Source organism: Vigna unguiculata, chromosome 5 (assembly GCF_004118075.2).
Source record: "Vigna unguiculata cultivar IT97K-499-35 chromosome 5, ASM411807v1, whole genome shotgun sequence".
Lineage (NCBI taxonomy): Eukaryota > Viridiplantae > Streptophyta > Magnoliopsida > Fabales > Fabaceae > Vigna > Vigna unguiculata.
The window spans coordinates 5,761,258-5,817,622 of NC_040283.1; the positions used below are offsets into that span (position 1 = coordinate 5,761,258).

The 56,365-nt window shown below is 32.6% G+C and overlaps 4 protein-coding genes and 1 non-coding gene across 8 annotated transcripts; all 5 read left to right on the forward strand.

Annotated features, from left to right (window-relative positions):
• The first annotated feature begins 9,901 nt into the window (after positions 1 to 9,901).
• On the forward strand, positions 9,902 to 10,360 carry LOC114183037 (S-protein homolog 20-like). Its single transcript, XM_028069871.1, has one exon. It carries the CDS (start codon positions 9,902 to 9,904, stop codon positions 10,358 to 10,360), a length of 459 nt encoding a protein of 152 aa, XP_027925672.1.
• A 5,063-nt stretch (positions 10,361 to 15,423) lies between these two features.
• Positions 15,424 to 19,124, forward strand: LOC114183816. Its single transcript, XM_028070964.1, has 5 exons — positions 15,424 to 15,641; positions 15,731 to 15,860; positions 18,109 to 18,196; positions 18,467 to 18,546; positions 18,639 to 19,124. The coding sequence occupies exons 3-5, from the start codon at positions 18,125 to 18,127 to the stop codon at positions 18,898 to 18,900; spliced, it is 414 nt and encodes a 137-aa protein (XP_027926765.1). The 5' UTR covers positions 15,424 to 15,641; positions 15,731 to 15,860; positions 18,109 to 18,124; the 3' UTR covers positions 18,901 to 19,124.
• An 8,997-nt stretch (positions 19,125 to 28,121) lies between these two features.
• LOC114184987 (beta-amylase 7-like) lies at positions 28,122 to 34,288 on the forward strand. Of its 4 annotated transcripts, none has more exons than XM_028072438.1 (11): positions 28,122 to 28,468; positions 28,716 to 29,290; positions 29,707 to 29,991; positions 30,609 to 30,686; positions 30,871 to 31,074; positions 31,161 to 31,355; positions 31,539 to 31,703; positions 31,851 to 32,111; positions 32,953 to 33,171; positions 33,371 to 33,590; positions 33,946 to 34,288. In XM_028072438.1, exons 2-11 carry the CDS (start codon positions 28,838 to 28,840, stop codon positions 33,972 to 33,974), a joined length of 2,109 nt encoding a protein of 702 aa, XP_027928239.1. In that variant the 5' UTR covers positions 28,122 to 28,468; positions 28,716 to 28,837; the 3' UTR covers positions 33,975 to 34,288. The 4 variants fall into 4 exon arrangements, with proteins under 4 accessions (XP_027928239.1, XP_027928240.1, XP_027928241.1 ...); XM_028072439.1 differs by having other exon boundaries at positions 28,816 to 29,290; XM_028072441.1 differs by lacking the exon at positions 28,122 to 28,468 and adding an exon at positions 29,384 to 29,552 and having other exon boundaries at positions 29,137 to 29,290; positions 29,650 to 29,991.
• Positions 34,289 to 38,789: 4,501 nt separating this feature from the next.
• Positions 38,790 to 48,840, forward strand: LOC114186200 (acyl-CoA thioesterase 2). Its single transcript, XM_028074242.1, has 17 exons — positions 38,790 to 38,925; positions 39,099 to 39,191; positions 39,715 to 39,782; positions 39,939 to 40,014; positions 41,673 to 41,719; positions 41,793 to 41,918; positions 42,064 to 42,141; positions 42,233 to 42,320; positions 43,549 to 43,661; positions 45,447 to 45,509; positions 45,583 to 45,638; positions 45,770 to 45,874; positions 46,095 to 46,151; positions 46,596 to 46,697; positions 47,115 to 47,163; positions 47,415 to 47,483; positions 48,503 to 48,840. Exons 1-17 carry the CDS (start codon positions 38,910 to 38,912, stop codon positions 48,578 to 48,580), a joined length of 1,284 nt encoding a protein of 427 aa, XP_027930043.1. The 5' UTR covers positions 38,790 to 38,909; the 3' UTR covers positions 48,581 to 48,840.
• A 6,393-nt stretch (positions 48,841 to 55,233) lies between these two features.
• TRNAV-CAC lies at positions 55,234 to 55,307 on the forward strand. Its single transcript has one exon. It is a non-coding gene; the product is annotated as a tRNA-Val (tRNA).
• Positions 55,308 to 56,365: the final 1,058 nt, after the last annotated feature.

A 56,365-nucleotide genomic window follows, 5' to 3' on the forward strand; every position in this document is an offset into this window, starting at 1 on the left:
CTACATATGGTATTACTATTTGACTGATAAATAATAAAAAAATTTTGATTTAGTATCTTTAATAAAATAAAGTAAAATATATTCAATGAAAACTTTCCAATAACATAAATAAATAATGTTGATAGATTTAAAGAGAAAAAATTTCAAGTTAAGATTTTCTTTATTATAATTTAAGAATGAAAAACGTTAAAGAGTCTTTATCAAAATTAATATTATAATTATGCTAATTATATCCATAAAGCAAATCATTAATATTAATAATTTTGATTTTGATGAAAAGTCCTTAATTATTTTAAGAAATTTAATAAAAATGACTAAATTGCATCAATTTTTTACACATCGAAAATCAAATTGAAATTTAAAAAATTAGAGACAAAAACAGATATAAAAAGAGTAATTAAAAAAAAAAATGTAAGTGGAAGTATAAAATAAGTATGATGACATTGAAATGTAGGTTTATTATTTTTTGTTTATAAAAGCGTACATAATTGAAATGACTAACATCATGGGTTCCATTTATAACATTTGATAGTGCCTTTTTCATATCTACATGGTCCATCTTTCTTAATATACCAATCGCAGTCTGAACATTTATCGAAATCCCTAGTTTGAACGTATGCATCAAAATACAACAAAGGTCCTTTTCCCCATTGACACGAACAAAAGTAGAGTGTTTTATACCAAAACTGAGCCCCAAAACTCCAGTCGAAGCTTTGGTTAAAATGGAGAAGACGCTGTCCAAGATCATCATCTTTTGATTTGCAGTGAATGTTTAGGTTTTCTTTTCCCTCCAAAGTATTCGTAATCTTCACACTAGTTTTTGGTGGCCATGCCCATGCCAATGTAAGCATGCACAGCAAGACAACGATTTTCGCCAACAGAGACATTGCAAATTCTGATGCTCTTTTTCTGCTAATGGATAATCTATTATATAAAGGCCTTATGTTGAAGAACAAAAACGTCTTTTCATTTTGTATTTGACTCCACTCAAATGCGTTTAATTGAGTCCAATGCGTTTAATTAAAACTTTGTATTATATGATTACAGTTGCAATCAATTTATTAGGTACAACTTAATATATAATTTTATGAATCGAAAGGAATGGTCCAATAATTAGAAAAAAAATTGTAATAAAAGATATGTTATTATTAATTATTAGCGACAATTTTAGTGGTAAAAAATAATTAATCATTATAGTTATTAATTTAGATAGTATTTTATAAATTAAATTGAACAAAAATAACGAATATATGGACTAAATTGAATTAAAAAAATAACACAACACTAGTATTGACACGTGGCACAATTGTAAATTGACATGTGGACAATTTTTTTGAAATTAAAAAAAATAATTTTTTATAAAAAATTAAAAAAAATTAAAAAAATCAAGAGCCGTGGCATGTTCTGTTTAAAAACGTTAATTATTTAAACACCGTTAGTCAAAAGACCAAATTGACCTAAATTTGATAAAAATGAGAATTTAATTGAACACAAAATAAAAATGAGGACCAAATTGAATAAAAACAACAAAAATAGGAACCAAATGTATATTTAAGTCTTTATTATAAGAATGACAAAGTTTAAGAATCAATTAAAAAAAACTAAAATTCGTTCTAGAAAATAAAAACTAAAAACTAAAATCAATGAAATTTTGGACTCAATATTACAAAGGCATGAATAATATAATTTTGAAAATAACATGTTATTAAGATACCATATACCACATATATATTATTTCTCAAAGTAACCAAACACATCTGTTCCATTTATAGCAACTGATATGGTTAATTTCTTGTCTACATGCTCCATCTTCTTTAACATACCAAAGACACATTTTGCATATACCTTCGTCCCTGTCTTGTATGTACACATTTTGCATCACTAAAATTGGTCAATAATAATAATAATAATAACGTATGTTTTAGTATATTTTTTTCTTCTAATTATTCATCCATTCCTTTCAATGCATTAAATTAAATATTAAGTTCTGCCTAATGAATTGATTGCCACGGGAACTTGCAATGCTAATCAATAATATAACATAATTATAATAATTTAATTATTAAGGTGTAAATTGAAAATAAAGCATTTATAAAGGCGTAGATAATTGAAATGAAGTACTACATCAGTTCCATTTATAGCATTTGCGAACGCCTAATTGGTATCTACATGGTCCATCACTCTCAATATACCAATGGCAGTGTTTACACAAACTGTAATCCCTAATTTGATCATATGCATCAAAATGTAACAAAGGACCATTTCCCCATTGAAAGGAACAAAAGAAGAGTGTTATCTTGAACCAGTGAGGTCCAAAACTCCATTGGAATCTTGAACCAGTGAGGTCCAAGATCATCGTCTTTTGATTTGCAGTGAATGTTTAGCTTTTGCTTTCCCTCCAAAGTATTCGTAATCTCCACAGTAGTTTTTCCTGCTGATGCCAACGTAAGCATGCACAGCAAGAGATCCATTTTCGCAAACAGAGACATTGCAAATTCTTCTGACGCTCTTTTTTTTTTCGAATGAATCTGTTATATACAGAACCTGAAAAACAATGACCTGTGGTTGAAGGACAAAAAGGTCTTTTCATTTTGTAATTGGCCTCGGTCAAATACGTTGAGGTCTTTAATTAAAACGTATTACATTATATATGATATGGTATAATATGATTAAACTGAGATAGATAACGAAAGAAACTTAAACCAAAAGTTTGAATTTATTAGGTACACTTTGTTATTTAATTAAATGGATACGAAAGGAACGGATTGAATCATTATAAGAAAATTTCATGTTATGGATCAATTTTAAAGATAAAAAAATGTTAGTGAGTATAATAATCAATTTAAATTTATAAAACATAAAATTATTAATTATTAAAATAGTCATTATTATAAATACAAAATTATAACTGATCTTTAAATTAATCTTTAAAAATTAATTACAAAAGTTTTAGTTACTAAAAAAGTTAGTTTATAAAGTGATCACTGAACCTTGACTATTAAGGTTTTGGATATCAAATAAAATAAAGTAACGTCTAAATTAGTTTATAAATACTAAACATTACTCTTAGTTTTTTTTGTTTAAAACTTAGATGACACTTTTGGTGTACTTAAGTAATTATGGTTTCATATGTCGATTGAATAATAAGAATAATTGTGCTTTTTTACTATGTCCAAATTTCAATGTTCTTGTTTATTGAATCGTAGTGTCAAAAGATTTGTTGATAAATCGTATAATTGAATAAAAATATAAAATTATAAATATAATTTGATAGTTAATACTATGAAGTGAATTGTAATGCGACTTTAATAAAATTTAAGGATACAAAATTTATGTGTAAAAAATTAATGCATAGAAATATATATGGTGGATGGTGATGGAATTAGACAATATTTATGTTCCTATAAAATCATAAAATTTAAAAATTATTAAATTATAAATTATTAAATTATAGAATTATAATTTATAAAATTTTAAAATAATCAAATTATATATAGCGATAACTCATTAAAATGGCATGGTAAGATAATAACCACGACATTGTTTCACGACGACTGCCACACAGGCATAGTAGAAAGGAACTCATTGGCAAAAATGTAAATAACATGATCCAAATTGATGACGGTTTTACACATAACTGTCGTTATTTTGACTCACTACAACATCAACGGTGGCTTTACCGATGCCCGACGTTATTTATTTAATAATGACGACGGTCTCTCTTTTAACCGTCATGGAAATGTGTTTGAGGGTTAAAAAAATAGCTTCACTTTTCTCTTCACTATTTTCTCTGTGCAACTCAGTGCGCCATCTACACCGTTTGCGCGCCGCCACCGTCGAACTTGCTGTTGCCACCTTTTATTGTTGCTGCTAGGTAAGGGGCTTCCACCGTTGAATGTTGTCGCTGGGTTTGTCGCAACCACCGTCGAAGTTGCCGCTCGGTGAGGTGCTACCACTGTCGAAGGTTTCGTTGGGTGAGGCGCTACCATCGACGAAGCTGCCACCACCAAATTAAATATTGATATAATTTGATTAAAAATATCTATTATAATAAAAATATCATTATAATATTGATATAAAATTTAAATTTGGTTTCAATTTTGAATGATGAAATTACTCCAATTTACAAAGAGATTAGGATTAAATTGAGATAAAATAAAAAATACTGCGACCAAATAAAGATTTTTCACATAAATAATTGACATGTGGTAAAACCATATTTTGACATGTGGTAGTTTTTTTTTTTAAATTAAAAAATATTAAAAAATTAAAAAAATTACAAGCTGACACGTGGCAAAATCCTAATTTGACACATGTCAGTTGTTTTTTCAAGAAAAAAAAAGTAAAAAAAATATTAAAAAGAAAACCACGAGCTGACATGTTGCACACGTCGTCAATGATGCCCTAACGGAAAGGACCAAATTGGAACAAATCTTCAAAAAATAAGACTCAATTGAGACAACTTAGAAGTTGAAGATCGAATTGAGATTTTGTAACGAAAACGAGCACATTCCATATGATTAAACCTAAAAGTTATAATATATCACTTGATTAAAATCACACAAAGAACAAATATTAAACTAATATAGAAATTTAACATAAATCTTTCATTTTTTGAACTTTAATATATGTTGGACGGTGATAAAAAAATTCATGACAATTACATCAAATTATTATACTATAGTAAATAAATTTTATTTATACAATTATAATAATAAAATTACACATATGATAATGAATTAGATAATAAAAATAATTATATGAAAATATCAAAAATAGTATTATGCATAATAAAAATAAACAACAGATGAAAATATTTAAAAAAAGATCAAATGTGTTTTGGAAACAAATTGAGATACCATTGAATAAAACCGCACATAAAAAAAAACAAATGTATAATTAATGGTATTATAAAATAAAAAATACCTTAAAACACTATATAAGGATAAAGACCTAGATACCCATTGCCTTAAGGTTATGGGTTGAGAGTAGTGTCAATCTTGGACTCAAGTCTCACTGATGTTGTATCTCCCTAGTGAGTGAATTTGCCCCCTCTAAAGGCCTAACAAGTGGTATCTGACGGTTAAAATCGGCAATATGATACTTGTATCAAAAATATTCCTGGCAAGGTTTCTGTGTCAATGTATCCCGTTAAAAAAATAGATAGTACATATATATATATATATATATATATTTAAAGTTATTTAATAGATTATAAATATTTTAATAATTTAAATGGAGACAAGGATGTGATAGGGATGAGTATTTTGGCAGGTATAGGGATGGGATGAGACAAATATGTACATCTCATACCCAATTAAAAAAATTGAGTATTCCCCATTGCCATATCTATACCTAGTCGATGGGATTTTCGTTAAAACAAGGACGGATTCGGGCAATACCAACAAGACGAATTTATTCTTCATACTGCATTGTTTGGTTTGTCATGAAATTCATTCGCATTTCCAATATATTTTTTATCTTATCATAAATTTTATACAATTATGTTCTAGTGATATATGTCAATCAAATATTTGTTATGTCTTATGTTTAAATATTTCTATTATTTTTTAATATTTTATTTATTGTATATTTTTTCTTCCATATGAGAATGTTTTACATTTTCAATTTTAGTGTTCAATAACATAAATTTTTCATTTACTATGTAACATTAAATATTTTTTTCACTCTATTATTATTAATTTTTGTTTTATTTGAAGAACTCTTTTGTTTCGATGAAACAATTTTTGTTATTTCTCAATCATTGACCATGTTGATATTTTATATTTCTAGGGTATTTTTCATCTTATCGTACCCTTAATTATATATTTGTTTTCCTTTGTGCGATTTCATTCAATAGTCTCTCCAATTGTTTTTACGACACACATTTGATACTTTTTTAATATTTTTATTTTTTAATATTTTTATTTGTTGTTTATTTATATCATTTTTTATTTTCTAACTCATTATCATACAATAATTTTTTCACTATAATTGTATAAATAAATTTTATTTACCATAATATAAAAATTTAATGTGATTGACATGAATTTTTTTATCATCATCCAACATATATGAAATTTAAAAGATATAAGATCTATGTTAAAATTTTATTATTATTAGTTTAATCGTTGTTCTTTGTGTGATTTTAATAAAGTGATTATTATAACTTTTATCAGTGTATAAAAAAGATATTCATTAGAATTAAAAAAATTGAAGTAAAAAGACATTTAAAATATATTTTAATTTGAATATTTGTTTTCTTTTTATATTTGTTTAAAAATATTTTTAAATTTTATTAACTAGGTTTCATTAATGTCTGCAAATTTAATAAATGTTTGGTTGTCATAAAATTTTATTTGGTACTCTAATTTGAAATGTCTACAATTATAATTTATTTTTAAATATTTGATATCGAAGAAACAACATCCTTCTCTTAATCTTGAATATTTGATGTTATGTTTCCTTAAACGTAATTATTTTATTATTTTATAAAAATTAATTAATAATATTAAAATGGTAAACGGGTACGGGTATGAGTACGATTATATTACCCGTTATCCGATGTGATGAGATGAAACAAAAGTTTGATACGTACAGTTGAGTTCGGATATGGGGATGGTAATGATTTTTTTCTATGGGATTAGGTATCAAGATAGTGAAACTTGTCCCCGTCTCGTTGTCATCCTAGTTGAAATGGACACACCTTAATGATGATATTAGTAGTGGAGTTTTATTTTTTATTTTTGTCTTAAATACCTTTTTGGTCCTCATTTTCGTAGTGTTTGTTGCGAATGGTCCTCATTTTCACAGAATGTTTAAAATGGTCCTCATTTTTACTGAATGTTTAGAATGGTCCTCATTTTCGCAATTTGTGTTTTATTTGGTCCTTTTCTATAACGCCGTTTAAATCATTAACGGAGCATTGTACATGTGGCACGATTTGTATTAGGGTGTGTTACGTGTACTGTACATGTGGCTTAATTAGATATTTGGGGATAAATAAGTGAGCTAAGGTTTTGGTAGGGAATGTTTGGGCAGTTGGTGAGTTTTGGCAATCTTGTTCCTCCATTCCCAATTGGTATTGCTGCAATCTTCTTTTTCCTGCAATCCCATTATATAGGTATGTTACGGTCCCAATCTTCTTCTTTTACCTCTGGTTGTAATCGTTGGAGGCAACCGTGTTGTATCACTTCGTGCACTATTGGTGGTTCAACGAGAAACGAATTAATCCCGATTTGTAGTTGCAGAGAGATGGCTGCTTTGAGGATGGCAAAAACTCCAAAGAATATTGGTAGAAAATTTTAGGTACAATCTATTTTTATTTTTGTGTTAATAATAAATTGGTTTTAATTTTTGGTTTATTGATTTACAGAGTGGTGGTTCCAATAATGTGGGCTGCAACTTTTTCAAATGGTGGTGTTGATGAAAATGATGTCATCATCATGACACAAATGAGGCAGATTAATGATTTGGAGAAGTCATTGAAGGTTGCTGAGAAGAGGCTGCAATTAGTAATAGGGTTCACTTGAGTTGTTATTGTATTATTTGTACTGTTGTGTGTAATCTTTTAAAGTCCAATTTGTTTTGTACTATTGTTAAATGAAGAAATGAATTAGTTTGATTATGTTGATATTAGTCCCAACATGTTCAAAATGACATTTTAATCTGAGCATTGAAGTCAGTGAAATTGATTTAAGTTTGGGAAAAATTAAATTGATATAAGTCTAGAAGAAGTTAAATTCATAACATTAATTCATCCTCATCAAAATGCACTACATCAATGTTTGGCAAAAGTGAAATTGAACGAAGTTTAAGGAAAGTCAAAATGCAGTACATCAATAATGAATTCTACATCAGAAATTTTAAAAAATAACTAAGACGTTTGTAGCTGCTATCATGGCCTCCTCCTAATTTGTAATTTCATCCTAAACTGCTGAGATGGTTCTTCTGGTGTTGGTAATGGTGTTGCTTGACTCTCCACTTCATTCCTTGGTGGTTGAGTTGTTTGAGTTTCAGCAGTTGGTACATTCTCAGCAGTTTGGACATCTGGTGCAGTCTCAGCAGTTTGGGCATCTGGTGCAGTCTCAGCAGGTGTTGCAGTCTGCTCATCCACAGGCTTATTTGGGCAATTGTTCCTGTTATGTCCAATCTGACGGCATATGCTACATTTTTTTCTATGACCTCCTTTGCTGATTTGTGTGTTATCCTTTCTCAACTCCCACTCTTCCAACCTTCTTTTTTTCTTGGATCTTCTTGGTAAGATTCTCTTATGTGGTGGATGGACGTCAAGGTAGGAAGTTCTTTCCCATAAGACTTCAACATTGACTGAAAAGATGATGGATTGATATATTTCTTCATAGGTGGATCTCCTGAAACAGATTGGTATGAAGTCCTCAGCATTGACATTGATGAAATTCATTGTTGCAATAGCATGGCAACAAGGGATAACAGTCAGAAGATGTATTATTAAGCCTACTTTAACGCAATGGGGAACCACTACTACAATCAATTACAAATAAAATAATGGGAACCATTACACCAACATTGACAACCGACAAACAAACCAACTAAAATAATACCCCACTGAACCCCACATGCAGACACAAACTACACAAAATCATGGAAGTAATTTAGAAACCATGCAGAACATCACAACAATCGAAAGACAAACAAACCCAGAAATAGAATTACGAAAACCCTAACCCACGAGCAAACACAACGCAAAAAATCCTGAACCCACCTACCTCGTTGATGATGATTAACTAGAAAATTGAAATGAAGAGTGCAACTGCAATCCAATGATGAAATGACAAGTATTAGCTGCTTCCTCTGCAAATCTGAACTCAAGAAAGACGAAGATAAAGAAATTTCCCTAATTGCAAAATTTTCCCTAAATTAAAAAATTAACGGTTACCTGTACAGTACACAGTACACGTAACACACCCTAATACAAACCGTGCCAATGATTTAAATGACGTTACAGAAAAAGACCAAATAAAACACGAATTGCGAAAATGAAGACCATTCTAAACATTCGGTAAAAATGAGGACCATTTTAAACATTATGTGAAAATGATGAACATTCGCAACAAACACTACGAAAATAAGGACCAAACAGGTATTTAAGCCTTTATTTTTAGACAAAAACAAAAATAAGTATAATTCACATATATGATGAGTTAAAAATAGAATGAATACCTTGAGCACATTAGGCCAAAACCAAAAGAATGACCATTTTGCAACCAAGTTCATTTTAGTTTTACATGCACAGCATCCATACATTGGGAAAATTAACGTCATTATTTTACCGTGATTTTTTTGTTTCTATGTGAAAATGTGTAAGTAATGTTTTTGAATAACTTTTCTTAACTAATATACGTATAAATAATTTTTAAACATAGTAATATATAATCATTTTCCACGTCTTCTACAGGATAACGATGAGGCAAATCCTTTTATTAATGCATATAAATGTTTTTTATGCTGTTAATATTTCCTTATATTAACAGAAGTATTAAATATATGCATTCAATACGTATAAATGACGATGATCTCTTTTGTTGCCAAACTTAAGCATCTCAAAAAAACAAGCAAAAAAAAAAAATTGAAAGTAAATATTTATAATACACTTGTCAATATGTTAAGGTATAAAAAAAGGCAACCTTGTTGATACTTACTAAGAGAGAAAATAATATTTTGTTAAATTCAAGTGCTGAAAACAATTGTCAATATGATTCAAAAAGACACAAATTTGAGATGAAATCTTTCCGTTGAGACTAAATAACAGTAATGGAAAAACTTGAAGGCATTAAAAATTTATTAAATCCTTGAAAAAAGATAAGAGAAGAAAGTTTAAAAATAGAATGTTGGAAAAATGGAATATGAAATTTAAAGAGCAATGAATGGTTGTGATGAGATGTTTATATATAGAGAGGGTGTAAAGAGAAGAAGTGGTAGAAGGTGGAAGAAAATGAGTTCATCTGGTAGAAGTGTGTCAATGGTATGGGTGTTTATGTTGATATTATCGATGGTGAAGAATGGTATGGGAGAGAAAGTTGTGGTTAGGGCTACGAATTCTTTGGGAGAAAATGTGAACTTAGACATTGAATGCACCGTTGATGAAGGTCCACCCATTACTCTCATCCCTGGAACTTCTCATCAATGGAACTATTTCTTTGATAAGGAATTCATATGTTTCTTTCAGTGGTTTGGTGCCCAAAGCTCCGGCTATCACTCATTTGATATGTTCGTAAAATCTAGGGATAAGGCTTCCAACCTTTCGTGGTTTATAAAACCAGATGGACCATGTAGGGTTGCACCTGATGGATCCTCTCTTTGCTTTCCCTGGAGAACTTAGATTTCTTCTTCTTTCTTCCTTCAAACTACGTATTATCATTTAAATAAAGTTCTGCCATTTCTGTCTCTTAATCAGTGGTTTAGCTGAATTGTACTATGCTCAATCTCCTTGAATATTCTAAATAACAGAGAAGATAGAAATAAATATAAAAAAGCCATGAATAATATTTTTTTTTTCAATTTTATTGGTTAGATTTTTATTAATCTGAATCCTCACGTGTACATATAAATTAGGATCGGAGATGTTTTTTGTGATTAATCCTTCCAAGGATAACAAGAGTTGAAGTGGTTGTAGAGAAACAAACATGGTCCATCTTGTTTAATAGTCCAATTACATCTCATGCATCTAAACTCATCCCTATTTGCTTCGTATATAGCAAACTTATGAATAACATCTTTTTTCCATTGAAAGGAACAATGGAACAATGTTGAAGAAAAGAAGTTAACCGCAAAACTCCACACAAAAGAAGAATTGGGTGAAAGAATTTGCAGTCCGAGATCATCATCTGCAGATTTGCAATGAAGGGTTAAGATCAATCCTTCTTCTAAAGAATTTGTCACACTTACATGACTTTTATGACTTCTTATTTCCAAGCCATTGGTGCTTGATAGTAACCTCAACCACAAAACTAAGAAAACACTTCTTACAAACACAGACATTGCACCTCTTTTGTCAAACTTTCTTCTACCTGCGTTGTTATGTGAAGGTTGAAAAGGGTTAAAACCTGTGTTGGAACATAAGCATGCAGATGAGAGGTTTTAGGTCAAAAGAAATATCTAAACATAACATAATATTGACCAACAATAAAGTGCACTTAATTTCATAAAACTGTTTTCTTCAAATTCAAACCGACAATTTATTAAGATTTTATTCCTCTTGGTTACTCTTTGTAACATCCTATTTGAATAGATAAAATCTACTAAATAAAGCATCATACAGTCATAATAAAGAGTAGTCAGATTTGGAACAACACACATAAGGAACCCAACTGTTACAGTCATCCAAGAATGTACTTGCAAGGGTTTCTAGGCATATAACCATGCCATAGCCAAAACAGAAACTACAAGATTCACAAATAAACAAAGGAAGAACTCCTAGAGCGAGAGATTACAATAGGCACTAGGGCCATGGAATACTCCTGAGAGGCACACAAACAAGTCCCCTAAGCTGCACCACTGCTACCACCAGGCCTACTCCCTAAATTTCCTCCATCTGCTCCCACCAAGGGTGATCATCGCGAAATAGAAAACGTAACAGGAACATAACAAAGTGCAAGGGCACACTGGACACCATGACTCAATTATCCGGATACATATACTAAGATCGGATTCACTGGACACTTGCACTCGTGGTGGCCTCTACTGCTCTGCAGAGCCATTGCCAATGGGTTTCACCCTACCACGCACAAGGTTAACCTTCAAGCATCTAAGGCCATTATCCTGCCAAAGACTAAAGCCTCCCGCCACTCTCACCACTTGGGTCAGATTGCTCTACCTGAGACTCACTGACCCTTTAGAGTTTCAGGATGCAATCCTTACTTGAATTCATATCTTAATATATACACTACACGCCACCATGAAATCTCCCCACGAGACTCATGAAATTACGCCTATCACATACAATTTTCATGTCTCTCATGCCACAACCACCACTTATCATCTCAACATTTAATTCTCATGCATGTTCTCAACCAACCAAACAGAATTCCATATATTACTCATGCTAACTTACAACTTTCAGTGTACACAACTCATACAAACACACCGAAATCATGCATGTTTGAGATAAATAACCATACTCAAGGGAAAAGAAATATAACATATAAATCTGCGCTATTCTCGCCTAGGCTAGAAGTCCTCGCCTAAGCCACAGCAACTCTCTCGCTTAGGCTAGGCCTTCTCGCCTAGGCGAGACCTGTAACAGTGGCACCCAACGAGCATCTCGCTTGGGCGAGACTAGCTCGCCTGGGCGAGATTGCCCTTTGCCCAAAAATCAAATCCTTTGCCTGAACGAGGACGTGAGCAGAGCACACCAGGTTCTTCTTCGAGAACTCGCTTGGGCGAGTCACCCTCGCCTGAGCGAGATAGGGTGTCACTCAAAACAAGAGCCCTCCGCCTAGGCAAGCTGCTCGAACAGAACCTGGGCGAGTCTCAACTATTCTCGCCTAGGCGAGACGAGCTCGCTTGGGCGAGAATAACAACACTCACCTACTGTTACGCACATGCAGTAGAGATACAACTCAAAAACAACATATCAAAACGCAACCAAGCCAGTTCATACCATCCAAAACATCATTCACGCATAAATTCCTGGTACAGACCAAAAGCATACAGAAATGGTTCTTAAAGACTCAAAATATAGCTTCCCTTACCTCTGTTTGAGTACCCTAACTAAGGGGTATTACAATTCCAGGAACTCGAGTAGAGCTGAAACATGAAGATCCAAACAAAACGACGTTAGGAATCTTAACCCTAACTTGACCAACGTGCTCAACAGCGAAAAAGGGTGAAAATAATGGACGAAAACCCTAGAGCTTGACTTACCAGAAGGTACAAGATGGGTGTGCTAGCTTGGAAATAGGAGAAGACAGTGTGCCCTAGCGGAGCTCTAGCTGGAGAATGTATGAGGAACAGAAGGCTGGTTTCTGCAAATGGGACATGTAACAGAGGTTTAGGGGCTAGCAAGGGTATTGGGTCCCCTGGAAGGGCTGGCCTTGGGCCTACGAAGAGGCCAGGCCCAACATGCATAAAACTGAAAAATGGGGCTTACAATATCTCTCCAACAACAAAAATTTTTCGTCCTCGAAAAATTAGACTTACCAGAAAAGATGCGTATAGGAACTCCTCATCTCCTCCTCTAGGTCCCAAGTAGAGTCTCCTGTCCTCCGGTCCCAGATGACCTTCACCAGACTAGTGGCTCTTCCCTTGCGCTCCTTCACTTGGCGATCCTCTATAGCCACGGGCTGTACCACTACCTGGAGGTCCTCCCTGACTTCCACATCCTCCACCTCCAACACATGTGATGGGTCAAAAACATACTTCCGTAGTTGTGAGACATGGAAGACTGGGTGTAGATTATCCAGCTGGGGTGGCAATGCAATCTCATAGGCCACGGGCCCTATCCTTCTCAAGATCTGATACGGACCCAAGAACCTAGGAGACAACTTCCTTGAGCGGATAGCCCTCCCCACACCAGTGGTTCGGGTAACCCTAAAGAACACATGCTCCCCAGCCCCAAACTCTAAGGGCCTCCTCCTTCGGTCTGCATATGCCTTCTGCCGACTATGAGATGCTTGTAATCTATCCTTCACCAACTGCACCTTCCCTGTGGTTTGTTGCAACAACTCAGGTCCCACCAAAACCGACTCACCATCCTGGTACCAAGACAAGGGAGTCCTACATCTCCTCCCATACAAAGCCTCATAAGGCGCCATTCCTATACTCGCCTGGTAACTGTTGTTGTAGGTGAACTCCACCAGTGGTAACACCTCATCCCAACTGTTAAGGTGGTCCAAGATACATGTCCTCAACAAGTCCTCTAAGGACTGAATCACCCTCTCTGACTGGCCATCCGTCTGAGGATGGCAAGCAGAACTCATCCTCAGCCTACTACCCATAGCCTCCTGCAGCGTTTGCCAGAACCTGGAAGTGAACCGGGGTCTCTGTCAGACACTATGCTACTAGGTACCCTATGAAGTCTCATTATCTCCCGGATGTAGAGCTGGGCCAACTTGGCCATAGGCATTCTAAGATTCATTGCCAAAAAATGAGCACTCTTCGTTATCCGATCCACCACCACCCATTACAACAATATGCATCTCTCCATCGTAAGGTTTTGCAACTCCACAACTTCAAGACTCCGTTGGTTCATCCCTGAGAGTGAGAGGTATACCAATATTACAGTAAAAGTAAAAGAAAGAGTATATTGGATTAAATATGAATACAAACTCCATAAAGGAATTGGTTTAACAACTGGGGGCAATGAAGCCCGGATACAGACCCGACACAAACATGGGTAGACAGATACGATTAAATGGAAAAAACATAGGGTACGGTGTATATATATATATATATATATATATATATATATATATATATATATATATATATATATATTAATTTCAAATTTTTAATTAACACATTATCATTTAATACAAAAATAAATTTAATTTATCTATTTAATATCTAAAAAAGATTAATATCAAAAAAGAAAAAATAGTGATTATGTAAAAAAAATTTCTCATTTTTATAATCATAATAGAAATTTATTTAATAAATTTACAAATTTATAATTATTTAAAAAATTATTAAATTTGTAGTTATTAATTTGAATTATGTAAAAATCATATTAAAGATAGAAAGTTATCTTTCAAATGAAATATTTTCAAATGAAGATATCATCTAAGATCGTAAAAAAAAAAAATTGTTAAAATTTAATAATAAAAAATTATTTTCCGATATAATATATCCGGGACTTTTTAGCTGAGGAGTCCATATAAAGACAGCAGAGAGTAAAAGAGATTTCCGAAATTAGGATCCAACACGGACAAATGCATACCGATATGTATTTATGCCATTCTAATTGACATATAGGACTGCAGGAAGAAAATATGGGATGCAGCAAAAAGTATCCCATTTTTATTTACTTAATTATATTTACATTACCATATTAAAAATATTATATATTATACAAATAAATGTTTGGGTATATTTTTTTTTTAATTTTACTTTTTAAATAATTTTTTTTATATTAAAATAATTATTTTATTAATTTCATGTGACATTTTTTAAATCTAATCCCTTTTTAGTTTGATATTTTTTAAATTTTATTATTTTTAAAAGTTAAATTAATTACCTATAATAATATAATTATCTACTAAATAAATAAAAAATTTACAATAAAATTATTTATATTATTTTTATAATTATAATAATAATAATAATAATTTATTAATCTATATCATCATAAAAGAAATAGCACGCATAGACGTAATGGATGTGTTTCGGTAGTATTATATATTGTGTATCAGTATAAAACATGTACCTAAATAATTTTTTGGACCATTTCTCATTTGTTTTGGAACGAACTTTTATAAACAAAAAGAAAAAAATTACATGTTTTAGAAAGTTTATTCTATAACAAATAAAAACTAAAAAACTACAGAACTTGTAAGTCCCAAGTGGCGATTCCAATCCCTCAACGACTCCAAATCCCCAAACTCTGCCGCGTTGCGTGACGGCTGGTCGCAACTCCGCCGTGAGCGGCGTGTCGTCTTCTCTGGGTTAGTTTCGCGGTGCTCCACTTTTTGTTTGTTTCCTTTATACATTCCATATGTTGCTTCTCTACATTGATTTGGTCTTTGCCTTGCAGTGTTTGCTGCTATCCAAAAGAAACTAGCTGATTTCACATTTATTGGAAGAACAGTTTGAATTTGTGAAGTTGTAAGAGAAATTGGTGCTTTTGAACCTAGAGATCTTGCTTGAGCTTTAGATTGTGTCAGGTAGGAAGTCTCACTGCGACATTTTTACTTTATTTTATTGTCTATTGTTGAAGTTCCATTCCTTCTTTCTGTGTTGCTGTAAAGTTTAACATATGTGTGTGGGGATGGTGGAATGTTAAGAAATTGGTTTTAACCTATTGGTTTAAGGACGTTAGAAGAAATTAATGGAAGCAATTTCACGATGATTAATGTTCTTGAGAAATTGGTTTTTAACCAGGACAAATGATATGTAATCCATCTCATCTAGTGAGATAAGGTGTCTTTATTGGGAAAATTTTGCTCTAATTACGTTTGAATATGTATAATTTACTAAATGAGAGACAAGTTTGAGAATGTAAGTACTCGCTTCACTCTTAAACCTTTACATGTAGTTTACAAAAGTATTGTTGGATGGTAGACAACATTGTTAGGATGCAGTTGTAAAAAATATGTCTGCAGTTTCTAAACCTCTCGATAAAGAACATCTTCGATCCATGCAACAATGTCGAGTGCTAGGCCCTCCAAAACTCTAGAATAACTCTCTAGCACTGCTTTCAGTAAATTTTATTGTCCTATCTCGGTCTAAGTATTGTGATTGTTATTGGTTGAGTTTCCACATCGTTGACATCAAACCCAGGGTAAACGTGTATGTATCCCCTATAACTAGTCAACATCTAAACTCTTATCAACTCATTGGAACAATAAAAGAAAAATTATTTCTTAAAAAAGTAAAATTGAAACAGAAAAGGAATAAAGAACAGAATAGCTTCCACTACTTTCTTCCCAGAACTATGACCCTAGGTCCCTTACTTTGGTGGATCAAGCTTTCCTCTGCCTGGAATTCGTATTCTCCGTAAGTATTATTAAATATCATCATCCATTTGTTAATTGCTTTTAGTTTGTCACTGCTTCAGAATCTTTTCACTTTTCGAGCACCATCATGCATTTCTCTTTGTTAAGGCTGAATACTCAAATTGTTCCTCCAAAGCGTGATTTATGCTGCTTTGCAATTATCGACGAGGTCTATGGGTCTAAATTATTTTCTAATCTGGATTTGAAATTTTGGAAATAACCAATCTCAGGTGAAAGCTAGTGATGTGCATAAGACTGCTTTTAGAACTCACATAGTCATTTTGAATACTTAATGATGCCTTTTGGACTTATGAATGCGCCTTCTATGTTTCAAGCCTTCACAAATGAGATCTTTAAGCCCAATCTGTGGGAATATGTATTGTTTTTTTTTTTATGATTCTAATATACAGTCAGGATTGGGAGTCCCATATGGAACACTTTACTGAGGTTTTACAGGTGTTGTTGGATAATAAGTTATTGGCAAACCAATTGAAGAGGTTACATGGGAAGAATAATTCTCCATTGAGAGTCGATTTCCATATTTCAGTCTTGAGGACAAGACTGATTCTCAAGAAAGAGGCAATGTCAGCTGTAAATAAACCTTTAGACCCAAAGACTAGTATTTTTTTTCTCAGATTGCTAATAGCCCCATTATGTGGAGAGACTAAGAAAGTAGGAATAGGAGAGTAAGACAGTGATGTGATTCTTGGAGTTCCTTTTCACACACTTCGCCCACTGATCTTTGTGCTCCTTTGTCCATCAATCAATTTCTCTCTACCATGTCCCATCTTGTCTTATCCAAGTGCATGATACTATGAAGTATAAACAGAAGCTCCTAGATCAGGAGCTCGGATAGATAGATTATTTCTTGAGATAGATATTCTTAATATGTCATTTTAAAACTTGCAGAATGTTTCTGGAGTGACATTTTTTGTGTGAAGCTAAAGCACTAGAAGTTTGTTTAGTTAGATTTTATTACTAGTGAATAAAGAAAACTTCATGATATTCACTATTGAGAGGCTGTGTCAAATATTTCATCCAAACTAGAATTATAAAATAGCTTTTATATTTTTAAAAATTGTTTAAAATATGTTTTTTCTCCCTGCATGAGTAAAGTCTTGTGATACGGAGTTCACAACTTCAAATCCTGAAAACCTCCCTACTTGTGAGAGTAAGGTTGTGTGCATCAACCCCTACACGCCCCACATCGTACTAGGTTGGACCCATCTGCCCTAAGTCACCCAATAGTTATTGGAATACTTAATTCGTGGGCTCGTTGAATTAGGGAATATATGTCAGAATAGAAAGCATATGTACGTAAGCAATTTTTTTGTTTTAAAAGAGAGCTATCGTGTTTTCAAATATTTAAAATGTGGTAGTATGAGTGTATAACAATTCGTTCTTTTGAATTTATCAGGGCACAAGAGCTTGAAATGACTGTCACAAAAACATCCAAGAAAACTGGTGCTCCCCAAATTGTTAAGTTGAACAAGGCATTGAAATTGGTAAGCAATTTGTGCCCCTCTTGCCATATGTATTTTGTGGTTGTCAAATCGTTTTATGCAGTACTAATGTTCATTCATGCAGATTATTACCTTACACTGACAACAATGAACATTTTATTAAACGTGTGTGTGACTAGTTAGTAAAGTAGCTTGGTTAAAGACTGGAACTTATTATATATACGAGAGTGATTTCCATCTTCCTGAACAATTTGCTCCTCTTGATTTATATCAAAATATCAATTTGGTGCTTGTACTATTATTGATTGGCAGGCCGAGTTATGGGTAAATAATATGAGCAAAGATGATGATGATCATAGAACAAAGGCGGATTTAGAGAGTAGACCTGCCGGGTCAGTAGCAAATCTATCGCTTATGTTATGATGCACTTGTTTGTTTGTCATGACAGATATTGCTTATGTTATATCATTACACAACTTTACAGGCTTGGTCTAGGTGCAAAAGTTTCACGCCAATCAAAATTTGTTCCTTCCGATGACCCTGTCGAAAAGAAGTTGTATGCCAAATTGACAGCTGAAAAAAGAAAAGCAGCCAATATTGCTAAGGAGTCTGCCACAATTGCGAGAGATGGTTTAGATGACGACGAAGACAGCGAGGACTTAGATAGCAGAACTAATGCGTTTGCTAAGAGGAAGGCAACGGCACCTTTGGCATCATCTATATTGCGAAATAAGAAGCAGAAGTGACATTCACTGATGAGTTCTTTTTTGCTGCAAAGCTGTAAAGTATCACATTTTGCATTTGCCTTGTTGGAATTTTGGCTTAATACTTGGTGCAGATTTTTACGTATCGTGACCGCTGTAGTGAATGGGAAAATATTAGCATGAATTGTTCATGCGAAGCTGTAGTGACTTGACCAATGGCGTTTTTCTAGTTACATATTTTTACTTTAATGTGTTACTTTATACCAGTTATTGCGACTTAGCTAATTGTTGGCATATTTACTGAATGAACGTTTTCGCTACAAACACTTTTCTTTTTAAAGGATGATACTAAAATTTATGCTTAGCTATATGTGTGTGTGTGATTATAAAATTATCCAAACTATTTATTTGGCTTGAACTTTGACATTCAGAAGAGAACGGTTTTTTTTTTCTACCTTATTTAATTATAGCATTCAAGTTGCAATTCTTAAACATTTTTTATCACATACACCACTAATATATGCGAAAAATTACAGAAGCATCGTTGTTTATACCAAAATGTTCTTTAATTAATTAATAAAACTATGCTTGCCATGTTGAGATATAAGTTTAAGTTTTTGTCTGATATATTTAAAGCGTGAATTCGGTTAATATTAATAAAATATTAAAGATAAATCTATCGATGGAGATAATTATCAGGAAAGAAACGAAGAAAAAGCACGAACAATAACAATTCAGACAGATATCGTTCATATTTCTGCTCAGTTCCCATCCCAGCCACAAAAAGCTGATTGTACATTATTTTAAAACTTCGTGAAATCAATAGGTTAACCAAAAAGCAAATATACAAAAGATGATACAAACAAAATTATAACACAGCTTCTAATGTGATCCGCAAATCAAAGTTTACAAAATCTGCAATTTTGGCCTTCAATTGGTGAAGTGAGTCACACCCTGAATAAGACTGTTGCTTTGTTTGTAATAGTAAACAAATCTAGATTTTTCATTTCTGCAAGATGCAATTGCCACTGCCTCCACATTTACTTGTTCCTTATTTCAGTATCTCATTCACAATATATTATCCAATATCAAATTAGTCCGGTAGAATGAAAAGAAACTGTACCAAATTCCCAATAATGCTTTGAAGAACTCTGTTTTTGTTAATCAATTTCTAGGAATTCCTTTAAACATTGTATGATCAAAAGACAGTGAGTAGTCTTACAAGTGGAAGTTCCTCTAATTGTCCTTCAACTCAAATTGAATTCTCACTGAACTTTCACGCACTAAACGGTCTCTCATACTACTACTAGACAGTCTCTAGAAGAAAGTCTTCTACTGTCATCCATAAAGTTCTTTGGTTTAAGATGTAGATTTGTTTCTTCTTTGGTTTAACCGCCGGTGTAAAAACCTCTTTTCTATTTAACAATTGTTTTAAAAAACTTTTCTCTTCTACATGTTTTATTTTTCTAATTTTACATTTAACCATTATTTTAAAAATTCATTATATATTCTTTGTTGAACTGAACCGAACTGAATTGAATTGAACTGAACCGAACTGAATTGAATTGAACTGAACCAGACCAGACCGAATCGAACCGAATCGGACCGAATCGAATCGAACTGCACTGAACCAAACCGCACTAAACCGAACCGAACCAGGCCGAACCGAACCAAAATGGATCGAACCGGACTGAACCCAACCGAACCGAATCAGACCAAACTGAACCAAATCGAACCGAACTGAACCGCACTGAACCGGACCGGACCAGACCGAACCGAACCGCATATAACCGAATCTGATCGAACCGAACCCGATCGAATCGGACCAGACCGAATCGAACCAAACTGAACCGAGTTGAACCAAACTGAACCAAACCAAAACCGAACCAAACCGAACCGAACCAAACTGAACCTAACCAAACTGAATTGAACCTAACCAAACCGAACTGAATTGAAAGACTCTTTAGTTGTGTTGGATTTTAAAATACCTTCAAACAAAGAGTATAAAATTTAAAGGAAAATTTTACACTTTCTTAATTAATTAATATATAGCAAAAGGAGAGTCGCTTTGTAATGTGCATAAAAAATGTCACACCCAAAAGTTTTTTCAACACCAACACCACAATCGTAAGGTCCCTCTTAAACAATTGAAACATAATGTTTTTCCCTAAATTAAATATAGCAAGTATATAAACAATAACATAAACAAACTCTATACTTTTAATAAAAATAAGATTCAAATGACAAGCTTAAATTGGTTTGTATTCACCTTTCACACAAATAACTATTTTGTCAAAGTGGGGAACATAGAGTTCCAAAATTGGTAAAAGCCTAAATATTTTAGAAAAATATTATAAGACAATGAAAAAAATAGGCGAAATAGGAGTAGTGAAGCATTGAGTATTAAAAAATGAGAAGAATGCAAAAGACATATAAGAGAAGGATAAAACGTTAGTTAGGGTTAAGTTTCAAAAAACAAAAAAAAAAAGACATACCACTTGAGTGGGGTGTGAGGTGTTAAAATTGCAGTGAAGGTGGTAAGGTGGAACGACGAGAGCAAGGCGGCATGGCCTTATATAATAGTGACGGGGATGAGAAGTTCATGATCATTGTCTCAATGGTGGTGATTGAATTAAAAAATGGAGTGTGTGCGATGTTTAGGATAAGAAGTCATTGAAGAAAAAAGAGAAAATAAAATACATAATTCAATTAGTGAGCAGTTAACCGATAAAAGTTTAGTTTTTTTAAAAATAAACGATAAAACAATACTATTTAATTTTTATTAATATTTTTACTTTAATATTTAATTTTCATTATAAATAGTTTAGTTTAGTTTTGTTACTTTAATATAGTACAGACGGTCATAGTTAAGTTTAGTTAGATTAATTTTAGTTATCTATAACAATATATAAAAAGATATCCTCTTTTGTGTCTATATTTTGTTATTCCAATTTTACCTTTAATTATTATTTTAAAAACTAATTATTTTATAAATAGTTTATTTTTAACCGTTAGTCTAAAAACCTCTTTTATCTTTAACAATTGTCTAAAAATTTCTCTTATGTACATATTTTATTTTTTAATCCAACATTTAACACCCATTTTAAAAATTCATTATATATTATTTATTGAACTGAACTAAGCTGAATCAAATTAAACTGAAGCGAATCGGACCAGATCAAACCGAACCGAACCGAATCGGACTAGACCAAACTGAAGCTCACAGAACCAAACTGGATCGAACTGAAACGAACCAAATTGCACTATACCGACCCGAACATAACCGAACCAAACTAGATCAGACCAAACTGAACCGAACCGCATTAAACCGAACCAAACCGCACTAAACCGAACCAAAGTTGACTAGACCGGTCTGAACCAAACCGAACCGAACAGAACCGGACCTAACCAGACCAGACTGAACCGAACCAAACCACACTAAACCGAACTAAATTGCACTAAACAGAACCAAACCACACTGAACCGAATCGAACCAGACTAGACCAAACCGAATCGAACCAAATCGCACTAAACCGAACCGAACCGGACCAGACCGAACCAAACCGAACCGAACCAAATTGAACCAAACCGAACCAGATCGAACTGAACTGAACCGGATCAAACCACACTAAACCGAACCAAACCGCATTGAACCGAACCAAATCGAACCAGGCCGAACTGAATCGAACTAGATCGAACTGAACCAAACCAGATCGAAGTGAATAGAACTGGACCGAACCGAACCGAACTGAACCAAATCGAATCAAATCGAACCGAACTGAACTGAAATACTCTTTAGTTGTGCTAAATTTTAAAATAATTTAAAAAAGAGGAGAAAATTTAAAGGAAAATTTTATACTTTCATAATTAATTAATATAGAGCAAAAGAAGAGTTGCTTTGTAATGTGCATATAAAGTGTCACACCCAAAAGTTTTTTCAGCACCAACACCAAAATCGTGAGGTCCCTCTTAAACATTAAAAAATTGAAACATAAAGTTTTTTCCCAAATTATATATAGTAAGTGAATAAACAATAACATAAACAAATTGTATACTTTCAATAAAAAAAACATTCAAAGGACAAGTTTAAATTGGTTTGTATTCACCTTTCACACAAATAACTATTTTATCAAAAAGGAGAACATAGAGTTCCGAAATTGGTAAAAGCCTAAATATTTAAGAAAAATATTATAAGACGGTGAAAAAAAAAGGTGAAATGGGAGTAGTGAAACATTGAGTATACAAAAATGAGAAGAATGCAAAAGACATATAAGAGAAGGATAAAATATTAGTTAGGGTTAAGGTTCAAAAAAAGACATACAAGTTGAGTGGGGTGTGAGGTGTTAGAATTGCAGTGAAGGTGGTAAGGTGGAACGACGAGAGCAAGGCGGCATGACCTTATATAGTAGTGACGGGGATGAGAAGCTCACGATCATTGTCTCAACGATGGTGATTGAATTAAAAAATGGAGTGTGCACGGTGTTTAGGATAAGAGGTCATTGAAAAAAAATGAGAAAATAAAATATATAATTCAATTAGTGAGCAGTTAACCGATAGAAGTTCAGTTTTTTAAAAATAAACGGTAAAACAATACTCTTTAATGTTTATTAATTTTTTTTACTTTAATGTTTATTTTTTATGAAAAATAGTTTTTTTTGTTACTTTAATATAATACAGATAATTATACTTAAGTTTAGTTAGATTAATTTTGTTCATTCTTAAAAGATAAAATAATTTTATAAGAATGAAATATTCTTAAATATAAAGAGAAAATAGAAGAAACAAAAAATCATATAAAAAAATAACAAAAATAACGTACAACTAAAGGAAGATATCAAAGATATTCATTAGACCTATCGTTATTATATTGCTCAAGTGAATTTGATCAATTTTTTTTTCAGAACAACAAATGCTTCCTTTTAATATCTTTTATTTATTTATTTTTTAATTCCTTGATTATTTTTTAGCCTTTTATTACTTTTCATTTTTTTTCAAAAGGTCTAAATTAAACTTTTTGCAATCTTGATTTATCTTAATAATTCTTTTTAATTATTCATTTTTATATGATTGGACGTACACATAATTCCATGCTATAATAAAAGTAATCAAGTCTACTATTACTATGTGATTTATTAATTTATCCTAATGTAGATGTTAAATTTTATCTAAAATAACTACAAATCTCTTTTACATTGGCAAAATGTTAAGGGTAAAGATCTAAAATTTATAAACCATTTTGAAAGTTTCATTTAACAAACAACAACTAGATAATCAAATCAAAGAGATGAAGAAGCACATGACAATTTTTTTTCCACCAAGTACGTGACAATGTAAATGCAATAAGTACGAAGGAAGGAAATCTCTAATACATTTAAAGGTTAATCAACAAGTAATTATAAAATATTTACAAGAAGAAATAAAAGATACATTTTCTATTGTATTAAAATAATGTTAACTCATGATTGATTGTGTCTATTCTTTATATATTGTTATAGATGAACGGGAAAGACTTTTGTTTTTTGAGCTCCTATGATTTCTAACAACAGTCCCATGTTTCAAAACAACCTTCTACCCTTCCTAAAGGGACTTCAAGATTACCTATTTAACAAGATTTTTGGAACAAATTTTATGAAATTCTAAGAACATGATTTCCAAAATAGGGTTTCTGGAAGAAAAATTTTGAAATAGAATTTCTAAAACATATGAAATACATTTTGTAAAGAGTTTTCTAGACCATAATTTTCAAAATAAGCTTTCCAGAACATATGAAATACTTGTTTAGATGAACTTTTCAGAACAAACTTTTCAAAACTTATAAGATGAATAGGATTTCAAGAACAAGATTTTCGAAACAAATTATTCAGAAAGAGTTTTCTTGAACAAGCTTCCCATAAATTATCATCGGTTTACACTCTCTCTTATTGCTTTCTCTCAAAAGGATTGCAACAACAATGGAGAACGGATGTGTAGTGACAATGACGACGGATGCAAAGACGTGGTAGCCGCAATGACATGCTTCAACGATGAAAGATATTTTAATATTTTTGCTTTTAGCACGAGAGTTAAACTTAACTCAAATTTCTATAAAATATTAAAAAATGCGAACACAGAAGTGCGACAACGCTCGTGTTTTCGCTAGTGTGTATATATATATATATATATATATATATATATATATATATATATATATATATATTTATATGTATAATAATAATAATTAATTTAACACATGTATATAATATAATAATAATTATCATTAATAATATATATAAATATATATAATAATTAAAATACTCTTAAAAATATAATAATTAATATATTATTATATCATAATTAATAATATGTAAAATAATAATTATTATTATATATAAACATATGTAATAATTAATATTAATTAAAATACTATTAAAAATAATAATATATATAATTTATATTATTACTATTAATTTGTGTATATAATAATTAATAATAATTAAAATATTTTTTAATTTTAATATTTTAAAATTATTTAATAATTAATTAATTTTATTTTTATCAAAAAGGGTATTTTAGTAATCTTTAATATAATATCTATTAAAAAAAATTAATCTATCACATCACTCAAATCACTCATTAACTTTCACAAAATTCATCTTTAAATCCACATATATTACTCTCTAAATTCACTCAAAAAAACATACATATTCATTTGTTGAGAATCCAAGTGTGAGTCTAAGTCCCACATTAATGAGAAAGTTGAGCACCATATAAGGATCAAGACCCATAAACCCATTGTCTTAAGGTTTGTGGTTGAGAGTGGTGTCAATTTCTTATGTGGGTTAGGCTCATGCTCATTGGTGTTAAATCTCTCCGGTGATCCTCTCTCGAAAGACCCAATATCATCCTCAAATCTATACAAATTCATTTTCATTCTCTCTCCCAAATCCATCTTACCAAAAGAACAAAACCTAAAGTTTTTGGTCAAACAAATCTTTCACATATTGGAGTTAAGCATGAGTTGGTATCCTACATTTCATGACAATGAAAAGAAAACAACATATAAAAAATTATTTATAAATTTATTGTTTTAAAATTTTAAGTTAAAAATAATGTCACCAACTTTTATATAAATTTACTCACAATTCATATTATATATATATATAATATAATTTTTGTATTGTATTATATAAACTCTATTTATTTTGATCCTAAATTAGATGAAGAATAATCATCAATTAGATAATATCTAAGACATTGTTCGCTTTCAAATATAGGCTGCGTCACGATTTTATCCTTAAAAAATGTCTAAAGGATTAAAGAAAGAATAGATATTTAAACATCTTTAAACCTCGACTTTTAGTTGTTCGCAATACCTTAGCTCATTCATCAAATATTAAACTAAAAAAGGTCTTGAGAATGATCTCAAGGAACAACTTTTTGTTGTCAACATTCCCGGTATCTTTCATTTTAAGGCATTCCTCGTGACTATGAAGTTAGGGGTGGCAAACGGGCCAGTCCGACCCGTTTTGGCCCGGCCCTATGTGGCCCGTTAAAAATCGGGCCGGGCCGGGCTGACCCGTCAAACAGAAACGGGCCAATAGTCACAACCCGTCCCGTATAGGACGTGCTAACGGGCCGGGCCGGGCTGACCCGTCTAGTTTTTTTTTTTTAATTAGTTTTCAAATTTTTTAATTTATTTTATTTTTTAAATTTGTTTATATATACATATAAATTATTATTAAAGTCATATTTAATCAAATAAAATATTATTTTAACTTTTAATTGATTAGTTAATGTTTTTAATTAGATAAGTTAAAATAATTATTAAATTTACATATTAAATTATTCAATTATAACTAATAATTCAAACTTAATGTGTAGGTGTTAATGATTTAAATTACAATACTATTATATATTTATACATTTAAAATATATAATCTAAAAAATTAATCTTTTTAATTATTTTTATTTTATTTTATTTTTTTAAAACGGGCCAACGGATCAGGACGGGCTGGCCCGTACTTTGCCTCGTCAAGTTGACGGACTGGATGGGACAGGCTAGAACGGACTGATGGGTTGAAATCTTCAACCTAACCCGTTCCTTTTAGCACGGGCTAACGGACTGGCCCGTTGGTCCCAACCCGTTTTGCCACCCCTATATATGGAGTAGAATGGTGCACCTATTATAGATTTCTATACAAAGCTTCAATCGATCTAGGATGCATTGGAGTCCAATCTCACGTTTAACTCCTACCAGTGATGGTTGTGCTTTCTAAAACTTGGTTGCTACTGAATAACAACATAATAATGTATAACAATTTCTTGTGTGTCTCGATTATGATGTCTATGGACTCTGTCAATTAGATCCTCAACACCAATTCACTTCCTATTAGTGATTGAGTTTTGTTACTCAAGAAAGATATAAAACTTTGTTTTGTTCTTCTGAGCCCCTATTGATTCTATTGACTATGCCATTGCTGAATAATAGTTTCATACTCTTAAAAGAAAACACTAACTCAACAATTTGCTTTAATAATATAATAATATTACTAGAATTGTAAATTAAATAATGAAATAAATATGATTAAAATATTATTTTTTTTAAATCCTTGAATGTGTTTTCCAATTGATATTTTAGGTTGAATTTCATTTGCTCTAACTTTTTTGATACAGTAAAAATAAACTATTCTTATTAAATTATTTCTTTACATAAATTTTAAATGATTTTTTTGTGGAAAATTGATTTTAATATTGATATTAATTTTTAACTAAAACTGAATTCAAATAAACTTTTCTACTTTCTAAATTCAACTTTAAAAAAATTTGTTTAGAAACAGATTTAAATATTAAAAACTGATTTTAAATCAGAAATAAGTTAAAAAAGATATTTTAGAAATTATTAAATTTTATTGAATATAAATTATTATTTAATTATTTCTCATTACTACCAAATTTAATTATCTATGGTAAAACACACTTTACATTTTAATATTTATATTTAGAAACTTTTCATTTTAATAAATACTATTTTATATTAAACTAAAATAAATAAATACTACGTAAAGCCTTGAAAAATTAATTTAATACATATAAATTAATACAATTGATAAAGTAAAAAAAATAAAAAAAATGATAAAAACTTAGCTAAATATTAGTATCACATCATAAATGTGACATAAGGCAGTTAGTTTAAAAAAATCCACCTTATAATAAGAAACTAAAATCATGCATTGCATGGGTAACCTAATCATACTAATTTTATTTTCCATTTACTTAAAAGTTGGCACGCATCAATCGTGTCAAAGTCGCAAACACGCTGCTTCCGCACACGCACGCACTCGACACGAGCGAAAACCCATCCTCGTGAGACGTCTGTCTATCTTCGCATGCTTCACTCGCTCGCACGCTCACTCATCCCTAACCGGCCGGACTTCTTCCCCTTTCCGTTGCCGGACACTTGGAGTCACCGCAGTTCCTTGGTCTGAACTCTTCCCCGTCAGATCTCTCCCCTTCTCAGTCGATCTCGCCGGACCTCAGTGTCGGTCGCCGGGAATTCCGGAGTCAGTTCTGAGGATTTCGGTGGGGAGAAGACGGATCTGCCGGATAACTGGTTTTGGTTTCAATTTGAGAGGTAAATTAAGTCATGTAGATTTTTTCTCCTGCTTTAGATTAGAAAATATGTGGTTAAGAAATTAAATGTGTCCCTATCTAGCTAAGAGTGCTGGTTCTTCACCATGATGAACCAAGAATATTTGGAGTGAGTAGTTTTTAGCTTTAGGTCTGATAGTGTATGCAGTGGAGAATGGTGGGAAGTACCTCAAAATTTAGGGAAGAGGAAATTTTAGTGGTTTTAGTTGACTAATTCTTGTTCTGTGCAGTTTGTGGGATTCATGAGCATTTTGGTTTGAAATGGACGGCTGTTCCTAAATTTTGATGAGCAAATGGTAGTTTTTAATTAAATTGATCAAAATTGAACAGTTGAGGGTTCAGACTTGGGATTATGGCAACTGATATGCAAAGGCTTGTGGGAACGAGTGAGGATGATGAAGAAATGGGAATGGATGTGAAGGATGAGGATGATGATGAAGATGATTATGAGGAAAATGGAGGCGAGCAGGGAAATGCTTCAGGGATGGTGGGGATTGATGGTGGGAATGAGATGGGAACTGCCACTGGTGACAACAGGTTTCCACAGCACCAGCAGTTTCATGAACAAGTAGGTACCCCTGGTGGAGGCACTCGAAGATCTAGGCCGGTAGAAGAGAAAGAGAGAACAAAGCTAAGAGAGAGGCGCCGGAGGGCCATCACTGCAAGGATCTTGGCCGGGCTTCGCAGGCATGGCAACTACAATCTAAGAGTTAGGGCAGACATAAATGATGTCATTGCTGCTCTAGCTAGGGAGGCTGGATGGGTGGTTCTTCCAGATGGTACTACTTTTCCCTCAAGATCTCAGGTAACTGACTATCTTGCAAGATGTAAGTTAAACTTTCTGTTTCTGAGACTGAATCTTTAGTTGAATTTTGTGACTTTTGGTCTGCATCTGCAGGCATCATATGTGGTTTCCCCAAGAATGGGAGGACTATGGCTTGATCATTATGTTTTTTTGTTAACCCGGTTATTTCACTTTGAAATCCCCTATCAACAACATTTGTTTTGGAGGTCTCTGTTGCTGAAAAATATGTTTTGTTTATCAACAGTGTATACATAGATACATGGTACTTACTGTGTAGTTTAATTCTTGGCTTAGTCAAGTTAAAATATTGTATATTTTAATTTAATGTCTTATTATTGTTGTGCATCTGCAAATTTCAGTTCTGACAAATCTCAGAAAAACTCCCACATTGGAAACTTTTCTTCTCAACCTTACAGGGTCAAAAGCCAGCTGGTGGTAATTCAACAATTCACACTTCATCATCTTCCCATGTGGCTTCACAACAAACTCCATCCTCTTCTCTTAGGGGAGTTGCTTCTAGCTATCGGAGCCCTTTAGAGTATAGTGCATGTCAAACGAAAGGTGTTTTTATGCCAACTCCATCTCCTTATGATCTATCCTCAACTTCCCGATCTCAAACATCTATTGTGGGGGATGGAGAAGCACAAAGAGACAACCATCCTCTGATTGGCGGTTCAATTGATAATGCTGATGAGAAACAGGTATCTAATAAAGGTCTTTGACCAACATATTAATTGTTTTTCTAAAGCTTCTTACTATTGCTGAGGTGACGGTGATAGGCTGCTAGCATGAACTGGTGTCTATTTGATTATTCATTGGTATGTTAGTACCCAGTTCACCATTCCTGCATGTGTAGAAATACAACATGTTAAAAGTAAAGGGATGAGAAGTAAAAGAATAAACACATGAGTAGACAAACACAAAGGAGGGGCATAAGTTTGGAGCAAAACTGTTTCCTGAGCTGGCTAGGAATAGTGGATGGTAAAGGGAAATCAGTTTGCAGGAATCAGAATATTCAAGGGAAGGGTAGATAGTGCAAGGTAGGGATGAATTAAGAGGAAAGGGTTTAAGCTAGAGGTTAGGTGCATATGCAGAACTCTTGAATTGTCTAGTATTTTCTACATGCTCTGTTTTTGCAAAGAGCTAACCTTATTGTTTTTGTCAGTAGAAGTCATTATCATGAAAACTTGAAAAGAACCCTGAGTCAGATAAATATCAAAAAGGGCATGTTCATTCTTTTTATTTTCCATGTAATTGTTTCAGTATGGTGCCTTTGGAAGGAATATCTTGGCATTGTTTTATACCTTCTTGTTTGCAGATTGCTGACTTGCCTGCCAGATTACCCGAGCGTGATTTGGCTGGTACCCCATATGTTCCAGTTTATGTGATGCTGCCGGTAAGCTATTAATTTACTCTTATTTTCACTAATATATTGAAGTTCTGTTTCTTTTATATGCTTATATTGGGTAGTTCTTCATAATATAGGGGTATGAAAAAAAAAACTGTAATTTTCTTAAGGAAATTATTTGTAAATATGACTCTAACGTTATATTGGAACATTCTGTCTAAATTTTTGACAGTTAGGGGTGATCAATATAAAATGTGAGCTTGTTGATCCTGATGGTCTGTTAAAGCAGCTGAGGGTGTTGAAATCAGTGCATGTTGATGGTGTTATGGTAGATTGTTGGTGGGGAATCGTTGAGGCCCATGCTCCACAAGAGTATAATTGGAATGGTTACAAGAGACTCTTTCAAATGGTGCGAGAAGTTAAGCTTAAGCTGCAGGTAAGTTCTGTAGTTTAATCATTAAGTGCTCTCTTGCTGATTCGATCTTCCATTGGTGGTGATATGTCCTTTTGACACTTGGCCAGGTTGTTATGTCATTTCATGAATGTGGAGGGAATTTTGGTGATGATGTTTGTATTCCATTGCCGCATTGGGTTGCTGAAATTGGAAGGAGCAATCCTGACATTTTTTTCACTGATAGAGAGGGAAGGCACAACCCTGAATGTCTTTCTTGGGGAATAGATAAGGAACGAGTTTTAAGAGGTCGTACTGCTGTGGAGGTAATGATGACATTATGCAATGACAATAATACCACTGTTAGACTGTTAATTTCTTAGTTTCAAATCATTTCCTTCCAAATGAATCAATTTGAATTATATATCAGATGCCTTTTGGGGCTAGGTTTGGAGATCTCGTTTCCATTTTATTTACGTTGATAAAATTAAGTATGCTGTACTTTGTAGGTTTACTTTGATTTCATGAGAAGTTTCCGGGTAGAGTTTGATGAGTATTTTGAGGATGGCTTAATCTCCATGATTGAAGTTGGACTCGGTCCATGTGGAGAGCTAAGATATCCATCTTGTCCTGTAAAGCATGGTTGGAGATATCCTGGTATTGGTGAATTCCAGGTAGTTAAGTGTATTATAGTTATCTATGTCTGTCAATTTTTAAGATTCTGTTTTCACTTGCAAATGCTTCCTTGGCTCAAATGTATTTTTTTATTCTTGGATCTATTTTTAACCAGTTTGCTCATCATCCCCCCATCCTGTGTACAGTGTTATGATCAGTATATGTTGAAAAGCCTTAGGAAAGCAGCAGAAGCAAGAGGTCACGCTATTTGGGCTAGAGGACCAGATAATGCTGGTACCTATAATTCTCAGCCACATGAAACAGGTTTCTTTTGTGATGGGGGTGATTATGATGGCTTCTATGGCAGGTTTTTTCTTAGCTGGTACTCTCAGGTTTTAGTTGATCACGGAAACCGGGTACTTTCTCTGGCAAAATTAGCTTTTGAGGGATCTTGTGTTACTGCAAAGGTAATAAAGAAATTTATTTTGGAGAAAATTTTGTACTCTAAATCATGAAAAAATCTTTGATTCTTTTCTGCATCCAAAACTAATGATTTTGTCTTATAGTACATAAGGAATCGAATAGTTGATCAGCCCTTATCTTACATACGTGGTGTTATTTTTCAATTATTTGAAGTGTCACTTTTGAGAACTTATTTTCAGTCAAAAATATTGTTTTCTTGAGAAAATTTTGAGAACCAACACTATCTTAAATTTTAGTGTGTGGGGATGGATTCTTCAATATGCGAAGTTTATCAGAGGAAGGAATCATCTTTGGTAGACTGATCAATGATACTTCTAAGTAATAAATTTTCATCCACAAAAAAGAGCAACGGCCTTGTCTGCATCTCCCTTAACAAATTATAAGGGAAAAAATCATTTTTATAAAATTAATGCTACATGTGTTGTGGCCTACTCCATTGCAAGAAAATATTCTGGAAAAAAAGCTAGGTAAAAAAAAAAAAAGGTACCTAATCTTCATGATGTGGATTTGTGCTTGAAAATTACTTTCCCTTTATGTAAAAAGTTCTACTTAGTTCTTCAGATTGGTTTGTCCACTACTGACCAAGGGAGTGTTCTTTTTTGACTGATATCCATTAGTAATACACTTTTATCTACAGCCAAAAAGAATAGTATTTTCTGCACGAAGCCCCAAAAATAAGAAGAAAAGAAAACCATTCCAAAATGCTACTTTAAAGCTTATCCTATTTGACTAGGAGTTATACATTTGTTGGTATATTTTTTTAGTTATTGTGGTGCGTATGTCTTTTGGTCATGTACAGTCTGATATATTTTAAGTTCTATACAGTTATCAGGTATTTACTGGTGGTACAAGACTGCAAGTCATGCTGCTGAATTAACTGCTGGGTACTATAACCCATGCAATCGTGATGGCTATGCTGCAATTATGACAATGTTAAAGATAAATGGAGTTAGCTTAAACATTCCTTGTGTTGAGTTGCCCACATTAAACCAACATGAGGGTTTTCCAGAGACATTTGCAGATCCTGAGGGATTAGTCTGGCAAGTACGTGTCTAATCTATGCGAAACGTATTTTTATCTGGTTAGCGTCCTGTATAAGCAATTTCATTGGGAAGAATTTGTTGGAATAATTGATATGTGTTGGTCTAATATATAGAAAGAATGATTTACACTAAATATTATTTCAAAAATTAAGGCCAATTAATGTAAAGTGCACCCCTGATTGGCTGATGGTGTATTGCAGGTGTTGAATGCCGGTTGGGATGTTGACCTACCAGTTACTAGTCAGAATGGATTTCCTTGCCTAAACAGAGTTAGCTACAACAAGGTTTTGGATCATGCCAAGCCCATGAATGATCCAGATGGAAGGCACTTTTCATCGTTTACTTACCTGAGGCTTAGTCCACGTCTTATGGAACGACAAAATTTCATAGAGTTTGAACGATTTGTCAAAAGGATGCACGGTAAGTTGATAGATGTTTCAAATGTATCTTCTTGATTTATGGAAATATCTATCGAGAAAAGACCAAATTTGTTTCATAGTTATAGCTCAGCAGCTACTAATTTTGTGTTGAAGTCTGGATGTCGTTATTTGCTCCCACTGGCAGTGTTCTTTGATCCAACTAGCATGAGCCTATTATCTGATTGGAATCTTTAACAATGCCTATTATCTGATTGGAATCATTTACCAAGTAATTTTATATGAAAGTTAATATAAGTTATCAGAACACCGATACGTTTAGTATCTGCTAAAGTTATTGCTATCTTTTGGGACATTGATCATATTAGGGTTGTTGACTGCACTATTTCTTATTCCAGGGGAAGCTGTTCTTGATCTTCAGGTATAACCTATGAAGAATAGGATTTGTATTTATAATTCCCCTGACAAAATGGTTGGGGTATTCTGCTACAGAATAGGAGAAATAGGATTGTTATTTGCTGCGGCACATATTTGTTAGTCATCTAGTTTGACTAGAATGAGCTTTTGTTCTTCCCCTTCTTTTGGGATTAAACAACTCACATAAGAGATGTATAATTTACCCACACCACTCATTGACCTTATTAGCCAGTGTACAATATCTGTACAACTATTGAACTTGCAAATTTATAGCACACCCATATAAATGATGATATGATGAACTGCTTAGTTCAGTTTCATGCAGCTTTTTACTCTTATAATAAATAATGTTAATTGTCAGATTGTCATGTAAGGATCTGTAGATAGGTTGCATATTAGATTTTTAATCTGGTAATCATAATTTTGAAGTCAAGGATTTGTTTGACATTTTTGTTGGTTTTGTGAATAAGTTTATATATTATAATTACTCCAATATCATATAATTTAAATGATATCAAGTATAAGTTTATCTTGAACAATGAATAACATAATTACATCCCAGAATATGTGGTAAGGCTTGATTGTACTTTTGAAATATAACTGTATAAAAACATCTAATATTTTTTATTTCAAATCCTCAGCACAGTAGGTACATTGCATAGTTTTAACCTTGAAAATGTCATTTTTTACTCAATTGGGCATCATATATGGCCAGAACCTGCCGTGATACATATTCCTTAAGCTAGTGTAAATAAAAAGAATAAATTGAAGATTGTTTGACAACATTAAAAATGTATGAAGAGAAAAAAATTGAAATGAAAGTAACGGATATGACAAGTGATATAGAAAAGTAAACCGGGGATGTGATGAGTGTAAAAAGAAAGTAAATTTCAAAATACAAATTTTTATAACCAAACAGAAGCAACGTTTTTAAATACAAATGTTATAGTATATTCTCAAACACGGAGCATATTTCATTTGAAAACAATTGATGTGATAAACATACTAAAAAGGTTAGTTTCAAATGGAACAATACTCCTAGTTACATGCTACATACTCTACAAGTAGACAAGTAATCTTGTTCATACGGGAATCAAGGTAATTTTTAATTGAAGCAATAGCTTGGTCCAATTGGATAATACAGTGAAGTAGTTTTGTACTTGAAATATATTTGACCACCAACTTTTTTTTTAATATATTTGAAAAATTATAGCTCTCAATCTTGACATATATGGATCAGGGTTAAAAATCCACTTTTTTTTTTTTTGTATGGGTCAGTTTTTCATGTAAAAAATAATTTTTAAATGAGAAAAAAAAATTATTTAAATAAACCTCACAAATGAAAGAAGGTATTAATTGCTCCAATTTTTTTTACTCAAAAAAAATCAAATCTATAATTTTAGATTTTAAATCTAATATAATTAGTGGGATTTTAAATGTACATAGATTTAATTTTTTTATTTAAAAATTTAAAATTAACGTGTGATTGAACAATTCAAATTGTGCAAAGTTAAGCAGATCTAGATGTGATAAGATTTTATGAGTTGGGCCTATACAATGAAGGGCCTAAATTATGCAAGTTTGAGTCAAATTAAGCTTAAGTCATGCATTATCGAGTCAAGTCACACACTGTTGAGCCTATGTCAGAGTAAGTTGGGTTGGACACATGATGTGTTAAGGTTAAGATGGTCAAATCCATGTTGAGCTAAGTTGAGTAGGACATAAGTTAAGTCGAGCATAGGTCAGACCGAGTCAAGCAGACCCAAATTAGACTAAATTGACCATGGCTTAAGTTAAGCCAAGTTGGCTTGGGTCTATATTAGATTAGGCCAAAAGTTAGATTGTGCCTTAATTAGGAAATGTCAAATTGGATTGCGCCATATTTAGCATGGATTGGATTGAAATGAGATTGATTAAGTAGGATTGGATTGAGCCTAGGTCAAGTTGAATTGGATTTGAGTTAGGTTGTGATCAAGTTGAGTTAAGCCTAATTTAGTCTTAGTCCACCTAGGTTGAACCTATTCTAGGTTAGTATGGGTTGAACCAAATCAAGATCAAGTAGGTCTTAGTCAACTGAAATAGTCAAGTTCAAATTGAATTTGGTCAAGATTATATTGAATCATGTTAGGCACAAGTAAGATTAAGTTCAAGTGATCAAATTAGTTATACCTAAACCATTCAAAGTCAAATTAAGTTGAATCGAAATTATATTAGGCTAAGTCAATTTTAGCCTAGATAGATTGTACCAGCCCATAATCGTGCAATTAAATTTCAAATAATAAAAATTAGTCAAAAATCAATTTTTTCAATTAATATAAAATATTTAGAAATCGATTTATAAATTAGACTATTTAAAAATTTATACAATTTTTGAAAATATTCATAAATTAGTTAAGATAAGTCTGCTGTTCTAACTCTAAACGCATTTATGTAGGAGCTTTGATCCTATGACATTTTTTAATTCACTCATCTAACAAATATAAAAAGAGTTTTATTTTAAAGATTTGTAGAATTTAATCAGTAAACCATGAATCAAATTAAATTATATTATGGTGAATTTTAAGGACCGTAAAAGATATATTTCACAATTTGTTATTATACTAAATCCTTGGTACTATATTTTCAGTCAAGTTATTTTATATGATCCAATTTTTTATTTCTCTTAAAATATTTTGGAGATTATATGTTCTGTACTGATTAAATTTAATCTCAATTTAAGTTTAAACACAATCAAACCATAAATAAGTATCTCTCTATTTGTTTAATCACTTGTCCAATTTTAAAATGAAAACACAGGAAAAGAAAAACCAACGTGGCAAACAAAAACTAATAATTGCAAGACTAACATTAGTGTATATGAACACAATGTAAACCCACCATCAAACCGAAGTTTGTTTGTGGTCTAAAATCTCTACTCCAAGCTTTCTCTCTAGATAAGGTCTCGCTCAAGCCATAGAGGACTCTCGCTCAAGTCAAAACCTTTTTCTCTAGGCGAGAACTCGAACACCAAGCACAATACACATTTACGAGTTCTCGCCTAAGCTAGACTCCCTCGCTTAGGTGAGATTGCTCTTGCTTGGACGAGAATTCTCGCTTGAGCGACAACTCACACAGTAACAAAGGAGAGTTTTTTGCTACTCTAGTTTAGGCTAAAGGATTCTCACCTGGGCGAGATTAGCAATTTCTCTCCTACTACTGCTTGCAACATTACAAATCCAGCCAGAAAACCACATACATTATATTATCACACCATCACAATCATCATCCAAGCATTTCAAACACAAAATAGAATTAAAAACAAGTAATATAGTTTGAAAACATGAAAAGCCTTAGCTTCCCTTACCTTGATTGAAAGCTAAACTTGAGGAGAAAAAAGCCCTTAGTAGAAAAGCACCAAGACCTAGAACAACTTAAGGAACTGAAAACAGAAACAAAAGTACATGAAATGAGGCTCTAAGGAAGACCCCAAAGTTGGACTAACACAACCAAACTTAAAAGGACAGGAAAGCATAAAGTTTTTAGTGTTCAACTTACCTTAGAGAGAGCATTTGGCTAGCTAGAAGGGAATGTGCCCTAATTGAACTTTTGTTCCAAGGAGAGCAAGAGTGAGAATTGATTTTTGAGTGAGTGAAGGAAAAAGAGATAATGATTGAGTGGGAAAAACTTAGGAGCTTTTCTGAAATTGGAAATAGTTGATGGATTGACTTAGGCCTTATCACTTGGCTTGGGCCCAACTCATGAAATAAAAGTGGGTCTCACATAGTAACTATTTTAAAATTAATTATATATTTTGAAAATAAATATTATTAATCTTATAAATTAATTATTTTATAAATAATTTACTTTTAACTATTATTCTAAAAATTTCTTTTATCTTTAACCGTTATTTTAAAAATCTCATATATATATATATATATTATTTTTCTAATTTTATATTTAACCACTATTTTAAAATTAATTATTAATCTTAACTCAAATTTCTAGTCCTATTTCTTAATAATAAAAGTTGATTTTTGCTAGTTCTTAATAATAAAATTTGATTTTTAAGTGTTTTTTTCATATATATATATATATATATATATATATATATTTTGTCTCCTTTATCTTTTCCACTCTTATTTTAGTAATTATCTTTTAGTTTTCCTTATTTATAAGAAACTACTCCCAAACAATGACTGGCTGTAATGAAAAATTAAAACTGTTTATAATTGATTTTTTTAATTACTTTTTGTATATATTTATTTAATCTCGTTTACGCTCCTTACTCTTAATTTGTCGTCATGAAATATTAAAAATATTTTTATTGTATAATTATTATAATTAATAAAATTAGATTATTTTTGTATTTATTTTCTGTATCTATTTTAATACAGCTTTATTCTTTATGTTTTGGTAATTTATTTTTATTATGATATTAATTATATTAATTGTTTTTTATTATCATAAATAAGTATAAATATAGAAAGTGTGCAGCCTCTTTCTATAATAATAATAATAATAATAATAATAATAATAATACTTTCATATATATTATAATAACAACGTAAATATAATCAGAATTATCTTGTTTAATCTATACAATTTTGTTTTTTAAAACTATACTACTTTTTTTAAATATAAGACACATAATTTTGCTCCTTTCAGTTCTCAATTTTCAATATTTCATACATAGAAGAAGTATAAAAGTCAAATAAAATGTTTTTGCTTTTTATAACTTTTTAGTTAAGGCATTTAATAATAGTAATAATTTTTTTTTAATTTTCAAAATTACAAACATAACTAACAATATGGTGACACTTAAACGTGTATGCACTTTCTACTGGTAATAATAGCTAACAACCAAAACAGTATAAAGAAGTGTTTTTCTTTATATAAAATATTACAGATTCAAGTTAATGTCACTACATCCATCACTGTCCTCCAAACATCCAATTCAATCACTGTAATGGCGAAGGAAGAAGGTGAGTGGAGCTTCTTGCGATTTTCGTTTCTGTTATTCCATGATTTATCTGTAACTAAACAGGAGATGATCAAGAACGGAGAATTTGTATACGTTTATTCATTTTCAGTTTAATGTTTCCGAATTTCTGTTGCGATCTTTAGGTTTGGTTTTGTCTGTTTGATCTTGTTGCAGTGTTTGAGTTTCTCGGGAACGTTCCTCTGCTACAGAGGCTTCCTGGCTCGTCTGTACGGAAGATATCTGAGCTTGTAATTCCCAAATACTATGGTAATAGAAATTTGGTTTTGATGTTTTGACCCCTTTTGCTGTTGTATTGGATTTTGTGGGGGCGAATTAGGTGGAAAAATGTTAAAAAATATGTTAACGTAACTGTAGTTTCATTATTATTGCTATTTGGCATAATTTTGTTTTTGTCCACAAAATTGAGTAATAAATTCATTTTAATCTTTCAGATATAAAAAACAGGCTTTTTAGTCCTGTAATAGACTGCGATAACGGAAATGGAAAATGGTAATGTATTTTTTAACATTTGAGGGACTAAAATGATTATTTTAATTTTTAATTTGGCAACCAAAAGTTAATCTCAAATTTCAGGAACCAAATAAGGTAGTTAAGTGTTATGGTCATTTTTATTTTTATCATGCTTTGGTAACTAGAGTATTTTAGAAGATTTATAGTATGCAGAATTTCGACAATCAATTGCAAATGATTTTTCATTTCTGGAACGATGCCTGATGAACTGGTATAAGCATTAATGTTTTCAATTCTTGAATGATCAATTACTATGTAGAGCCGAGAGAGTATGTTGTTCGTGAGGGGGAACGTGGGGATGGTCTGTACTTCATCTGGGAAGGAGAGGTATGCTCATTTTTATTGTTATATTTTTGAATTGAAAGTTATGTACAAAATGGTCATTGGATTAGTTGAAGAGATGTAGATTCAGATCTAAAGATTTTGTTTATGCAATTTCGAAGTTTCAGTTTTGTACTGAATATTCAGTTTCCTGGCTTGCAGGCAGAGGTTGTTGGCTCTGTTAGTGCTGATGATCATCGAGAGTTTCAATTGAAAAGATATGACTACTTTGGTTTTGGTAATAAACTTCATTCTTATGTAGCTATGCTTCAAGACTGCTGTTTAGCGTTGCTAACACCCTCAAAGGTGTAGGCTTGTTAGGTCTAGGAGTTTGGGTCATGATGATTTTGTTATTCTTAATTATATCGGTCAGATATTCTGGAAAATATCTTGTCATATTTTTATTGTATCTTTTAGACAATTTAGAGCATCTTAGATGATCTACTAGGAGTGGTTTCCTGATTTTGTTTCATTTCCTTATTTAATTTTGATTAAAGTTCAGTAATAGTACAGATACGGTTTAGTGGTTCAAATTTTAACACATCTTTATGTGCAAGAATATTCGTAAAATCACCTTTCTATTAATGAAAGACTCTTTTTCTCCTCTACCTAAACTATTTAATTTTAACTTGGTGCGTTATGACTCAGTCGTCAAGAGTTCTAACCGTGCCACTTCCATTCCTTAAAAAAGAATGACTTTAAGGAGAAGTTAAGGTGAACCTGTACATTGTGCCTTTGTGGTGTTTGTTTTCTCTGGGTTCTACCCTTTATCCCCTTTCCTGGATGTCTGTTCTTCGAACGTTCTTGTGTTGTTTGGTTCCCCTTTTAAAGCATGATCTTTGCTCAATTTCCTTTCTGATGTTATTGTTGGTTTTCCAATTGGTATGGAAGAAAAGAGTGAAACTGATAAATTTATGTCTTTGATAATTCTGACAAACCTTTCTACTGATTAGTATGCCTTCCTGTTGGCAACCATTTTGGCTTTCCACTAACAATCACACTAGTGGTGACTTTTTGTCATGTTGACACACCATAATATACACATATTCTGTACTTGATGATCTTGCAGAAGAAGTTTTAGTTCTTGCTGTATAGTTGCTTGCCAGGAAATTTTTGTTGATGTTCATGCTGACAAAATCTCTTCTTTACTGGTCATGGAAAACTCTGACGCACTGCTTTAGGGTGATGATCATTACAACCATCTTGCTGAATTAGTTTTTCGGAGATGCCTATCACTTTAGTCAAGAATGCAGTTTATATATCAGTCGGACAACTTTTCTTACTATGAATTGATTTTAAGATAAAATCTGATAGTGTTGATATCTCTTGCGTCCTTGAGTTGTCTTTCAGCCATTTTTTATGGAGCCCATTTTATGTTTGTGTTGTTTCCTTTCTTTGAATTGTTCATTTGTGACCATTTTTATGGTTAAATATCATTAGCTTGAGTGAGAGTTTGACTATTTAGAAAATATCTTTATTATATCGTACCATATTTTAGGGTATCTAAGATCATCTTCTTAGAATGGCTTCTAGACTTTATTATATTTCCAGACTTGTGTATTTATTTGTTGGTATTAGGAGTTCAGAACTAGTGTCAATTGATTTTAATGTTTTGTAATTTACACATACACAAAATAATATAATTAAAAAGCTTCCTTTCTCTCTTGGTCCATACCTAGTTTTGATCTAAACCTTATAGTTTAAACAACTATTAGTTTTAAATTTTGTAATCTCACACAAATGAGGTTTGACTTCTCTAAAATGCATACATCTAATTTGATACTTTTGTGAATAAGATTTTCGTCTAGAATTATCATGTTACGTTAAGGGCAGTGAGAGATAATATTGCTATATAACTATAATTACAGAAGACTAATGTGAATTCACAACTTGCAGGGTTATCAAATGAAGTTCACCATGCTGATGTCATAGCTTTGACAAAGGTGCCTTTTGGTTTCTTTCCCTGTTGCATTCCAATGTTTTATCCTATAGCAATTGTTTATGTTGATGTGACAGCTATCATGCTTGGTACTGCCCCATGAGCATTCAGCATTGCTGCAACCGAAGTCTATCTGGAGTGCAGAAAAATCTGTTGATACATGCTCACCTGTGGAGCATATACTGCATTTGGAACCTATAGAGGTATCCATTCATAGTATATAATGTAATAGACTGAGAAGGAAACAGAAACTAGTCAGATATCGTTGTCCTATTTTATCTTTGATATTAAGTATGCTATATTTTGTATTGTTCCTCCTAATACCAATGTGTTCTTTCTCTTTGGAAGGTAGATATCTTCCGAGGAATCACTCCTCCAGATGCTCCAAAATTTGGAAAAGTATTTGGTGGACAAATAGTTGGACAGGTATGAAAACACATCTTTATGTCATAAACAGCATTCTACTCATGCTAGCATCTAGGAAATGATTTCTTACGAGATAATGTATAATTGACAGGCACTGGCTGCAGCATCAAAATCTGTCGATTGTCTTAAAGTTGTTCATAGTTTGCATGTCTATTTTCTTCTTGTGGGGGATTTTAACAGTAAGTGTGCTTAATCTGAACTTCATTGACAATACTCCCATGTAGCTCCATTCTTTGTCCCTTGCTACTATTGTCCCTTACTTGAAAGATTCATTTTCTTTTCTTGGTCCACCTGCTACATTGTTTTGTAGAAGAACCTTTTCTTCTAATTATTTTTGTGATTTAAATATGCAAATGGCAGCAGTTTGTTTTAGACAATTGCTGTTTAATGACTTTCTTGCTGACAAATCACACTCCTGGCTTTTTCATGTTTTCATTTCCAGTTTGTTTTTACTGCTGTGCATGTTTATATTGGTTGGATGGCTTGTACTGCAGATTTGTGCTTAAATGCAAGTAAGGAATTTGAACTACTTCATGGGTTGTTAGCTAAACTCAATACTGTCAAGTAACTTCCTGTTCTAGAAAAATTTCAGGCTCTGAATAGTTCTTGAGTTAGTTTTATCTTGAATTTCTGTAGTCATCTAACAAAGTTTGTATTGTCTAAGGCGACCAATCATATTTAAGTAAATCATCTAGTGAATGGTGTGCTTTAAAGAGGTAAAAGGGAAAAATGTGGGAGTACCAAAAATGAATATGTTAAGATGCACGTGTGGCTACACAAGAAATTACATGAGATGGAAAAGAAAGTATTACTGTGACACTATTAGGACTTAAGCGCAACACAAAAACTCAACCCATAGGACTAATCCATTAGGTAGGAGAGTCTCAAGGCTTGAGTATCATATCAAGTAGTTCATCATACTCAATGCGAGACTTCTAACATTGCCACCCTATTTAAGGATTGATGTTTATGAACGCTTCACTCTATTGATATTGACCCAGCAGTAGCACTTTTGTCCCTGGGAGGGCTTCTATCATCTTTTCGTTGCCCAACTCTCAATAAAAATGCCAATTGCTAACTCAAAAGATTAGCCCATTACGTAGATTAGCCCAATAAGTACCAAGTAGCTCATCCTACTCACTATTATCATTTTATCATTATCTGAAGTGTTGAAATTGGTGTTTTACATTTTACTGTTATTTGAAGGTTTTGTTAGTTCTGTGGCTGTTTTTTTTTTTATTTCTTCATTGAAAATTTATTTTGGCATTCTTATATTACCTATATGTATATATTGTATTTTTATTTCTTACGGCATGCATTCTGCAACAAACCGCAATATCATCTGCCATATTTCTATGTGGACTTCTGGCTTGCCGTTGATAACACGTGTAAATTTTTGTCTTCCAGTACCCATTATATATCAAGTTAGCCGTCTCCGTGATGGGAAGAGTTTTGCTACTAGGAAAGTGGATGCAATTCAAAAGGGAAACGTCATATTCACTTTGCTGGCTTCATTTCATGTATTTCTCAATTCCACATTTTTCTTGACTTGGAATAAGATAAAAATCTCTGTTTATTTAGCTCGGAATTGTTGGAAATAGTTCAAGTGTGAGTCAAAGTTCCCCATTGGATAGAAAAGACAAAGTTAAACACTATATAATAATAAAGACCCATAACAACATTGCCTTAAGGTTTTGGTGTAAAAGTGGTGTCTAATGTCTTATATGTGTAAGACTAATGTCATATAACCATATAGAACCACAATCTCTCAATGACTATAACCATGACTATAACCATAACCCATATGATGAAAATATATATACATACCATCAGTGGTATCAGAGCCGATGGTTCGGAGTAACTGACTGCATAACCACATAACCATAACAAAAAGGGGTCACCGAAGTAACTGATTGCATAACCATAATCAAAAAAAGGGGTCACTCATACACTTGAAGGGAAAGAGAAATATAACCACAATCTCTCAATGACTATAACCATGACTATAACTATAACCTATATGATGAAAATATATATACATAAACCCATCAGGAATCTGGTTAAGTAATGTTTTGTCTCTATTTTATATATATTCGGTTATCATTCTTAATTGCATATTAAGGTTAATCATGCGGTTTTCATTAGTTTAATATTTGTAGGGATGACAGAAAAATTCATACCAACAAATATCTAGGAGTAAAATCTATAATGGATACTAAATGAATATATTTAATGATAACTGCAAATAATGGGTATGAGTATTTTAATGGTTCCTTTGTTGATGAGGTAGATACGGGTATCATATCCAACCTATGAATACCCGCTGTATGCATCTCATTGTTAGTGATTTTTTGTGTGGATATTTTAAGAAAAAACTCAAGTGATCAAAACAAAGTTATTGGTGAGAGAAGTTTTAGCCATGAAAGAATTGTTTATAATTGAATTTTAGTTATTTATATATTTTTTAGATCTATGTTGAAGTTGTTTTTAAAAAAATTATTTGTTTAAAACTTAAACTTCGTGGTGCAACTTATTTAAATTTGCACTAATATTTTATTATACAGTTTTATTTGAATTATGCTTTAGAATTATTTGTTCATCTTAGTTTATATTTAAGGAATTATTTTTAAATAATTTTATTTAAAATTTATAATATATATATATATATATATATATATATATATCTGCATGTATCCACCCACATATACTAAATAAGATCTGTAGTTATTGTTTTGTAGATACCTTAGAGGTAGTGAAGCAGTTAATGGAATGAATATTTTTAGATGGGGCAGATAGTAAGAAAATACTATCCCTTCCCTCTTCAACCTGTTGTCATCAATATGGAACTAAAAGATGAAATGCCATTTGGAGAACTGAGGGACAACTGAGCCAGTGCAACTATATAACATGGTATCCTTGTCATTGATGCAATAAAACATCGATGCAAAAGGGGAATACCATCAGTGATTTTGGGATGAAAAACATTTATATTTATTTGGGTTATGGTCATATAGGTTTTAGTACTGTTAGGAGGAGTAGGTACGTTGATGCAATATTAGCTTAGTACATGCAATGCTATCTAGCATTGGAAATATTGGAGGAATATGAATCTATGGTAAGTTTCACTTTTCTAGTATTTGTTTTTAATGATTACAAAATATAGCATATAATGAAGCATTCTTTAAGCCGTTTTCATTTTGATTGACATATGATCTTTTAACATGCATATATGCTCTTGCTGTTATCAATGATTATTCTAGAAATTCAGAAGCACGTTTAACTTTGTTATTATTCTAACTCTACAGAAGGAGGAATTGGGGTTTCAGCACCAGGAAGTGCATATCTCATCAGTCCCTACACCAGATAAGGCAAGTGACTAGCTTATATTCATAAAAACAGTTTTGGGTATTAGACCGTCATATTTTGTTCGTTGTTATATAGCTTTTGTCGTTGGAAGAGCTTCGGGAGCTACGTCTAACCGACCCTCGCCTTCCAAGGTAGTAATTACTTTCTAGCATATTATGCTTGATGCTACAGTTTTTTATTTTACTCTTTATTTGGTTCAGCTCCTAAGAAGAGTGTATGAAGATTTTCTTTGCCTTAATAACTAACAAAATTGTTGTTTCAGAACTTACCGGAACAAGGTTGCTGCAGTTGAATTCATTCCCTGGCCCATAGAGATACGGTTCTGTGAACCTAGAGCTTCAACAAATCAGACCAAATCTCCCCCTAGGTTAGCTTGATAATCTGCCAATTTGTGCTTGTGCTTTTTTACTGGTCTTTTTTGCTACGTTGGTGACAGATATTTGGAGAGAGAAGAGAAAGGATTGGTGTACCATTCGAGAGACATCATTATTCAATCCTTTGCCTCCTCTGTAAATCATTTTTGAAGACTTAATCTCATGGGACTTTAATGCTGCATATTATATATCTTATTAAAAATTTGACTGCAGTTTGAGATACTGGTTCAGAGCAAGGGGAAAACTTTCAGATGATCAAGCCTTGCATAGGTACATAATTTCTATTTACCTTTGGATATGTTCAGTTCTTTGTGAAATTGGCGTATGCATGAGCTAGGAGGGCTTTTATTGATGAGCTAAGGTTTGCATTCCTTGGAGAGCATGTTACTGAAGTTCTGTTAAAATTTGTGTCGTCTTGGGAAAAGGAAAACTTATATAGTAAGAAAGACCAAGCTTGAAGAGTTTGAGACACAATGCATATGGCCATTTTAGTTTACCGAAATTCAACTCTCACGTAGAAGAATGAGAGCGGCAATGATGAAATTAATGACCTACTGTGCATAGTGGCTTTTTTTTTATTGATTGATGGTCATAAGGGCTTTAATACCATATCAAGAGCAACTAGTCCAAAAGCTTATTAACGCTTTTGTAGTAAAAGCTCTTCAGTGATTGCTTTTATATCTAATAGTATGTGAATCGGGTTTTGTGTTGCAGGTGTGTGGTAGCATATACTTCTGATCTAATCTTTCTTCAAGTGAGTTTGAATCCCAACCGTAGGAAGGGCATGAAGGCACGCGCTGTGAGTCTGGACCACTCGTAAGTATCGGAGTGTGATGTTTAATTTGTCATCTAAAATTTTCCAATTGACTTATTTACTCACCTTCCAATGATGCATTAGTTTTTCTCATCCTAATATGTCTCCAAATTAATTACACTCTTTATCTCAGTCTAAAGTAATGCATTTACTAAAAGAATAATTTGTTTAAAGTGGTATGTCTATTGTTGTTTGTGTGGAATGACCTTAAACTATTGCCACTGTGAAACAGACAGGGTATATTAACATGTTTTTTGGAGTAGAAGGGAGTATAGTAACATAACACTGAGACAAACTAGAAGATTTCAACTAATAATTTGTTATTCCTAGTATCATTAACATAATTTGAAATTTTTTGAGCTATGATTATGAATATTCTCTCTTCTTTTTTGTTTAATGCTTTGTTGGTTTTATTTCAGCATGTGGTTTCACAGACCTGTAAGAGCCGATGACTGGGTGCTATTTGTGGTGAGTACCGTTGAGTGTTTCATTATTTTAGAAAAGATAACACAACAAAATTCTTGTTAAAAATGTTTTTATAGTAACCATAAATCATTCAAAGCGTTAATAAGTGGCTACTCATTAACCGCTCTTTGAATATCATTAACTATTTAATTAGTCAGTTTTTTATAAATTAAAAATACTTTTCGCCAAATTTTTTCTCTTATTTATTTATTTTTATTCCGTGAAGTTGTTAATACGTCCAATCTGTTTTACAGATCTTCAGTCCTACTTCCTTTAACGCCCGTGGCTATGTTACTGGCCAAATGTTCAATCAAAAGGGAGAGGTAAGGGATTATCTTTTCACGTCACTTTATCTATACACTCTTGATTATCCATGTTTGGTTGTTTGATCAATATTTATTTATTTCACGCTCTCAATAAATATGCCCCCTATATGCGTGCGTGCAAGAGTGGGTGGGGGAGAAAGTTTGAAGAATATATAAATTTTGATGATATAACCATGGTTTTGGTTAGATAAACTTTTTCAACATATTCATAAGAGAAAAAAATAAAATGAAAGGGTGCTTGTTTCATGTTATCTTCTTTTATTTCCAGAGAAATGGGGATGAGAATAAATATCTTTTTGTTCGTTGGAAGACTATGAAAATATAATATCACCAATGTTTATTTTCTCGAAAATTATACTCTAACATTTTAAGCGCGGTTAATATCCGCGAGCTGGTGGATATTTCCTTTTCATTAGTTATTATAACAAATAACTACTCATCTCACTACATTCTACTTTTCTTTTTCTTTTTAACGTAGTGAGTTTAATATTTTTTTGTCTAAAATTACTAGATAATATACAATCAAACACGTCTATGGAAATAGTATTTTTGGGCATAATATTCCTAGGAATATAATTCTTGGGAATGCAATGTTATACCGTGAAACAAAGTTCCTCTAACAAAATGAATTAAATATCTCTGTATGTTAAAATCAATGTATTTCAACTTTTAAACACACTCTTATTTAATTTTTTTGAAACTGGGTGTTGTTAAATTATTTTTAACACAGGAAAGTTCGTTATGTTTAACTTAAACGGAACATATTTGGGTCTACAAAATAGACCATGGCCTTTCAATATTCTTGCTGGTTAAATGAGGATTCGCCGTAAAACTTATTAAATAAGTTCTTATTAGTTTATTTCAGCCAGCTTAACCATTAAGTTTGTTATGACTTTTTATATGGTAAAGTAAGTCGAATATGCTATTAATGCATGAACTATCTTTTGTCAACATTAGTTTTTCCTCTTTTCCCTGGTTCATTTTGTCTAAAGGTTTTCCCGTTTGGAAACTCGCAGCTTCTTGTATCAGTGGTTCAAGAAGGTCTAATGAGGGAAGTTATTTCTGCAAATTCAGCCATCAAATCTAATCTGTAAATAGCCAAAAAGGCAAAGGACCGGCAAAGGACTTGTGATTTTCTTTTTAGTTCTGTGTTGTTTTTAATGTATGGTCATGACAATTATTTAGTTTTCGTTATGTGGTAAATTCTAGATTGAACCATCTAATTGGTGGTGCCCCTATATACAGCAGCACCATCACATAAAGTTATCCTGTGACTGAGAACTTTATGTCTTATATTATTCTTTTACGATTAACTGAATTTACAAACTGGTTCCTTTGTTGTCTGCTTGCGTCCCATCTCTGCGTTGTGACTGTTGGCAGCAATGGTTTGAGTACTCAAAGATTCTATATTTTTTATTTTCTCTTTTCATCATTATGTTTCTTATGCCATTATGTGTGCTGTGCTCTGCCCATGTAGAAAAGCTTGTGGCGCAGGATTCTGCTTTTTGTGCACTTCATAGTCACTTGATAACTTTGTGTTTGAGCCCTCTCTCCTGGAAATTATCGTGACGTTGCTTGTTTCATTGAATTAATGAAAATTTTGCCTTCTTGATTCTTTAGGATTAGAGGTGATCTATGTCCAAATTAATTTTGGCATGTAAATATCTGTCCTGTTTCACGTTTTTCTGAATTCCCTTATGTTAGACTTGCGTTACGTTTGTGCAACTAGGGTTTCTAGGATTGTCAATTCTACTTGAATTGAAAGCATGATTTGGGACGTGTTATTTGTTTTATTTTAATTTTTATTGTTATTATTATGAGTGAAGAGGTGGTGTTTAGGTGAGAACATACCTAAAACGGATCATGCCAAGGCAAATCTTCTTCTTAACACTGTTATTGAACTTTCGCATCATTTGAACTTCGTATGCCAATCTGGATTCCATAGGAATGGTTCGACTATTATACCAAGTATAAAACAATACAATAATTTAACAAATTCAAGGAAGATTACAAACTATAAGAAATAAAATCTTTGGCGATTAAACAATAAATAATTAAAATGTCAACATAAGAGAGCTATATTTTAATCCATCTTCTCAGACAATTGTACTTCTATCCCCATTCATGTACTTTAATGGTTTATTAAGAAAAAGTTCAAAATGTACATTACTAGTATTTTGACCCGTCCTCGGGTTATTTTTAAAATTAATTTTAATTTTCTTAGCAATTAGAAGTAAACTAAGAAGTTAAAAATATATATTAATTCTTAAATAGTGATAATAAATATGATTAATTTTTAAATAGTCCTTGGTTGCATCTTTCAAAGAAAAGGGAAAGTTCTTTCTTACTTTGACTCTCCTCAGAAACTTCGACTGGTTTAAATGTTGAGCACACCACATGGAACTCCTTCAAATGCATGTGTGGAGATCTTCTCACGCTACTCCATGGTACTTAGACAACCTCTTGATCAGCTTATACAGGAAATCCTAGTTGTTGATTTCTAAATCTGGTGTCCTCTGAATGCCTTCAGTTTGATAGGCTACATGAGTATTAACCATCTCCATTTCACTTGCTACATCCTTATCTTCAAACAACTTTGGTGTGGAGACTAGTGTAGCAATTGTATTACTAAAATCTGCTTCAAGTTGATTGCTTCTCTTTTTCTTTTGATGATCAAAGGTTAACCTGGATCTGTACCTATACTACAGCAAAGGAGTAATACCAGCAGAATAAAAGAAAAAAAACTAAATGGAAGAACCACATAATACAAGAAAAACAGAATGCTAAAAAAATTTGAATGGAAGGTTAACTGTGCAAGCTGAAACTTAAGTCATCATCTCCTCGGCAACGACACCATTTTGTTAAACTCTAATTGTCGTGCTTGGAATTTTTCAAACAAATCCAAAATCCCTCTACTGAAGTATAGGAAAACCCTAAGTATCAAATCCAAGAAAATGTTATGTCTTTAAGTTTAGTTTGTATAATTTAAATCTTGCTAAAGAGAGAATAAACATGCAAAAGGGGAAAAATTAAAATGAAAACAAAGAAATAAAAGAAAAGAAAATGAATCTTGAATCTACTGTCTAGAAGAGTTTAACTATGAAATGAAATGCATGAATGCAAGCAACTAAAGTAAACTATATTACTAAAATTGATTATGCAGTTATATGTAGATGCGTAGAACAAATTTGAGTTCCTAAAATGCTAATGCAGATGCAGGGGCGAAAACAACTGCAGAATGATGTATAGGAACATGAAGTGCAAGTCAAACAGTCAACAAATGTGTAAAACTGAATTTCTACCTAGCAAGCCCACATGGCAGCAAGAAAGCGTGACAATTTTTTTTGTGACAAAGACGCAAAGCATGAACTGCAACTATGAGAAATGTCAATGCAATGCTATGAGCCATCTTTAGAATGATGAAAGGATATAAAAGATACTAATGAATCATGCCAGAATTATGTTGAACCTAAGCCCAGAATGCACTCTTATAATTGTTTCTACTATGATTAGCACAGTTTAAAAATTGCTAAGATTAAATGAGAATTGAACTACTGGACTATGACAGCATGGTCTCTTTATCTACGTGAATGCAGGATGACAAAGGTGTGTGTGACTATAATGCAACTGCATATGTAAATGCTCCTACACTCGAGAAGACATCTCGAGATTGTATGCCTACCTTGGGTTCACTTGGTTTCCAAAAGAAAACATTGATATGTGCAGATTCAATCCAGGCTCAAGACATAAAATTGAACTGAGAAATGGAAAGCGCTAAAGGAATTTAAACTGATTCGAAATTTAAAGACAGAAAACATGAAATGTAATCAAAGCTTAAATAACAAAAATTTAAAAGCTGTAAATCAGAACCAAAATGGAACCAAAATGGAAACATTGTATTTCATATGTGAATTAGAAACAGAATACACGAGACAAAGATACGTCTACAAATTAAAATGGTGCAGGGAATCTCACTCAATTCTAGAGCTGGTATAGGGATGTCAAAAAAATCCGTACCCGCGGGTATCCGCGGATAAAACCCGCAACAGATAGAAAATGGATATTAAAAATGGATACCCGCTATCCGTGGGTATGGGTATTTTTGATACCCGCATGTTAACGGGACGGGTACGGATATCATAGCATCCGTACCCGTGGATACCCGTACCCGCTAAACTTTAATTCAGAAAAATTATTACCCCACAAATGAGTCAAAATATTATGAGTCTTCATTATATTAGTAAAAACTTTAATTCAGAAAAAAAAAAAATATATATATATATATATTAGTAAAAACATTATGAGTCTTCATTCAATAATGGTGGTCAGATTCTTACCCCACAAATAAGTAAATTACTTCCATATACTGTGAAGGCATTGATGTGTCTCTAAGACTGGTTATGGACCAATATGGAAGGTAATAAAATTAACATTTTTACTTAGATATTTTAATTAAGTGATTGTTATAAATTTTTACTGAACTCCTTATGTTTTAAGGCTCTTCTAGATTAAAATTGGACAACATGAAACTTTATACAATGTTGCAAGAGGTGGATATTGATGAAGTTAGTAATTTCTTTAATATTTTATTCAAAAATAAACTACAATATAAATTGGTAGTGATTTTTTATTTGTTTGTTTTTTAAGAATCAATCGGAGAAAGGGAACTTGTTGATCCAAACAATAATTATGGTTAAATAATTATTTTTTTAAATATTTTTGTAAATACCTGCGGGTACCGGTGGATACCCGCGGATATGAAAAAAATAGACGGGTACCCGCATAACGGATACCCGACGGATATGGATACGGGTACGGGGCGAATATTTATTCAGCGGGTAGGGTACAGGGGAACTACTACCCGTACCCTACCCGCCCCGTTGACATCCCTAAGCTGGCAGAATGGGTTGGAATCTGCGAGCCAACCTGGCACATCACGGGTTCGAACCGGGTTGGGATGAAATTTTTTTATAAATTTTAATACGGGTTGATTTTTGACCTGACTCACTTAGAACCCGGCTCACCCGGGTTGAACCCGTGGTGAGCCAGCCGGGTTGGCACACCAACCCGCAAATAAAAGGTCACACATAGGGATGTCAAAAAAATCCATACCCGCGCGTATCCGCGGATAAAACCCGCAACGGGTAGAAAATGAATATTAAAAATGGATACACATTACCCGTGAGTGCGGGTATTTTTGATACCCGCATGTTAACGGGGCGGGTACGGGTATTATAGTATCCGTACACGTGGATATCCGTACACGCTAAATTTTAATTCACAAAAATACCCTTATATATATATATTAGTAAAAAATATTATGAATCTTCATTCAGTAATGGTGGTCAGATTCTTATCCCACATCGGACTAAATTACTTCCAAATACTATGGAGGCATTGATGTGTCTCCAAGACTAGTTGTGGACCAGCATGGAAGGTAATGAAATTAACACTTTTATTTAGATATTTTAATTAAGTGATTGTTAGAAATTTTTGATGAACTTCTTATGTTTTCAGGCTCTTCTAGATTAAAATCGGACAACATGAAACTTTATACATTGTTGCAAGATGTGGACATTGATGAAGTTAGTAATTTCTTTAATATTTCATTCAAAAGTAAACTACAATATAACTTGTTATTGAATTTTTATTTGTTTGTTTTTCAGGAATTAATCGGTAAAAGTGGACTTGTTGATCTAAGCACGGGTTATGGTTAAATATTTATTTTTTTAAATATTTTTGTAAATATCCACGGGTACCCGTGGATACCCACGAATATAAAAAATAGGCGGGTACCTGCATAACGGATACCCGACGGATATGAATACAGATACGGGACAAATATTTATCCAGCGGGTAGGGTACGGGGGAGCTACTACCCGTACCCTACCCGCCCCGTTGATATCCCTAGTCACAAAAGTATTTTTTGTTAAGTTGGGCTTTGCATTTAGGTCAAGTTGGATTATTTTTTTAGCCAACACATAGATAATTTGGTATTTTTGTGATTTTAGTTTGTATTTGGATTGTGTTGAAGTTTATTTAGATTTTAATTATAATTATAATTTAGTTTTGACTGAATTTTTTTTTTAAATTGTATTTTTTTGATTAAGTTAGCTCGTGAGCCAACTCGTTTAACCCACCAACCCGTGGTAGGTCGAGTTGGGTTCGAATTTTTTTAGCTCGCTAATAAGTGAGCCAGATTGGGTTGGCTCACTAAATGATCAACCTATAGTGGGTCGAGCTAGGCTGGGCCGAGTTACCCATTTTGACAGCTTTACTCAGCACAGCCCCAACCACTTTGTGCTCGGGGTGAACCAAGTGAGCTAGCTGCCTAACACATTGGAGGAAACCTAATCCCGTTGGTCGCTTTGTGCTCGTCGAATAATAGGAAACTCCCTTACAAATTGACTCTCTCTCTCTCGCACACAAAAAACTCTTTCGAACCCTAGCCTCAATACATTGCTCTCTCCTGCATAATTTAGGGCTCTACAGAAAACCTAATTGTTGCTCCTTAAAAACCCCTAAAAAATGAGAAATTGTGAAAAATCTAACCCATTTCTCCCAATTTGCCCCCACCAGAATTGCTATCTTCAACCCTCTTCGTGGCCTTTGATCAACTTGACCTTCCTTTCCATTCGTCCATCACCCTCGCTTTCTCATCTTGATCTTCAAAATCTCCTTCAACCATCAGGAATTAGCGTTGGCCTCTTCTCTCTCTCAGATTTGATAAGGTTCGTGCATTATAGCTCTATTTCATGTACATCAAATATTCTTTGTTCGTGATGGAATGCTCTCGTGGATTGACTAACATCACAAAGGATGAGGGTGTTTCTGCAAAACAATAGACATAAGGAACAAACAATGGTGAATTAGTGAACTTTAGTGAATGCAAGACATTTAACTGCTAAGTAGAAGATGTCTTCAAATGTATATATAGAGAGAGAGATTGGAACACAAACAAAGAAATGTGAGAGAATGGTAAAAATTGAAATTTTTTTTAAAGAAGTAGAGATTGGAACACAAATATGCAAATATGAGAGGAAGAACACGAAATATTGAGTTGATTGTCCGGCATAAAGGCAAAAGCAACCACCTTTTGTGAGAGAAAACCAACTATCAACAAAAGCATTAGGCAGATGTTTGAATTTTTTAAGTGTGTTTTTTGTGCTTGCTTTTTCTATTTATTTTTTTAAAAAAAGAGAAGCCTTTATTTGTAGACATCAGACAAAATCAAACCATCTACATCTCTTTTGTCTCTTAATGTATTAAATTGTTCCAAATTGAAATGTGTAAGAGAAATAAAGTGTTATTGTCCCAATGTCTTGTATTTGTTATCTCCCACAATATCTTGTATACATAAATATTATTTTATAAAATTCATTTGAAAAAAAAAATTATAATATCATCAACACAATGTTGATTACAATGCCTAAACAAGTAGTTTCAAAAGTGAATTGGCAAATTAGTGCCAAAGCTAATTTATATTCCTTTATCTCCCATTAAATAAATTTGAAAGATAAAATTTACAAAATAATAAAATAATAAAATATGTAATTAAATCTAATTAAAATCCACGTTACTAGAATTACCAATGGCGAATTCATATATTTTATTATAGGACATCACCAAAAGTATTTATATCTATTTGTGCTTGGTTCAATAATAATATTTTATTTTATGTTGTATATCGGTTTCATTCTTTAACTAGGTGTTCAAATTATGCAATTGAAAAGAGTAAAGCATTGAGGTCTGGGTGGTGTAGTTGGTTATCACGTTAGTCTCACACACTAGAGGTCCCCAGTTCGAACCTGGGCTCAGACAATCTTACTAATTTTAATTTTTACAATTTGCAATAATATTCCAATTTTTCGTCTCAAGCTCAAGGTTTAGTACTCCTATGGAATGAGTTTGTTTCTGAAAAACAATGGACATAGAGAATAAACAATGGTGAATTAGTGAATATTAGAGATATGGTTTCATGTAAGACCTGAGAAAAAGTTAAATAGGACTTGGGTTTAAGTCTTATGTGTGTCAATTGTATGTTATTTTAATAGGTGTATTATTTTAAGGTTATGTTTGAGCGTGATTAGTGATAATGTAATCCTAAAATTATAGGAATTATCACAAAACATGAATTGGTTGAATTAGTTGTGCACTTGCTTTGTGATTGAATGGTTGTGGGTTCAAATCTTGCTAAGAACGAATTAAACTTTTTTTTTGCCAAATTTTATTTTGACATGAATATGAAAGGGTAGAGAAAACCCTAGCTGCAAGAAGGACAACCTAGGGTGCTGGGAAGGCAGCCAATGATGGTCTTTGAATGATCATTAACACTTAATTGAAAGCTATTTTCCTTTTCCCTAGCATTAACAAGCATTAAGGCTTAGTTAATGGTCTAATTAGGGTAGTTTTGGAGAGGAAAGAGACAAAAACGTGAAAGGGCAGAGGACAAACGAGATTGACAGTGAAAAAGGGAGTCTGAAGGTGTTGTTTTGAGTGGAATTGATCAAAGCATCAAGTGCATTGAGAGAAGACCAAGGCTGGACTACTGGTGGCACAAGGGAAGTTCTACTTCTTTCAAGTGAGCAAGAATTATCCAAGTAAGGGGAGTTGTCTCTCATACTTTTATTCGTTTTTGAATAATTATGCTTTGCCATGTACCATTGCATGAAATCCCAACCTCTGTGATGTTGTTTTTCGTCGTTTTTGGGATTCTGCCCAAAAACCGCCTGGCGGCCCATCCCTCATCGCCAGGCGACGCATCTTCTCTGCCCAGTTTTCTGGGTTCTACTATGAATCGCCTGACAGCAAAGGTGAACCTGCCAGGTGACGCATGGTGATTGTCTCTGTTTTGTATATTTTGTGAATTTTTGTGATAC

Bases quoted from the DNA above. Each gene is read 5' to 3' on its own strand.
- LOC114183037 (XM_028069871.1), top strand. From the start codon at position 9,902: ATGAATGGTTGTGATGAGATGTTTATATATAGAGAGGGTGTAAAGAGA.
- LOC114184987 (XM_028072438.1), top strand. From the start codon at position 28,838: ATGGCAACTGATATGCAAAGGCTTGTGGGAACGAGTGAGGATGATGAA. The intron at 30,687-30,870 runs GTAAGCTATTAA...AATTTTTGACAG, and splicing joins CAGTTTATGTGATGCTGCCG to TTAGGGGTGATCAATATAAA. The intron at 32,112-32,952 runs GTAATAAAGAAA...AGTTCTATACAG, and splicing joins GATCTTGTGTTACTGCAAAG to TTATCAGGTATTTACTGGTG.
- LOC114183816 (XM_028070964.1), top strand. From the start codon at position 18,125: ATGACTGTCACAAAAACATCCAAGAAAACTGGTGCTCCCCAAATTGTT. The intron at 18,197-18,466 runs GTAAGCAATTTG...ATTGATTGGCAG, and splicing joins TGAACAAGGCATTGAAATTG to GCCGAGTTATGGGTAAATAA. The intron at 18,547-18,638 runs GTCAGTAGCAAA...ACAACTTTACAG, and splicing joins TTAGAGAGTAGACCTGCCGG to GCTTGGTCTAGGTGCAAAAG.
- LOC114186200 (XM_028074242.1), top strand. The intron at 39,192-39,714 runs GTAATAGAAATT...ATTACTATGTAG, and splicing joins TGTAATTCCCAAATACTATG to AGCCGAGAGAGTATGTTGTT. The intron at 40,015-41,672 runs GTAATAAACTTC...CACAACTTGCAG, and splicing joins ATATGACTACTTTGGTTTTG to GGTTATCAAATGAAGTTCAC.